Consider the following 72,089-nt stretch of genomic DNA (forward strand, 5'->3'; position numbering starts at 1 on the left):
GTCCCTGATGCCTTGAATTGCTCTGGGTGATTCAGAGATTTTAAGTATTTTGGTTACATATACACTCAGACAGAAAGCATATTTAAAAATTTCCCTGCAATAACTTTACTTTTTTGTTAAATTTATTACAGGTCATGGTGATCCTGGTTTTGCAAGGAATATCTAATTTGCACTTGTTAAGTTTCCTGAGAACATATAGGTTTGTCCTGTAATCATGTGTATAGAAATCTTTATCATTTAAACCAAAAGATATTTCTAATTGTATGATTCCTTCATCAATTAGCCTTCAAGTTGCTTTCCTGGCAGGCTGTGTGTCATATGGACTGTACAATCTGTATTTCAACCTTTGACACAAACTTCTCTTTTTTCTTCTTTCAGTGAGAAAAGATATTGAGATTAATTGTGCAAGTGTGTCTGACAAAAGAAGAAAAATGTTTAGCACTATGGCACATTCATAGTCACATTATGCAATCAACTTCAATGTAGCAACTGCTGTGGAAAATTACTTTTCCTACTGTAATATGATAAAATTTTACCCTATGGGATTTAGTCCCAAATCTAGGAATTTAATGTAAAATGCCTTCAAATGTGATACTGCTTTGAATTTTCAGGTTGGTAGTGTTTTTTGTTTGGTTTTGGTTTTGATTTTTTTTTTGTTTCTGGTTTTGTGTATGTTTTTGTTGTTTTGGTTTATTTGTTTGTTTTGGTTTTTTTTCTTTTTTTTCCTTCTTTTTTTTTTCTGTGTTTTTGTTTCTAGGGTTTTAATTTGAGTTTGGGGTTTTTTCTTTGATTTTATATAACATTTAGGGCTTAAAAATAATCAAAAACCTGTTTCCTAACTGAACCACAGGGTGTGACGGTTTTTATTTTTGAATTAAAACCACAAAGTTGTAAACTTTTGTAACTCAAAATTATGTACATGTTCTTGTGGGAATTGTAACGGAAATCAAAGGTGGGAGACAAGAATGGTTTGCCACCATGATGGTCTAAAAAGAGAACAACTTCTGTTTCCCACTCAAATAGCTCAGGTGGGAGAGGGTAGCAGCACTGTTTCCTCCAAACCACTTATCCATAAAGCGCTGAGTTTACAGATATTTTAAAATGCTACCATGTGAATAATATTCCCATGTACATATTCTTAGATTATGGGCACTTGCCATATGGTGTTGCTGCAGTTCAGCTCTTTCTCTTTTTTTTTAACATACAGTACATGTGCTTGTGTCAGTCTCTCCCCACTAAATTCTGCTCATAATTAACATCTCAGGTCACGTAATCACATCCTCTGTATATTCTCCTAGTGAAGGAAGTGAGTTCTCAGGGGTGTAACATCTTAGGCTTTACTTTTCTCTGTCCATGCTCAAGCAAGCTAATGTGATTCTCTAAAATCTTAGCAAAAAACCTGAGGATTTACAGCAGTCCTCTCTCCACTGATGGATTCTTCTTCCTTAAGGCTTGACCTTGCAAAAAATTTTAATGCACCCCCTTTTAGAAGAGAGCTTACCTGTTTTCTCAGCTGATGCAGATACTACTAAAAGGGGTTTCCATGGATACTGACATCAGTAGGAAATGAAAGACGGCTGTCCTTTCTGACCCACAGGAGTTTCTCACTGTTGCTATGGCAAAGCTTACAGATGTTGTTGGTATTGTTTTGCATAATCCGATTTAAAAGCTATAGTCTGGGAAAACACATTCTTTAGGGATTGGTAAATACTTCTGGGTAGAACAAGTAAAAAGTTGTGACTGATAACAGCCTTAAAAGTTTTCTCAAACTTTAGGGTAACTTGTAAAATGAATGGATTATTTTACTAAATATACTTTTCCTTGAGTCTCTCTCAGAGCCATAAGTCAAATGTTCAAAAGAGAAGGAATCTCAGCACCTTCTGACGTTCTCTTATAATAATTATCAATGAATTTGAAATTAAACATCATAGTTTTACACCAGCCACCCCATATATATAAGTAATCCTCAAGATATAACCCAAAAAATTTTGAAATTTTGACATTTCCTTATGGTGGACCTGGATCAAAGACCAGCTAAAAAGAAATACCTCAGCCCATCTAAGCAGTACATGAATCTAATTGCAAAACCCAGGTTAGATATTAATGATGAATGTATACAAGCATTTTAACAACTTAATATCAAGTATTCACTTTTTTTGTTATATAGGCTTTATTTTACCCACTTTATTCTTTGACCAGGAAGGTTTTCTGAAATGTTCCTGTATTTAATAAAATGTTTTCTTTAAAAAAATTAAACACTTCCACCACTTTCTCCTATACATACCGAAAAAATAAAACAACTCTCAAAACAACAACCCTCTTGAGATCACAAACATTTCAAGTGGCATAGATGGGACTTCTTCAGCAGTTAAGATTTACTGCATGTGTCTGAACACTTGGAGATGGATATAGGATGTTCTGCCAAAATGAAGAAATTGAAAATTGGTAAAAAAAAAAATAACTGAGGGGAATACCAGTCAAAGAAAGGGTCTGACCTCCCCAGTGAGGCATTATTTTATCATTTTATGTCACCTTGATTGGTCTGTTTGCTTGGATCTTCTGTGTGTATGCTTTATTGTTTTATTTCCCATCCTGGTCAAAAAGGGCATATTTATTGTTTAGTAAGCAGAATTAGGTTGGCTGCAGTTTACATAGTCAATAGCAGTCAAACACTAAGGTCAGTGTCTATCACATCTTGGAAAAATTGGGGTTAGAGCAGGTGAAATTATCATTCAATTTTGGTTTTATGGTTCTAATAGAAAGCCACAGAGTCTCTGACCCCTGCTGCCACTCATGTCTTCCTCTAATAGCAATATATGACCTTTGACACTCAATTAAAACAGGAACTAAGGCAAAGGAGGGGTCAGTACGCATGTTTGGCCAATCTCAGCTTTTGGAAAAAAAGGTTCTAATAGACTTTCAAAGAAGGAGGAAAGGGGTGAGATGGGAGGGCAGGAGGGACAGATAAAAGGGGGAAGGAGAAGGGAAAACAAAGCAGGAAGGGAGAAAGGGGTAAAGAGACAGGAGAAAGAAAAAAAGCCTTTCTGCATTCATATTTTGGGTGACCTTAAGTGCATTAAAGAATCCTGTTGCATGGCAATTTATACCCACACTCTTCCTTTCTGCTAAAAGCACAGCTCTTTCTTCCTGGCTGCTTGAGTGGGACAAGGCTGATGCATTCGATTTCAGAATGTAATAAACAGTCCTTTTCTTTAATAGTCTTTGCTATATGAATGGAAAATAAATTATTTATCTGATGTCTTTCTGTGAGGGGAAAGAAGAGTCACTTGATTTTGAAAGCTGACCCTAAGTAATATTGCAAGCAGATGGGATCAGCTAAGAGAAATTGTTTGGAGATTAATCTGATACCTGTCACGGGCTCTCAGAGAAAGAGAGGCCCTATCAAGTGCTGTTACTTGAGGGAATAGGTTTTTCCAAAGAATAAAAGTGACTCAAACATCCCCAGTCTAATTCTACATTTCTATTGTGGGATGCATTAATCCTATAGATTTTTAAGGTTATATGAATCTACAGGAACAATGTAATTTTACTTGCAGTAAGATACAGAAAGTCACCTCACTAATAACCCAAAAACAAGTCACCAAATTTGGAATTAATATCAATGGCAGTTTCAGAAAGCTATTCAAGCTAGCTTGAATTCAACTAAGGAACCACCTGGCATGACTTTTAGCTGAACTTTTTGTGGGTGTCAACAGGCCCTGCTGTTAGAAAAGGCATGCACATTTCCCATTTGAAATTTTCTAAGCTTATGATTTTTAGTTGCTGGGTTCAACTGCTTCTTTAAAAAAAAAAAAAAAATATGTTTGCTGAACAAAAAATCACAGGAAAAAAATTGGTTTAGGATTGAAATAAAAAATCCTTTTCCTTAAAAAATGTTTAAATCAAAAACAGATTAAATTTTGGAAGCATTGGAGATTTCTCTAAAGGTCTTTGACAGTGAAACATAGAAAAGTTTCAGAACTAATCTACCCCCAAGTTTTGCAAGAAAGGAAAGCAAATTGAAATGAAGGTTTGAATTCTTCAAAAAGAGACGATGTTTCACTGAAATGAAAAATCCAGATAAGCTTTCTGAGTGAAAGTAGATCTTTTCAGAATCAAAAAATATTTCCACATCACTTCCCAGCATGCTTTTTAGTGTGAGATGAGAACTGCATATTTCCGTGAAGCTGTTCCTGCCACAAACCAAGGCAGCAAAGCTCAAGATGCACCACAACATACTATTTCAGAGGAGCCAAAACCTGCATCATTGGATTTGCAGCAACAGCACATGATAGTTAAGAACTTACTGTGGGCAGACTGAATAATGTGCTGGCAAATTTCAGCCAGGGATCTCTTTTACGTCACCAGAAATTAAGGAAAAATCCCTTCTAAAATTTGGAAAGATTGCAGATTTCTGTTCATTCTGTTCTTGGAATTCCCATCAGAGCTTTGCAAAGGCATCCAGAAAGAATGGTGCAATATTGTTTGCACAGAGGCCTGGAATTACATCTGGGCCCACTATGGCTTTACTGCCTGTTTTACATCTGTTTGAAATCTTTGGTGGTGACACAGACAGTGAGATCAAGAGCCCTCCAGTATGCTTGCTAAGTACCAAACTGAGTGGTGTGGTTGACACACTGGAGAGGAGAAATGTCACCCAGAAGGACTTGGTCAGGCTTGAGAGGGGCACCTGTGAAAACATCTTGAAGTTCTGCAAGGTCAAGTACCAGGTGCTGCACCTGGCTTGGGGTAATTCCAAGCACGATCACAGAGAATGGATCAAGAGAAGCCCCATCAAGAAAGAGGGGCTGGTGGGAGAGAGGCTGAACCAGCCATGTGCACCCACTGCCCAAAAAGCCAACCTTATCCTGGGCTCCATCAAAGGAAGTATGGTCAACAGGGAAAAGGAGGTGATTATGCCCCTCTACTCCTCTTGCGTGAGACCTCACCTGGAGTGCCAAATCCAACATATGATGGATGTGGACTTGTTGGAGTGAATCCAGAGGAAGACCATGAAGATGATCAGAGGTCTGGAGCACTTCTCCTATGAAGACAGGCCGAGAGAGTCAGAGCTGCTCACCCTGGGGAAGGAAAGGTTCCAGGAAGACCACACTGCAGTCTTCCAGTACCTGAAGGAGATGTACAGGAAAGATGGAGAGGGACTTTCCACAAGGACATGTAGTGATAGGACAAGGGGGAATGGCTTTAAACTGAAAAAGGACAAGTCTAGGTCAGATATTGGGAAGAAAATCTTCACTGTGAGAGAGGTGAACAGAAATCTCAGAGCAGCTATGGATGACCCAATCTTGGAAATTTTCAAGGCCAGGCAGGATGGGGCTTTGAGAAACCTGGTCTAATGGAAAGTATCCCTGTCCATGACAGGCAGGTTCAAGCTGATTTTGAAGACCCCTTTCCATCCCAAACCCTTATAGGATTCTGTGATTTTCCTATAAACAAAAACTAACTCTGTGGCTGCATAAGAAAATAAACAGGAATATCAGATGCATACTGATTGGCATTAAAAATTGATAATGACTTTGTTCAGAGATTAAGTTAGGAGGTTCCATAAACTCCTGCTAGAAGCCAAGCTCACATTTAACTACTTTCCCAGCTCATTGTGAATGAAAATGCCAGTTTCTTGGGTGTTTTGCAAAAAATATATACCTAAGCTGCTATTTTTCAAAATTATTTTTTCTTTGATAGCACAGAAATTAAAATATTTAAAGTAAATGTGCACAGTCAGGACAAAGGGTCAAAGAAATCAAGGGGAGCCATTTCAGTGATTCTTTTATACCATTCATTTTCTTAGCTACATCTTTTTCTACAGATATATTGAAGGATCCTTAGCAAGGAAATAGGATCAGAAGTTCCAGTAACTTGAGGTAACTTCCAGAATTCAGCAGAAATTATGTTCCAACCAGCTTAGTTTAAAATTTAATAGTCTGTATTTTCTGCTAATTCCTTTCTCATAATCACTCTTTTTGTTCCTCTTTTTCTGCTTTCTTTACCCTTCTCCCAAGAAACGTAAAGCCAGACTCTCTAGCTCCTAGTATTCCTTTTCCTGTTTGAGAGAAAATTATTATAAATGTTCTGGTTTTGGTTGTAACCACTGCTATGCAAAAGAAACGAAAGGAGATAAATGTAGTTCTGACTAAACCAGCTAACAATATGTCATAAATATGTTTAGTTCGACAGAAATTCTTCCTCAGTCTTTGGAAAAAAATTGGAATGGACCTCTGAGCTTCATATCGGGGAAAAAAAGCTCTCTTCACTTTCAGCTGAAGTAGTAAGATCTCCTCTGCGACAAGTTTATACTTTGTTGATAAGCTGGTTTTGGCTGGGATAGAGTGAATTTTCTTCACAGTAATCAGTGTGGGGCTCTGTTTTGGATTTGCACTGAACACAGGGTTCATCATATAGAGACGTTTTTGTTGTTGCTGAGCAGAGCTTACACAAAGCCAAAGCCTTTCCTGCTTTTCACATGGACAGTGTAGCAACAGGGATGAGGTAATTGGGAGGAGACACAGCTGTAACAGCTGACTCCAATCCCAGCCCATATGGCATCATGATCAGCAGTGGGGGGAAGAAGGAGAAGATTTTGAGGTGATGACATTTGTCTTCCTGAGTCACTGTTAAGTGTGGTGAAGTCCAGCTCTCCTGGAGATGGCTGAACATCTGCCTGTCCATGGGAAGCACTTAATGAATTCCTTATTTTGCTTTGTTTGTGTGCACTGCTTTTGGTGTCCCTATTAAACTGTCCTTATATCAACCCATGAGTTTTCTGGCTTTTACTGTTCTTATTCTCTCCCCAGTCCTGTTGGTGGAGGAGTGTGCTAATGGCTTGCCTACTAGCTGGAGTGAAATCACAACAGCTGCAAGACTAGGATGAAATAGGGAAGAAAACCCCACTGACTGCTATATATTTTGAAGACCCCAAGAAGACCAATCCCTTTTGTTTTCTACACAAAGCAGTTTAGTTAATGTTGTTACAATAGAGGATTTTCTGCAGGTGAACTTAAAAATGTAGTCATTGTGGGCCACTCTAATTCTAATTACCATGTTTTTTGTCTTTCATTACATAATGAACATACCTACAGATTCCAGTCTCTGGCTAGGAGAGGTAAGAGTCTTCCAAATAAACTTTTAAGTGTTTTTCCTGTACCTAAAAACTTTTTAAGCAATCTCTCCCTTGTTTCCTAGCTCCCCATTTCCTACATTATAGAGATAAAAAAGTCAAGAGGCATGATCTGTTCCACTAGTCTTGAAGAAAAGCTTTCTTCTACATGTTTGTTTGTGTGGTTTTTACTTTTTTTTTTTCCAAGGCTTTAATAAATACAAGTAAATCTGAGCTGGTTAGCAGCAGTAAAGAAATGCATCTGGCTATTCAATCAAGGCCACAATGTCTTCTAAATTTGAAGACCATTTGGAAATGATTTCTTAGAGACTTTTTATAGTGGTTCTCAAACCTTTCTCTGCTTTCTTCTTCTATGATTAACATCAAGCATACTAAGGTCCATGCAATTGACTTATCACAACTTGAAATGGGCTGCGAGTGGAAATAGCTTCATTTTGAAAGAGGGAACATTATTATTGTGAGAAAATGCACTGAATTATACTGGGAAGTATTGCATTTTGTCTAAAGGATGGGGTTGCTCTTGAATTCACCTTACTTATTGCAGCTACGGTTAAAATGATTCCGACATACATTGCTCCATTGTGTGTTCAAGAGCGAAAACAGAAGTTAAAACTGGAAATGCTATCTGACTTTATTCTAATGTTCTCATTCTAATGCCGTTGAAGGCCTTATTTACACTCCCCTTTACAGCTAGTAAAAAGGAGAAGGATTTTATCTATCGATTGATAGATATCATGATTGATATCATGTAATGCATAATCCCAATGAGGTGTTGTTTTTATGATGCATTAGATCATGCATCATCAGAGCCAGCTGTCGCTCCAATGATCTATTTATTTAATAAATCATAATGGGACACACTGATAAAATATTACTCAAACAAGAGTGATGTGCATATGAAAAGTGTGACTGCAAAAATTCAGACCAAAAAAGAAAAAAAAATTAAAGCAACACAAAACTGTGGTCTGTACCTGGATTCTGTACCACCATAAAAATGAAGGAAAGAAACTGCACTCAACTGCTGGCATCAAGGCCTTAGATAGAATAAATCAAATTTTACCTCCAAAGAGGATCAGGCCTTAAATGCCCTCTGAGCCACAATTTCTGGTATCAAAAGAACCACTCAGCCATCCTACTTCACACAGTGCAAAAGTGAAATCCCAAGTCACCAGTTCAAAGTCTATAAGAGGTACTTATCTGAAATTATTTTCATTTGGGTTATACTCATCATTCAGTTATAAAAACATGAAAGACAACAGAAGAAAAAGTTCTGACATGCTGAAACATTTTGGTTCAACCCTTTTAGGCAAAATATTTTGATATTATATTATGAAATGTTTTGAGTTATGCATTGAACATTGGAACATAAAATGAAACCTTGAACCTTCATAAGGATTTTTGAGTGTTCATGAAACTAAAATATTTTTTAATTGTTTTAAAAAGAAAACTTTTTCAGTCAATGATTTTCATGATCACTTTTGCTTCAACTTCCTTTGTAAGCTTAAGAAGTGAAGTGGAAATTTTACCGTACAATTCTAATCTCATGATTGAAGATAATTTTCTCTGGTTAGTATTGAGCAGAGCAAACCTTTATACCCAAGCAGAGAAATGGATGGATGGATGGATGGATGGATGGATGGATGGATGGATGGATGGATGGATGGATGAATGGATAACTATGACAAACACAGCTGTCAGAGAATTTTACATAAAATTCACCTATTTTCTTTGCAAGCGCAGCAGCTCACACAGCAAATGAGGGGTCTCTTCTGCTTTCAGCAAAAGTAAGAGCCCAATATTTCCAGCAGATCAAACCAGCTACTAAGCTGCTGAGAATTACCAGTTGCAGTTTACATCAACTGCAGAATCTGAGCCTCATTGTGCCAACAGTGCCCTTATAAAGCCTTGCAAAGTTCTATGACCTTGAAAATTTACAACAACTTCACTGAAGATGTGTACAAAACCAGCTAATGTTACTGACGCAAGTGGTAGACTGTTATTTTTTTCTGTATTTCTGTTAACATATAAAACTTTATACAGATTCTAATTACATCTAATAGCAAGAAACATTTCTACTTTTAGAGATTTTAATTTTTAAGGTACAATTATAAAGAAATGTTCAATTAATGTCACTTCTTTACCAGAGTGCAGCTAATTCAATTATTTATAATTATCTAAGTGAATTCTTTATAGCTATTTAAGTGATATGGCCAAGCAAGTTTCAAAAGAAAATTCCACAAAGGTAAACTGCTGTGGACAGTCATGTCACTCCTGTTATGAGTGACAGGCAGGCAGAGGATTATTATGATATTAAGATGAAGCCATTGTGATGCAATGTTCACCTGCAATTTGCAAACAGGCATAAATTAGCATCTGGCAGGAAAACTGGAAGTCAAAATTGTCAAGAAAAAGCCCCAAGATTAGGTCTTCAACACTTCAAATATGCAAATGACATGCTGGGTCACCAAACCTGAAAGCTGTAATGTTTGTAAAAGTAAAATCTTTTTTACCAAATTACCCACAAAATAATCACTGAGAATTCAAATGAAGAGCATCTCTTTGTATTAAGAAGACTTCACTTAAGAGACGGAAGTGACATTTCCATCCATTATTGCACATTTTCCCCAGGTCAGTTAGATTTCCATTTAAACCCTTCAAACCCTTGCTTCCAGATTGTTCAGAAAGGTAACAGCTTTTCTTCCTCCATCAGTATTATCTTCTTCAGAAATTATTTCAGCCCACTGGGTGTGAGTTATCAACCATAATGGCATGACAATAAACTTTCACGACCAGGACAATAATTTACCCTAAGTTTGTATTTTCTGCATTTTTTGTATCTCAATTTGAACAGTTTACATATACTGAGACTTCCCTACAGACATTTAGCACCATGTCATAAAAAAAGTCTGCCTGCTTTTGCCATGCTGAGCCTATAAAAACAATGAAAATGGTGTTTGGTAAACTTTTGATGAGAGGAGTTTATTTTAGTTTCACATGCATGGAGAGGTAACAAACAAGACTGATGACTACACCTGTTTTACAATGAACTTTGATGTTATCTCCAAAAGAAAGTAGTGAACTCACAGACAGATGTGAGGCATGAGAAACCATTTGCATACTCCCAAATAATATTTGCTGAGCAGCCTCTCAGATGGGTAAAACTTGGCTGGAATCTCATGAGTTTTGTTTCTCATTCCCGTAAATTTTCAGATATCCAGGTTTTCATTAGAAATAATGAGAACAACATTTCTGATGAAGTTAGGTATGTCTGCTTCCTAGCAGGATGGAGGTATAAAAAAGGCCATAAATAAAACACAATAAAAAAAAAAAATTACAATGAACTATTTTATACTCTGGAAGCTACTGGACTCCAATCTCAAAGGGATTGTACTAGTAAAATCATTGATTTTCTAAAGAAGGTAAGAGACTTATTCTGTTGGCAGACAGGGTGAAAGGCATTTAGACACTTTGGAAGGTCACACTGATTTTTTTCATTGACTTTTTTCACCTCAATAAATACAGTCTGACAAATGCTCATGCAGCACTTAGGATCTCAGTTTGAAACAAAAGTGAATTTTAAATAGAGTGTGGGTGTTGTCAAGCCCTGTGCACAGCAGAAAACTTTAGCCTTTGAGCAGCAGTTAGACATAATGCATTCACAATACACATAATTATACAATAAACCAGAGCCATTAATATGCTTATTATTCATCCTCCTGACAGATTTTTATGAGCACTACAATCACTGTAGGGTTTTTTAAGCAAGAACTTTCATAACCTGAGACATAATCCTTCCTCCTCAAAATAAATGTCTTTCAACACTTCCTCTGTCCCATCTCCAACCTCAAATATATTCCCTTGATCTCTCGTATGTCTGCTATCAATGACTTTAATTGATAGTCTATGGATGGACTTCTTAAAATCCTTCCGGTTTTCCTATGTTCAGCATCCCAAAAAATCAGCCCAAGATATGGACAATGCACATGAAGTTCCCCCTTCACCTTTGACGAGACACATGCACACATCTAGCACATGTTTGTGGATTGGAACATAAATCACTTTTATATTTATTCTAATGCTTGCTCTACATATATCGTGAAGTGTCTTGATTAGTCCATCAATTGAAAATATTTTACATCTTTAAAGAGACTCTTGCCATTAATTTAAAATTAAAACAACTGAAAGTGATATAACCTAAATATTTTTGAAGTGTTCAATCTTTTAATACTGAATTGGAATATGCCTGAGGCACTTAACATACATTAACTTTATATTCACTGCCTAATTTTACACAGAATGAGAAAAACTGCAAATTACAGCATGTTCACGGACAATGAATCACTGTAGTGCATGTCTAGGGTGAATGGAAATGACATTTCACAAAAATTATATCATCAAACTGGACAAAACACTCATTTAAAGAGAGACAAAGAACATCTAGCAGAGTTCTTTCTGAAACTGGCAATTGGAAGCCTTCCTGTTGACCATCATGAATCACTATTGTTATTTTACCCCAACTGCTTTAGTTTAAAGCACATACTTTAAGAACAGCTAAGCTATCAGGTTTCAGCATGTGCGGACACATCTTTACAGAAAGCAAGCTCAGACTGACGCCACTGAGTGTTGTGTTCGAAGAAAGACTTCACAATCACTATTTCCCTCTTGAAAAATACACTCTGGTGTTTGTTCCCTTACTAAAACCAAGACGACCCTTTGGGGTTTTTTTTGAAAGACATTCTGAAGAAGGCAGAGCTGTTTAAATTGCGTAGGATGCAACCATTTGATCATGAAAGTATGAATTCGGCCTTCCTCTACAGTCCCTATTGGCTGGATTCAGTTATGTAAAGTGTAGTATATTTCTACACTTATACATTTGTTTATTTCATGAGAGGACTGTTCACTTGAGGTGTTAATTTGAACAGTCATTAGGTACTTTCTCAGTCCAAAATTTCAAATAACATATTGTAAGTGTAATGAAAAAGATTTTGTTTCTCTCATAACACTATAAAGTTGTTACAAACACCTAATAGGGAAGAAAAAGAAGGCTATATTCTTTTAATATTCTTTTATATTCTTTTAATACTTACTAACATAGTGAAGCCCTCCTGCATCAAATCACTGCTTTCACTGGGTTTTTCCTTCATGTGAAGACTATTCCCTGAAACCTACAGATTGCTTTCATTATTAAGAGTATATTAAAAATAGCTTATTCTGGTCTGCAGGGCCATTGTCACTACTGCAGATGATCACACCAGGGTCCTGTCACAATTTTCAGATGAAGCAGATATTACTGTGAAACAAACCACAATTTTCTCCATGTGAGCTCCTAGGCACATACTATTCTCTCTCTCCAAACACAAAGTCTCTTGGTAACTCAGATAAGCTTTTGAGACTTTAAAAAGTCCTTTTCAGATATTTAGCACATTTTCCAGAAGATTTAGGTGCTTTTCAGTAGATTTCTATTTCATACTCCTCAAAACCTGCTAGAATGTAAAATATTGTGGTAGGAAAAAAACAGTTAGGAGAAGACTTTTTAAAAACAAATGAAAATTAACACACAACTCAGCTAAAAGACAGCCTTTGAATTTCTCAGAAGAAACTAATTTAGAGAAGATGCATGATAGCTGATAGATCCTACAATCAAGAGTATTTTGACAGGTTTCTAACAATAACATATTTGAATTTCATGGGAACAGAGATATAGTAAATAAAACTGCACCTACTATACAGTAAAATACAAAGCAGAGCAACATTCTTTTCCACACAGCTTTATACATACATAGAGGAGTTTCACTCTATGTTTATGTGAAGAAAGTAAAACATAGGTTAAACAAAGCCAGATTTTGATTTAAACAGTACTTGCAAGATTTACATAGAGCATAAGAGAACAATGCATTTAGATCTGTGCCACAGGACTCTGCTGCAAATTCTCAGTTCATGGGAAATCTTGTAAAGCAAAGTAAAATCAAACATTTTTGTTGTAATTCAGAACAATATTTTTTAAGAAAAAGAAATAAAATAATTCTGAGGGGGGTCTCTATCACATTTCTGAGATATCAATTTTTTTTCCATTTCAAAAATACAATTGTTAAATGTGTTAGCACACCCTGAGATGAAATACTGTCCCTTACTCCCCCACCAATCTAATATGTCTCTGTAATTTTGAAATAACCGTGTTTATTCTGAGCAAAGGAATCTGAGTAATAAGGTAAAATATATCTTTGGAGTACATATAGGCTGCGGTAGAAACTCATAAATCCACCCTTAATCAGTAAATGCAAATTTGCTCCTTTGCTTTACCTTATGCAGGAGAGACACCTAAGACATTAAAGCAATTATAGTTTTACTTGATTGAGAAGACATTAAAGCAATTACAGTTTCACTCGATTGAGAAGACCAGTAGCTAGAATATGAGGTTTTGGGGGAAGAAAGTAATCTCCTAGCTGAGTTCTGAAGTCAAGAAAAAATTACTTTAATTGTACATTTAGTGTAAAGAATTTTAAGGGAGGGGCATTTTTCATCATTACTTAAATTGAATTACTGAATTGTGCTTAAGTACAGGCCTCTAAATCACGAAAACACAAGGGAAGGGGGAAAAAAAAAAAAGCTTTTACTCTTTTTCCTGAGCACAAATTAAAAATAAAAAAAAAATCATTTTTGGAGGTAAGCAGTAGAACTGGGAGTACTATTGCATTGTTTGAAGTTGAACTAATGGATCACAGAAGTGTGTAGCAAATATTTTCAGGCCAAATTTTCTGATTATTATGCATGCAATTACAACTTCAGGAAAAAATCTCTAACATTAGCTGTCATGAAAGATTCTTCCCTGCTTTTTGCCTTCTCAATCACTCAGATGCAGTAAATCTGTACAGTACAAAATCTGTATACATACAAAGCTATTCTTGATGTTTGCTCTACAGTTAAATGTGTACATATATACACACATATATATACAGACACACATTCATATCCTTATATCAAAAGATACACGTGTATATGTGTGTGTATATGTGTGTGTGTATATATATATATATGTATATATATATATATATATATATATTCTTAGGCAGATTATTCTGGTAGTGAATATACATGACTATATACCCTTAGGGTTGTATATTTTCACCCAATCTATCTCTGATCTGCTGGGCTTGGATATATTCTGAATGACATTCTTCCTTGTCAACTATGCCTAGTTAAAAGGTTTCTGTTCCTTTACTGGTCCCTGATCTATTCTTCTGACCTCACTACTGCAGCTCACTTCCAGAGAAACTTTTTAAAAGTTTTCTCTTGAAAGCTAGATGGCTGAAATTGTCCTAGATTTAAAAAAAGAAATAATAGCCTGCCTCAAAGGGAGTAAAATCAGAAAAAAATACAGGAAGATATAGGCACACTCAAAAAAGTGATCATTTCCACAATGACTTTGTAGGAAACACAACTAGAAACAATGTCTACTTGCCACCCCACAATTACTACCATTTTATCTTTATACTATGAACAAGAAAAAAAAAAAGTAAAAGAGCTTTCTTCAGTTATTACCTTCTGTTTTTTGATTTACCTTTGAAATTTTGGGACTCTTCAAAGATTTCTTTCAAAGTAATGAGTGTGGAGGATAAGCAATGTGATGGTACTCAAAAGATTTCCTGTGAAATATCTCTGCAATCTACTTCACCTCAACATCAATGAAAATGGTAATTTTCCATCACTACAAGCATCTTATTTTAATTGATCTGTGCTGTTCATTTAAAAATCCCAGCTTCATCATGTCAGTGCTTTTTCCATCTGAAGGGAAAAAATATAGGAATGTCCATAGTTTAACACAAAAATAATAATAATTGCCACCTTTATTTATCAAAATAATCTCTTTTAAAAATGTTGTATGTTCTCAAATGCTTTCCTTTTTAACTTAAAAAAAGGCAAAACTGTCACATATAGGTAAACCCTTACAAAAGAAAGGCCTTGTAAAGTCATGGTTCAGGCCTTGTTACTTTGGCTAGGTACAGCTAGCAGCTAGCCTGGTAAGTTCCAACGCAAAAACATCTTGAGAATGAAAAGTTTGTAAACTATTCCTGGGGAGAAAAACAAGTGTGCCTGTAGTAACAAGAGATCTGCTCCATGAGAATCAGTAGAAAAAGCCTGTAAACATTGTTAGAGAGAAAAGTTTTGATTGACATGTACACTAACCATTACCAACCAGTGAATTGAGTGCCTAACCAACTGGAATTAAACACAGTGCCTTCTGATAACCATATAAATATAAGCTGTGTGCAATTAAAGATGGCACTATGATGGAAGAAGAAACAAGTGTCATTGTCCATCTCTACTATGACACAAAACAAATGCAGACACTGAGACCTCTGTCAGGTCTTCAGTAGAGTATTCATTTCCATGTAACTCTGCCTTTGATGGTCTCAAGCTGACAAGAACATATAAATTGACAAAAATTAAATTTATTAACATGTATCAGAATTTATTAGTCTGCATTTCCAAAACACTAACATACTGACACAATTACATTCCTACACAAACAGAGCCAGTGAACAGATGTCCATGGCAGCCTGGTTGATATCAGGGCAAAGCAGAGAGAAGTGTCTTTGCAGATCTCTTGACATTTAACAGACTCACTTTGTGCACAGAGAACCAATGACAGCTCATCCTGTCCACTTATGTGAGGAAATGCCTTGGAAATGCCCAGCATATCAGAACTGGCTCACAAATGGAGCTGCTCCAGGAACACCCTTTCATTGTAAAATTCCTCACCACTTGCTATTTCTCAGCAAGAATGTACCACTACCCTTATTAGTTCATTGCTGGCTCATTCCTGCCATGTTATGGGAATATCTATTGCCCAAAAGGAAATGGGCTAACACAGAGCTGGCTGAATGCCCAGAACTGCAGCTAGCCCTTGGCACCTGCTGCGGTGGATATGTGCATAATGCCCATGACAACATGGCACACTCAGTACCTCTCTCACCCAGAAGCAAAGTGTTCCTCCTCTGACTTGCAGCCTGGTCCCTTGCTGGTGATGTTCCAGGAGGTAAGGTCTGAGATCAGGGAAGGGGATGTGGGTGCTGCGGCACAGCCACCTTCAGCCTGCTGAGTAAAGTAAATAGTCACTTCTACATTTTATTAAGTGCAGTTTTCAGTCCTTTCACACTTGTACTCTTAATCAGGGTTTATAGTGAAGAGATTTCTATCGCTGTAAAACACGATTCCATATATAAACAACAGTTCAGCGAATATTCAGTCATTTATTACCACAGCTGTCATGTTCACAGTAACTATCTAGATTAGCTGCTTTGTCACCAGTGACAACTGAATTTCTTGGGAATAATCTTTGGTTCCATACTCATTTGGCTGTTCTGCTCCTGTCACAAGAAGTTTTTCAGATTAATAAGTCAGACTGCATTATCCTTACACAATATATAGCCTTACACCACGATGATCTCTGCTGACTTCCATAGGACTCCTCCTGGTATAAGTTATTTATTAAGGTTATCAGCCTACATATTCAGATTTCAGCATAGTTGTCTCCAGCTCTAATCACAAAAAGCCCTTTTAGCAGCCTTGCAGAACCAGTAAGATGGTAATGCCATACTATCTCAATCAAATGGGTCATTTTACACACTTTGGTATTTTTTGTATATAATTTTAAGCACTTTCATTTACTTAATAGGAAAAAAAAAACATATCTTGCAGCTTTCCCCACTAACTTTTTTTCAAGATGTTACCTTGCCTCACAATTTTTCACTACTTATAAAATTTTACACTTTAATATTGCTCACATTTTTAAAATCTAACTACTCCTTTATGCTCATTCTCCCTTCTCATCTCCTTACCTGAACATCTTCCTCAATCCCCAGTCTGTAATTTCATTAGTTCCTTTCCAGTTTGTGCTATAAATGATTCAACAAGTTATGACTTGTTGACTGTTTCCTCCATGTCTTCATTTTTTGACTACACTGTTCATCCTTATATCCCTTCAGTATTACTTTCTTCATACTCTACAATCACCTCAAAACTCTCTGAAATACTGACAGCAAGGAGTTGATCATGTATTATGGAAGAGTTACCACATCGAATTTGATGATCTCTTATAATTTTTCCCAAACCCACTGGCAACTAAGTGCTACCTACTGATAATTTATATTGACTTGATTGTCGTGTTCTTGCAAGGTAGACCTCAGTTCAGTGAAACAATATCATGAGAAAAACACTATTATTGCTTCTGTTACTTCAGTTTTCACTTATAAGACATACCATGAAAATGTGTTTAATTATAAATCCAGTGTAATTTCCATGATTCTAAAATGTGAGTAGCATCTGAATAGTGATTAGGTGTTTTTATTTACTAAATAAAATAAAAAATATATATGTTTTGTAGAACTGAACAAGTTAGATTTTCAGGCAAACTATTTCCAAATCAATTAAAATAGAGCTATTTGTTAGAAGCATGAAGAAAAATAAGAAAACTGCTCTTCATGGAAAACACAAAAGACATGTGATTCCTAACTGACAAAATGAAGAACTGTTATCTTGCTTTTTATTTGCTTTATTTAAACCTTTTATTTTATTTGCTTTATTTATTTTTATTTTTCAGTTTCTCACAGAAATATCAACAGAACTTGTCACCAAACTCAGGGACAAGGAGTGTCTCTTACATTCTAGACTGTTAAGCCCCAGCATTTTACTAAATTATGATTTCACCATGAGTGTCCTTCTTCTCTTGACCAGTAATGTCAGTCACTATTTTAGTCAAACAAATTTATTAAGAACCCCTACACTGCTAGGTAGATTTATTAATTTGCTGGAGGCAAAGGCAGAGACTGGGAGAATGCAGAATGACCAGCTCTAGGAGAGGAGCAGGTTCAAGTCCATCTGAGGAACCTGAAGGTTCACAAGTTCTTGAAACCAGATGAGATGCATAGCACAGCAAGCAGAAAAACTGAAGTTTATGCTAAAGATGTGTAGGTTTCTGGGGTAAGACAGGACTACCACAGCTGCAAAAGGAATTCTGTGTTTCCATGATGGCAACAAATCTTTACATAGAGAATATTTAAGGACTATTTTTCAGTAAGGAATGAAATCAGCAAAAGAATGAGAAACATCTATCTGGACTGGATTGGCAGCCATGCACATCAATTTTGTAGCTTTATACAGATTAAAAGCACAGGGAAATTAAATACATCAATCTGTAAAATTTGTTATATTTTGCATATTTTAAAAAATAATTTTTAAAGGTTAATTGAAACTTGAAACCTAGAACAGAAACAGATTATGGGCAACCTGTTATCTGGACATCCTGATCTGCTGTAATATAGAAAGACTTAACCAGACACTATGCATTCTGTATATTTCCTGGCTTTATGACCCATTTAAGGCAAGTGCAGCTCATGCGGCATTGTCACCTTAAATCCATAGGTTTAGGTCAAGTAGAATTAATTTTAATGATTATTCTTTTGCAACACAAACACAAAATATCAGCATATTCCCATCACTTCAGAAGGGTCAAATTTTGTTGGCTCTTATCACATCAGTACTTACGCTGGCTTCCAAAAGACTATTGTATGAATAAATAAATTTTTCCCTGTCTCCCAAAACATTGGCAGTATCTAAAAGAATTAATAGTCAGCAACAGCTGCATATCAAGGAGGAAAAATAAAGGGAACAAAAGCAAAAAACTTCCAAGCCAGAGTAGAGTATAACTACAGACATAAAGCCTTAAACACAATTTAGTCCCCAGAAAATTAATCAATCACATTTAAATGAAAATGTGCCATCTCCAGCATCCTTGGGGGCAAAGGAAATAAGAATTCAGTGACTCTCCAGGTGGGACGCATAAAGAGATACTCATCTATGAAATCTTTTGTCTGTACTCCATCATTGTCTCTGGATGCCTTCAAATCTTTGCTTCAACTACTGGAGATAAGCAGTGGGGATGAGAGGAAGGACAGGCCCACAAAAGACATTTTTTCACCATAACCTTCATAAAAATCTGAACACAAGTAAGCATGCACTCCTGTTCTTGGTTCCTGAAAGCTGTAGCATCCTGAAATAGAAGTGGAATCAGAGAGCATAGAGGGCAGATGTGGACAGAGAATATTTTGATCCTGCACCTTGGTGTCTATTTGGCGTGTATTCAGAAAAATTGCTGTATAAAAGAACTCTATAAAGATTAGAGTCTGTATGTGCATGCATTCACATACACACATAAATGTAGTCCTACCCCCATTGCAAGGATATGAAACTACAGAGCCCTTACCCACCCACCCTCTAATACCCTCCACTATTTTTCCTCAGATTATTAATATATACTAATACGTACGTCCACTTAGTTATGTAATAATAAGTTGTGAACTTGCAGGTGAAAAGCTGTCTCCTACAGATCTTATAAAAAGATCTTATAAAAATGGCACGGTTTCCAAATCTGCAGCGGCACACAGATCTACTACATGGCATTTAACCTCTTCTGCAAATTATGAAGGTTTACCCAGAATTAAAAACGAGGCAGCTAAGGAGAAAAGTCCATTGCTCTGCAACATCTTAGTTAACTGTGTTTAGCTGAGGTGCCCAACCTATCTCACTCCTGCTTTCAATTGTCGTGACTCAACTCAATCAATGATGCTACACTGAATGACACTGATTTGTTATCTTCCATATTGGTATAAGAGCACAATGTTTTTCAAAAAATTCATGTGTACAAATTACTTTCTGTAATACTTCCTATATTCCAGAAAATCTGTGAGCCATTTCAATCAAAAAGCACTGTATAATGTACCAAACATTCCATAAAGATTATTATAAATACATGTCTGACAAATTTTCTAGTGAGCCAGCATCACTGCAGTTTGCAATTGTCATAACTTTACAACCATACAACTCTCACAGATTCAGTTAAATGAGATTTCTAATAAGCTGCATCATGACCTGAATTTCATTTTGCAAAATTTATACTAGAAGCTAAAAACACATTTCTTAGTTGGACAGCTGCTATGCAAATTATTAAAATTTCTGCTTTGAAAATTAATGTATTACTGAAAAAAAGTATGAGACTGCAAAAATGTACTGAACAATCATGCCGCTTAAAAGACATAGAATTAAAAGTACAAAGTAAGTTTTCATACCTCTGCCTAAAGGGGAAAAAAATTAGGTAAGTTCATAAAATGATTGCAGAGACTCAAGATCATATGTTCATGATCAAACTTCATCATGTGTTAAAGTTACATATACACATTAACCCACAGCTTTACACAAAAATACTGGCAGCTTTCCTGGTCTCTGTTTTATGTCATTTGATTGCAAAGAGTGCACAATGACAGTATTTTGGCTAGTTGTTCCCTTACAGACAGAATTACACATTTTCACATTCCACACAGAAGGTCATAAAAATACCTCTCTCCTTTTCTTCCTGAGGCATCAGTACTGAGAGTAAGGATTCTATTTATGAATAATATTAAGAAAAACAGTGTGTAGGCTTTGTCAGGCAACACCCTCGGAGTAACATCTCTCCTATCCTAAAAAAAAATCACCTTTTTTTTTTCAGTATGCCCACAGAGTATGTGGAAATCTTTTAAAGTTAAGAGTTGATTCCCTGAATCAACTGAACCCATCTGTGTTGTGAACATCTTTTCTTAGAAGCTGTAATAAGCAAAATAAATTAAAAACTCCCTACAATTAAAAATGATGGATGAAAATCATCATACTTTTAAATAGGATTGTTAAAAGAGAATTAATGGTAGGAAATATGGAGGGGGGAAAACAAGAAAATATAGAAATGAATATATCAAGTAACAGGTTGCACCACTAGAAATCACTATGCAGTAGCTCTCTGCAGGAAAGTCTGAAAGCCCAGCACTCTCATTCCTACTGAACTGAGGATTCTGTTATACAGTAAGTTAATCACTTAGGCAGATCAGCAAAATGCTTCCTTTCTGTCTCAGAGATCTTGCATTCAATTTTTCTGCGTAAAAGAGCCTCAGTAAAACACAGTTCCCCACTGTCAAAGCCAAGCAAGCTCTTAGAAAGTGAGATAATGAGTTGGAATTTCCTTATGCCAAGGACCAAAGCCACATCTTGAATAAGCTCTCTAAGCTTTAAGTTGTTGTGTGAGACTCCTCAGCTGCGTTTTCTTAATAAAACAGCAACTTGCCTATATTTTACATTGTGTCTAACGCCTTAGAACTGCTTTGTAAATTGGTACTGAATGAGCTGCTGAGAATAGCTTAACACATGTGGAAACATAAAGACTTCCAATCCTATTTGGCAGTAAGCATGGGTTAACACAATGATGTACTCAGTTTCTCTGAGACTACAGTGCTGCTTGGCATGCAGAAAGGGAAAACTTTTGGCTCCTGGTAAAATTAAATGCACAAAGTACAGAAATAAGAATCATGTAATTGTAGTTTGAGAGCTGAGTGCATCCACTGGTTCCCTGCATCTGAGAGGAGGCATTAATTTAGCTTCAAATGAAGTCCTGAATGCAGCTGAAAATACTCTTTGTGCCAATCCACTTGAAAACCAAGCATTCCAGGGTACATCAGAATTTGCTCTAGAGATCTGTAATAGAAAAGCCAAGATGGTGCTGTGTGGTAGAGATGGGTAAGGCTCTGGGTGGGGGAACAAAAAAAAGAAATTTGCAGAAGAGTGGTAAGAATAGCAGCTATGCTACTGGGTCAGAGACCCCACCTTATACTTGTGTGCACTTTCTCAGGATGCTTAGGCCAGAGACAAAGCCTTCATAATTTACTGGGATGGAATGGAAACAACATTTACCGATAGCTCATAAAAAGCACAAAAAAGCTATATAAAAAGTTAGGAAATGTTAACCAACCTAAAACCACTGGAGAAGCAGACGTGTAAGATGGAACTTTCTGCCCTATCTCTCACCCAAGGATTCATATAAGGGCTGAGTGGAGACAGAAAAAACTGTATGGTTTTGGGGGCTAGACTGCCAAATGCATGTATCTCAGTCCTTATGAGTTTTTCCTCAGGAAAGGAAAAGCTTGCATGCAACTTTGCTGCAACACTGCAACTGTTTTTCCTCTACCGTTTTAGAGGAGTCTAGCATTTTTCTTAGCATCATGTAAATCTTCAGTGCAACAAGGGCTTCTTGCCCATATGGTCAGCAATGCTCCCATCTGCTCTTTAACCAGATATATTCAGTCTCTTTCAAGCCTCTCTTATAGTCTTTTAAGTGGCTGGAGACAGATATTCCAAGATTCTTCATTTTGCTCTGAGCAGACGCTACAGAGGAGATGGAGGAACATCTACCTAGGGCACAAAAGCTTCTTCAGCTAAAAGCTGAAATAAAATTCAGTCAGGCATAATAGAAAAAAAACTTCTCTGGTATCAAGACAAGACCAGCAACAACACTGACTGACACCTGAAGCCTCCTTCTTCGTCCCCTGTCTGCATGTCCTCCAAGCCAAAGACTATTAAAATTTATCCAAGCACACCTATGCAAATCCAGGAGATGAGCAGCTTTTCAAGCACATTCTTCCAATTGTTAGTGCCCTTTTCAGCACTGTAATACAAGACTCAGGGTCATAGGGTCAAATTTAATTTTTACACTGGTTTTGCAGTGCTTCTTTCACAATAATCAGAGACTGGAAAAGTAAAATAGGCAAAACCTGTCTCCAACAAGAAGAGAGCCTTCTGGGTTTGCTTGAGATAATAAAAAAACTTGTATTTAAAATTCTGAGCATCAGCAGTGTTTTTTATGTGCCTGAGCCTTACAATAGATCTAGTCACTCATGTTTGTCATGCGGAATAACACAATATTTAACTCTTGCTGAAATGATAGTTCTTACATCAGTAAAAAAATAAACCCAAAGAAAACCAAAATCTTCCATAAGATTTCTTTGTAAACTGGTTTTTTTGGGGTTTTTTTGCATCTTATGGACTTTCAAAGTCTTTGGGAAAACATTCAAGTACACTACTCTGATTTTAAAGTATTTTACAGCATCCACCTTGAAACGTTTCTTCCTCACCACTACTTTCAGCAAAACTCCTTCAAAGTGTAAAAGCAAGATTTTTGATAATTAAAAAAATAATAAATCCATCACTTCTGAAAGAAAATAGTAAAATTCGAAATTTTAGGTCATAAAAACTTCAGCTGGGATTGATTGAGGTTTTCTATAGCTAAGCAGAATAGTTTGACTATCTTCAACATGAAGAAACAATGAATGCCCAGAGATGTAATTCTGACCATGGCGTAAGAAAACTATTGCAAACTTAATAAGGAAGAAAAAAGCCAGACACAGCTAAGTATTTACAATTCATGAACAAACACAGTTATTTTAGTAAGCTATACAATTTCTGTAGGCAGTCATCACTTTGCAACCACCTCACCTCTGGGTATGCCCTGAGCACTTACACACTAATCAGGACTAGAGTGGGTCGTGCACTTAGAAGTGAGTTTGTCAAAGCACAGCTCTTGGATGCTGATGGCTGAATGTAGCTCATTCCACTATTATGAACCAATACTGCACAGGGTGGTTAAAGAGTTGTACTAATCTAGGTGATAAATTGCAAACAACTCTGGGAAGCACCTAAGGTCATTTAAAATTCTGCAGCACTTATACAATGGAGATGCTCGATTCTGGCCCTCACAAATTTCCACATGAAATAAATTAACCTTAATGAGCATCACTGCTAATAATCTCAGCAGGGGCTAAGGACTGTTTGTAGAGCAGCTCTCCAAAGCTTGCACTCACTTCAAAGTCACACCAGTGCATGACACTGTAGAATTTTTCCTCAGTGCAAATCTTTTACTTTATCTAAATTTGCATTCAATATTTTTATTAATTAAATATATACCAATATATATTAGTATAATTCCATTAGCTGTTGTTTGATGGTCACATCTTTCCACAGTAATTCTCTCTCTGAAAATGTTCTCTTTCCCTGGATAACCCAACCAATTTGCCGTCTTCCCAGATTTATTACTTAGTCCCTCTCCTATATAGCTGTATCTAAATCAGCCTCTTTATGTCCTCTAAATGTAATTCCCTTTGTCTTCTTTTCTGCTACAGCTACATTCTGACTGCACAAAGACTTTTGGCAGCACAAAGAGAAAACAACTGGCCTTGAGAGTCATGAAATAATACTGGTTGCAAGCTTTTTTAAAAAGAGCTTTTTAATCAGATATTGCTATTATTCTCTGAATGATACAGGGTTTTATTTTGGAAGTGATGTGGCAGTAAATGCAATTTGGATATTTTACAGAACAATGTTTCAAGGATATGTTTTGGATATGTTACAGAACAATGTTCAGCTACACCTGAACTTCCCACTATTGCAAAGCAGATAACAGTTATCACTTAAAAATATACAGGAAAGATCCTATTGATTTGTGAACACTAAAAATCCAGCTTTAAACCACAGTTTTAACTCACTTGAAACTTTGGAACACAGGCTTTCTCTAGATCATGCAAATATCTTTACTGAGCTGAACAAATACAAAAGGGGATACTGAACACAGTGAGATAGATGGAAGTGGAAGAGAAACGGATGATTGCCTTGATCAGAAAATAGCCAAATTAAACTATTCTGAATGGTGTTAGTTTATCATACAAAGACATTTAATTTGTTTCATTATTCTCTGTGGGCAGCTATAGCACCACAAGACTGTAGCATATTCAAGGAGATGAGCACTGTGGACAAAGGACTCCTTCAGAGTGCAATATTTAATGAAACTTAAATTAGGTCTCAAAAGAGCAATATAATGTATATAAAATACAGCACTGACACTGAACCATTCTGTTCACATTTATGTTTTAAAGTAATTGTCATCAAATTTACACATGGCCCCAAAAGATTTAAATGCATTTTTAATATAGCTTCCATACATATAACATTTTTTAAAATTTGTATTTCATTATAATTTCTTAACATAGTGCACAGGACAGAAGGGTAAGGAAAAGTCTACAGCTTAGACTGAACACTTCTTTAAGGAATAAAAGAAAATAGTTCTGTTGTAACCTTTCACTTCTTTGTTAGCAATGAAGTGAAAGGCTACAACATTTTTGGTTCTGCTTGCCTCTGTGAATTTATGTATGTCAAAAATGTTAAAAGAGTAGTCCAGTTTCTCTCCTCTTTTATATGCATTAACACCTGCAACTTTTGAAAAGGATGCCTGACACAGCTACACATTTTTAGCATGGTATCTTAAGAGTCCTGTCTTGTTCTGACAGATTCTTTCCATCATTTGGATATTCATACTTTAGTGGAAGCTGCTATTAAAGCAAGACAATCCTGATAGTATTGCAGATACTTTAGTTCTTGGGCATTTAGCAAGTATTTTTGAGAATACCTAAGCTTATAAAACAACCACCACAACCAGACATCACCACCCACACATTTTCATTAAGGAGAACGTGCCAAATTGTTTTTCCCTTTTGAGAATGTATTCAAAGCTGCAGATCCACATACTTAACAAGCACTACAGGCATTTATGATTAGAGTGTAATGTTGAACATTATGGGAAGAAATGGCTCTTTTCGGTAGTTATATTCGCAGATACTTAGAGAAAATGATGGAATTTCACCTTTTCATGTTAGTTTCAACTTGAACTGAAACAGAACATGGTTTTTAAGGCTTTAAGAAGCCAGTCTCAAACCTGAAGGCATAAGCCAGCTTTTTAAATGACGTAACAAATAAGGAAATGTTTACTAAATCAAAACCTCTGCCTCAGTTCTTAAGGTTTTTTTTTCAACCAGCAAATTTTCTAGCTAATTTTCCTAGGTCTGGACAGTAACTAATTTCCATCCAAACAGCAGATAATTAAGAAGGTACAGTAATAAAAAAAACCCAATTCTTTGGGCTTTGAGAAGGTGCAGTGCAATGACCTGAAGGATGCTTCACCTACAGTTTCAAAAACAGTCCCTGTTAAAAATTCACACTTCAGACAATCATTTGGTGTATCATAAGTTTATTTGATAGCTGCAATTTCGTGTGGAAATGTGAAATTTATATCAATATCCATGTGAGTGAACGAAGGCCATCATTAAAAATACAGTGTTCTGCAGTAAGTGTCCAAGGCAATTCATTGTTCAAAGATCACCAATTTTTATTGGAGCACTGACAAAAGCTTTCAAGCTTCCTCCACTCTTCTTCCTAACATACACCAACTACTAAGAACTAGTCAGTCTCCGTGGCTCCTGAAACCTACATGACAGTTATGAAAGGTGAAAGGTGAAAAGAGAAAAAAGGTGATCCACAGCTCCAGAGGAAGCAGAGTTCAATGCTGTGGGATAACACGAGATAAAGTGTTCTGTTCACCCCGGTTCTCTTCTCCACAACAGCCGCTGTGAGAAATTCCACTCGTGTTCTAAGCCTCAGCTTCCCGCATGAGCCTGGTTCCCCTCGATCACGGTCAGTGCCTCCCGGGTATACGTCTGGGAAAAGGATTAACAAACCTGAACTCCTCCCCCCCACCTTTCCGAGGGAGCTGAGAACCTCCGAGCGTACGGGGGTCACAGCCGGGAGCAAAGAGGGGGTGACCCGCCCCTACCCCGTGGCGGCGGGGTGGGCCCGCAGCGCCGGCCGGCACCGCCCCCTTCACCGGGGCCGCCTACACGGCTGGCACCAGGCTCTTCTTATCTAGCGGCTGCTCGTCCTCCTCCAGCAGCAGCTCGTCCAACTCCCCGTCCTCGTCTCCCGAGGCCTCGGGCCCGCCTGCGGCCCGGCAGCGCCTCAGGTGCCGCAAGGCCCGGCGGTGCTTCTCCTGCAGCCGCCCCAGCTGGGCGCGCAGGGCCTCCGCCTCCTCGCCCGGGTCGGCGGGGGGCTTGTCAGGGCCGGGCCCCAGCAGGGCCTGTCGGAAGAGGCAGCGGTTCTCGCGGCGCAGGCGGCGATTCCCCAGCCGCAGCCGCGCGTTCTCCTGGCGCAGCCGCGCGTTGTGCCACTCGCGCTCCTCGCGCTGCCGCAGCGCCTCGCTGTGGCTGGCCGCCAAGTCCGCGTACCGCTCCGCCAGCTGCTGCGGCGAGCCCCGCGACTCGCCCCGCCAGCCTTGCCGCCCGCCGCCCGCCTCGGCCGCCTCCGCGGCCCCGCCGCTCCCGGCGGCGGCCCCGAGCACCGCCCGCTCCCCCCGCGCCGCGCCGCCGCCCCAGCCCCCGCCCACCCCGCGCACGCCCCTCCTCCGTCCCGCGCCCGCCCCCGCCCGCCCGCACCCGCCGCGAGCCGAGGGCAGGCTCCCGGTCAATGCAAATCAGGGCGGAGCCTGAGCTCTCGGGGGCGGGGCCGGGCGGGGCGGCCCCGCCGCGTGCCCCTGCTGTGAGCACGGGTGGCCGGCAGGGGGCGTCTCCCCGGAAGCGCTGTGGGAGCCTCGCGCCGAGGGGCCTTCAGACGCCGGCCGCTCCTCCCGGCGCACCGGGACGGGTGCGTCACGGGCTCGTCAGCGCCGCGGCCGGCCTGCTCCTGAACAGCCGCAGCTTCTCCAAGCAGCCTGTGCCAGTGCCTCACAGTAAAGAGTTTCTTGCTTAGGTCTGGGATAAACCTGCCTTCTTGCCGCTTAAAGTCACTAACCTTGTGAGAAGCCCCTCCAGCCTTCTTGTAAGACCCCTTTGGAGGGTGCTGTAAGGTCTGCCTGGAGCTTTCTCTTTTCCAGGCTGAACAGCCCCAACTCTCTCAGTCTGAGGTAGGTGCTCCAGCCCTGGCATTGACCTGGTGGCCCTGTTCTGGACTTGTTACAGCAGATCAGGGTTATTCTTGTGTTGGGGACCCCAGAGGTGGGCACATCTGGACAGAAAGGCTTCGGCTGTACGACAGCCCAGGCTGTTTTCTGCCCAGCAAGGAGAGGTTTAAGTGTCACATGTAGTTGCACAGTCTTCCAGTTTTCACGTGGGCTTCTTACCATTACTTAAAGCGGTGGCTGCAGCAGAAAGGGAAGGTAATGTTGGCTCAGCAGCTCCTGTTAAATAAAAGAACTGGTCATAGAAATGTTGCTCATTATATCGTAGTATTGCCAAGTTGCTGGAATTTAAGGAGTAAGACATGTAGACTAGAAGAACGCATAGTATGTGACTTGTTCCAGCTGCTCATAGATGATTTTGCTTAAAGTAACAAAGTTGTTTGAAATAAACTTATATATAAGCAGTTCTCAATAGAAGAGAAATAGGATGTGAGAACTCTATATTTTGCAATATTGGATGAAGTCAATTAGTCCTCTTAAAGTGTCTTCAATTCTCTTTGTCTGTCCCCCGTTACATAACCACACTCGTTGGTATCTGCAGATAAGCAGTCATTTTGGGATTACCATGATGATACACTACATATCACTCAGGGCTTCTATACATTTTACTCTTCAGGTTGTAAACTGTTTGTGATGATAATCATGCTTTGCTTTATGTGTTTGGTTAATTACCAGTTGAGTCTTGAGTATGGACCCTGAATTTGAAGTTGGACAAACAATGTGTGACAGTAATTGTAATAATTGTAATAATTATTTTCAGAACCCTTTCAGCTCTAAATGATTGCCATTTATTTAAAACATCTAGAAAAGAAACAGCAAAACACTGCAAAGCAGAAATAATCTCAGTTTTACTGTACTTTTGCTGTGACTACTAATCAACAGAAATGAACAAATATTTCCTGTACCAAGCCAGTTTCCAAGGAGAGATTGACTAGGGTGTTATAGAAGTTCTGCATGATACGTGACTGAACCAGTTTTGCATTGAAAGAAACATGTTAATACCTGTTTATGAGTCACTTCTTATGTTACTGCTTTGTAAAGCTCTGGATATACCCACTCATAAAAGTTCAATTTGAACTATAGGCTGAATCCAAAACACCTCTGAAACTCTTCCATGTGTGTGGAAGTGAGCCAGAGCTTTGCAGTCCAGAGAAATAGTGGAGAGGGTAACATAGAACTTGAGCTTTTGATGACCAGTAAATTAAATTACAGTCATTGTTAATAGCACCTTTGCTTTGATCTACCTTCCTCAAATCTTTCAGGGAACGTCATATCATGGCTCTCAATTTTGTTTATTCATCTGTTTTAGTTTTTTCATGTGCCTTTATTTTATGCTGCTTATGCCGGAAAATACATGCATGTATTCCTGCACAAGGATTGATAGTCTATATTCTTAGAAAAATCAGATGGCATATCAGAAGAGTATTTAGTGAGTTTCAGATTCTTTGGACAATGTTTAAACACCAATTTGATGTTTGTAGGTTAAAGAAAATGATAGAAAGTAGGGAATGGGGAAAGATGATAAATCAACATAGAAAAGCTTCCATTGTGAGACAGGATCACACTAGAAAGCATGAAGGAGGAAAGTGAAAATGGGGAAGTAACCAGAGAAGCTGTGATTATTTGTACAGTTTTCAGTGATTTTTTGCTCACTGAGTGCCTGTAGAGGATAAAATATTTTAAACTATATTTTAAACAATGCAGCAATATTTCTTTTATTATTTTATTCCTTTTGATTAAAAGCCGTGTGTTTACTTAGTGGTGTCAGGTCTCTGTAGATAAGAGAAAGTGACAGTGCTTGTGGACTATCAGCTGGCATTAATTTTGAACTCTGTCCAACCTGCACAGGAAAATGACTCTAGAAAAACACCTCACAAGGAAAATTAAAACTTTGTGCCTATCATCCCCTTACAACTGAATCCATACTTTTGAAGTGAAGGGAATTTAAACAATGCCGCTCCCTGTGTAAATATTGAAGGGAATATTCTCTTTTGGCTTTAGTAGAATATATACTGAAAGGCCCAAATTGAGTTTAGTTACATTTTTTGGTGCTTTTATTTTTTATTTTTTTTTCTCTTAAGTTACAGAGTGTGATTTGTGTTGGGAAGGAACTTTAAAGGTCATCTAGTCCAAATCCCTGCAATAAGAAGGGACAAGTTCTTCCATGTTAGGCTGCTCAGAGCCCTGCCCAACCTGACCTTGAATTATTCCAGGCATGAGGCATCCACCAGCTCTCCAGATAACCTGTTTCAGTGTGTCACCATTATTCCTGTAAAAAAAATTCCTTCCTGTATCTGGTCTGAATCTACCCTCTTTCACCTTAAAACTATTACCCTTTTTCCTATCATTACAGACCCTACTAAAAAGTTTGTCCTCATCTTTCTTTAGGCCCTCATTAAGCATTGGAATTCTAAAATAAAGTCTCCCTGGAGCCTTCTTTTCCAGGCTGATCTACTTCACCTCTCTCAGCCTTTCCTCACAGGAGATGTGATTCAGCCCTCTGATCATTGTTGTGGCCCTCCTCTGGTTCCACCAAAAGGACCATATTTGTCTTGCCCTGAGGACCCCAGAGCTGGATGCAGTACTAGAGGTGGGGTCTCACCAGAGTGGAGTAGAGGGGCAGAAGAACCTCCCTTGCCTACTGGCCACATTTCTTTTGAAACAGCCCAGGATATGTTTGGCTTTCTGGATGGCAAGAAAACATCACTGGCTTATCTCCAGTTTTCCATTCACTAGTACAGCCAAGTCCTTCTTGGCAGGACTGCTCCTAATCCTTTCATCCCCTGGCCTGTGTTGGTACTGAGGGTTACTCTGACCCAGGGGCAGGACCTTGTACTTGGCCTTGTTGAACTTTATGACATGTTCAACATGAGGAGTGAACCTGTGATTTCACTCCTTCAGTTTATACAGGTCCTCATGGATGGCATCCCAATCCCATCCATAGGATGGTTAACACACACCTCTTGACTCTTGGTGTCAATCTCCAAATTTGAGGGTGCATTCGATCCCACTGTCTATGTCAGTGGTGAAGACATCAAATAATACTGCTACCAATACAGACCCCTGAGGGACACCACTCATCACGGGTCTCTATACAGAGACTGAGATTGTTCAACTGAGCTATTGAACACTATTCTCTAAAGGCAGCCATCCAGGCAATTCCTTATTCACCAGATAGTTCACTCATAAAATCTTCTCTCCAGCTTAGAAGAGACAGATGTTTTAGAGGAATGTGTCAAAAGCTTTACAGAAGTCCGGATAAATGACATCTGTCACCCTTGTCCGCTGATGAAATCACTTCATCACAGAAAGGCCATTTAGTTGGTCAAGCAGGACTTGTCCGTGGTGCAACCTATGCTGGCTGTCTTGAATAACCTCCCTGTAATAGTTCTATAGTTCAACAGTCCCCAGGTTCATCCTTCCTTTGAATGGCAGCTTCCTGGAATGCCAACCTTACCAAAAGGTAAGGATATGCCATCCCAGCCTTTGAAAAATAGAACAAAAGGTAAGGGGATGTCCCATTGAATCTCTCTTCCACTTCATACATTACCCTGAAGTGTGTGTAAATATACTCCATATGGATTTTCCTGAAATGAAGTAGGTAATTTTGCTCTGGTGCAACAAGTGCAATATGGCTTTCAGGCTTGAACTAGATTCAAAGTTGAAACTCTGAAAAGCCCTCAGGATTATGACATAGATGTTTTGTGTAGTCCTGAAGATAAAGGAATTACTGTGTACATGTGAAGCAGTGTCATTCAAGGAAGAGCAACCAACAAATTTAAAAATGCAATATAGGAAGCATTAGCTTTTAAACTGAGGTTGTAAGTGCCTTCAAAATAGCACAGTTCAATGATGTCACCTTTCCAGTTGCATGGCGCAATTGAGCTCATTTAATGTGTTTAGTTGTCAGTATTTTTCGGAGTCAAAGTGTACGTTAGCAAACAGAAAGTTTCTAGCTGACAGGCTCCAAACTTTCCAAGTGGAAGCAAGGATTAACTAGTAAATATATTTTCTTTGTGGCTCAGCCAGAAGGATAGTCTGGAAAACCATTACCAGGAAAAAATATCAAGTTTCATTAGGTTGCAGGTTAGCATGATTTGCATCACTAATTACATTTCAGTAGACAGAACAGAGCAGATTATTAGTGTTGGGACCTGTTGGAAATGAATGGGATGAAAGAGCTGCCGAGGAACAAAAAGGTATAAAATCAGGGAAAAGAACAGTGCAGATAAGAGAATAATGCAACAGGAGAAGAAATAGAATTTGTGTAAGGCAAAAATTTCCTGGCTGACAAAGAATGAACGAGACAATGTGATAGTTAATAAATTATTACCACTTAACATGCTTACAATAGAAGGTGTTTATTCCACCTTGCTTTTTCTGTTGACATAACAAGGGGTTTCAATGCAGGATGAGAAACTTAGGCATCTATGCTTATTCTCTAGCATATGGATGACCATGGATGACCAATGAAAATAAAGCATGGACTTCTATCAGGAATTAGATTTGCCATCAGAGAAACAGTGAAACATGGAGTGTATCAGTTTGCTTACAGTCCTAGAAATAAAGTAGGAAAATTCAGGTCCATTTGTGGGTCCTTTTTTAGGTTGAGGGAAGAAATATCCTTGGAGAAAGGATCTGTGGTTTCATATATGAAGATGAAGGAACATTTCCTTTATGTGTTTAAGAGATTTAGAAAACTGTCCCCTTCCAGCTTATTTCACCTCCTAAGTTGAGTTTTTAATGAAACAGAAGTAAACTTCAATTAAAAAAAAAAAATTCTATTTAGAGACAATAACACAGCTCAGACAGTGCTGTTTTGCTGCGGGAAAATCTATAAAAACATAAGAGATGTAATTCTCAGCCTTGCTGCTGCTTTTAATTCAGAAATGGTTTATGCAATTGAGAAGAAATTTAGCATTGCTAAAATAATTCTGTTGATAGGTGTCATCTGTGACACCTTTTAAATTTTCCTGAGTAGAAGGCACAGCATATTTATTCTCAGCAGTCTTCAAATTGAATTCAAGAGTGAAGAGAGTGACTTTATTCTTATCCCTTTTCACCAATGCTATTGGAATGCTACAGGAATGCTACAAAAGGCAAAGGCATTGGGATTGTATTGACAGTACTGTTAGCCTGGAGTAAATGAGATCAGAAGTACTCCCTGTAACTAGGGATTGTGTTGAGAAGAATATTGGGAAGACAAAGAGGGTCTGGAAGCTAATTTACTTGCATTTTTGCTAGCCTGCTTTATGTATTGTATTTAAGGTGTTTTCTTCCTCCACTATTGCTAGTGTTGAGAGCAGGATGTATTAGAAGTTGCCTTTTCATTCTTGTAAGAAGTGATGTTTTGGGAATTTTGCAAGCTTTCTGAGAATGGGATATATGGCTTGGGAAGGTGTTTATTGCTTAACTATATTACTGGATTTCTGATCTTTGCCTAATAAATACCTGTGGTCTGATGTGCTTCTTTCTCACACTATTCTTTAATCTTGATTAATTTCATACATTGAAAAATTTTAGAGAATACATTCTTGAGTTTCTGTTGCTTTAATTGCTAACATTCTTTTCAAAACTATCCTTGAAAATAGTTTATTATCACCAAGTAGATTAGGTACCAGAAGTTCTTACTGATGTTTGCAAGCACAAATATGATTTTATTGAAATAATTGCTCGAGAAGTTAGAATAGGTAATGGTAATGGAACAGATCATCTTGAGTGCCATCATATGGCAGCTAGAGGATGGCCAGGGTATCAGACCCAGCCAGCATGGGTTTAGGAGGGGTAGGGCATGTTTGACCAAATTTGTCTCCTTTCATGACCCGGTGACCCAGCTGGTGGATGCAGGAAAGGCTGTGGATTTTGTCTGTTTGGACTTCAGCAAGGCCTTTGACACTGTCTCCCACAGCACACTCCTGGAAAAGCTGGCAGCTCATGGCTTGGACAGGAGCACTCTGTGCTGGGTTAGGAACTGGCTGGATGGTCGGACCCAGAGAGTGGTGGTGAGTGGTGCTGCATCCAGCTGAGGGCCAGTCACCAGTGGTGTCCCTCAGGGATCTGTGTTGGGTCTTGTCCTGTTTATCATCATTGATGATCTGGATGATGGGATTGAGTCCACCATCAGTAAACTTGCAGGTGAGACCAAGCTGGGAGAATGTGTTGGTCTGTTGGAAGGTAGGAGGGCTCTGTAGAGAGACCTGTAATGGTTGGATGGATGGGCAGAGTTCAGTAGGATGACGTTTAATAAGTCCAAGTGCCGAGTCCTGCACTTCAGCCACAATAACCCCCTGCAGCTGGGGGGGGTTATTATAGGCTGGGGATGGTGTGGCTGGACAGTGCCCAGGCAGAAAGGGACCTGGGGGTGCTGGTGGCAGCCGGCTGAACACGAGCTGGCAGTGTGCCCTGGTGGCCAAGAAGGCCAATGGCCCCTGGCCTGTATCAAGAATAGTGTGGCCAGCAGGAGTAGAGAGGTCATTCTTCCTCTGTGCTGGGCACTGGTGAGGCCACACCTGGAGTGCTGTGTCCAGTTCTGGGCCCCTTGAAGTTAGGAGCGACGTTGAGATGCTTGAGCGCATTCAGAGGAGGACAACAAGGCTGGTGAAGGGCTGGTGAGAAGCCCTATGAGGAACAATTGAGGGAGCTGGGGTTATTTAGCCTGGAAAAAGGAGGCTCAGGGACGACCTTATTCTCTACAACTCCCCGAAAGGTGGTTGTAGGTAGGTGGGGGTTGGTCTCTTCTCTTAGGCAAAAACTGACAGAACAAGAGGCCACAGTCTTGAGCTGTGCCAAGGGAAGTTCAGGTTAGATGTTAGGAAAAAATTGTACACTATGAGTGAGTGATTGGGCAATGGTGGAGTCACTGTCCCTGGACGTGTTTAAAAAAAGATTGGACGTGGCACTTATTGCCATAGTTTAACTGATGAGGAGGTCTTAGGTCATAGGCTGGACTTGATGGTCTCCAAAGGTCTTTTCCAACCTAGTTCATTCTGTGATTCTGTAATACAGCAATATTTTAGAATTATAGAATAATTTTGTTTGGAAGGAACCTTAAAGATCATCTAGTTCCAACACCCCTACTATGGGCAGAAACACCTTCCAGCCTGGTGTTGAACACTTCCAGGAGTGAGGCATCCAGAGTTTCTCTGGTTCAAGTTCCAGTATCTCACTATCCCCATAGTAAAGAATTTATTCCTAATATGTTGCAATCCTTCTCCCCGATGGGACCCCTCTGTCCCACCCCCCGTGGTGAGAGCCTGCTCGTCTCTGGGCACAGGCGGCCGAGGGGGTCCTGGAGTGGATACAACACAGACTCAAAGTATCTAGACACAGGAGGCTCAAACTTGCTGGAGTAATCCCGGGGTTATTGTCTGTCGTCCATCCGGGGCAAGAGAGAGAGTGAAATGCTCTGGGTCTTATCTTTTATACCAGGGGGCAGGGGTGATTAGGGGATGCAGGGAGGTCACAGCCAATGGGAAGGGGGAAGGGAAAGAAGGTTCTCAGGTAGGAACTCACATTACACAACCAGAGGTGAGTTTTACCCTTGGGAGGTACCAAGATTTTTAGATGCACTACAACACTAATATCTAATATAAACCTATTCTCTTACGGTTTTAAGCCATTTCCCCTTGTCCTCTACTATATGTTCTTGTATGAAGTTGCTCTCCAGCTCTCTTGCAGGCTCCCTTTAGGTGCTGGGAAGCTTCTATAGGGTCTCCCCAGAGTCTTTTCCAGGCTGAATAACCCAAACTCACTCAGCCTGTCTTCATATAGATATACATATAGGGTGTTCCAGCCCTCTGATGATTTTCATGGCCCTCCTATGCACTTGCTCCAACAGATCCATGTCCTTTCTATTTTGGGGGCCCAAGAATTGAACATGTTACTGCAGATGGGAACTCAAAGAGCAATGCAGAGGGGCAGAATCACCTCCTTTGACCTTCTCTCCATGCTGCTTTTGATGTAGCCCAGGATACAGTTGGTTTTCTGTGCTCTGAGTGCACACAGTCCAATAATGTTGATCTTCTTGTCCACCAAGACCCTCAAGTCCTCCACAAAGCTGCTCTCAGTCCATTCTCTTCCAAGCCTGTGTTTGTTTGTTTGGATTGTCCCAACCCAAATGCAGGGACATTATGCTTGGCCTTGTTGAACTTCATACACAGGCCCACCTCTCAAGCCTGCCAAGTGCCCTGAAACTGTTAAATAAAATTTGTGGATGTGACATTTGACAAAATGGTTTAGTGCTGAACATGATGGTGATTCTGGGTTGATGGTTGGACTTGATGTGATATTAAAGGTGTTTTCCAACCTTAATGATTCTGTGATACTGTGTTTTATTGTCTTGGTATGGACAGCAATATTAAAAGCCATCAAACACCAACATCTTTCTTCAACAGCATTATTTAATCCTGTCCATGTGTCACCTTAAGAAGAACTGAATATGAATAACAAAAGCTCAACTTACCTGTTTCAGTTAATATTTATATAGCTGTGGGAACGGGACATTTCCTCAAAACGCTGTGGAGCAGGGAAACTAAGTTCAGAGCTGCGCATGTATTAGAGAAGAGAATGTGCATTAAGGATTACAGGTTGGGTTAGACTGTAAAAGCTTTACTGTTCAACAAAGTCCCCCTCAGCTTGGCTTTCTGACAAAGCCTTGTAACCTGAAATTAAAAAAAACAATGGCTAGACTCAGAAATACTGACAAGGGGTTGGTTACCTGTGCTTTCTAAGATCTCTGAGTATGTGTGTTGTATGTATAATGTGGGACTTTATGTAAGATGAAAATTGTATTCTCTATTTTGACATTAAGAAGCATCACATCAAAAGACAAAACTTATTAATATAAAGGTCAGCCCCCCATCTTTGTTTAGGGTCAAACTTAACAGTTTGGCTTTTGAACTGAGAAGAAGGTCTGTGAATTGCATAGGAAAACTAAACGATGACTCAGACACTGGAGTTATTTCATCAGTTTTGATGAGACAGTTAAGAATTATGAGTCTAAAATAAACCACCTAATTACAGGTAGTGGTTAAGGTCTCAATTAAAGGGATGGGAAAATTGCCTACAAAATTGCATTTTAAAATTAGAACAAGACATTTGGACAGCTGAAATAGGGAATAAGCTAACTAAGTGTCTTGGATTTTGTATAGTTACTCGTCTGCAAACCATGTTAGAAAAATCTTTTAAAAATTGGAGCATAGAAATTGTCTTTATAGATGGAAGAAGGAGGTGCAGAAAAAAGTGATTGTCAACAATATTTTCAGTGAAGAATTTAAATTGTAGTAAAAATGTTGATAATCTCGTTTTTCAAATAGAAAATTAGAAAATATATGTTAAAATCTGGTGTTGTGCGCTAGACTGTATTTACAAAAGGTGTTGAGGGCAGGAGCAGATCAGATCCTGTTTACTGAATCATCTGGTGAAAGTCATCTTTGTGTTTGCAGCATATGTGTTTACATCAAATTATGTGAATTCCACTTATGTTAATTTGGATACTTTCAAACACAATTCATGTCATGCTAATGCAAGTGTCTAAAAGAGATCAGGTAGATCTCATTCCAGACATTTTACTGTCTGTTGCCCATCAAAGGAGTCTGAAAGATGCTCCCATCGCATCACTGTCCAACATAAGATCACCTGCATCCCATTCCCAGCACCAGAGTGTGCAATAGCTGCAGACCAGGAACTTGTAGTTTTAATAGATGGTTGAACAGAGAAAAACCATGGGGGAACATGCTCATGAAGTTCTAATTTACCATATTTTACATTTCTGTGCTGTAGATACAGCCTAAAGGCCTTCCTTGTCCTTTCTGGTTAAGAATCTGGTAGGCTGAGCATCCAATACAGAGCTGATGCCCAAAGAAAGTGATTCAGGAAAATAGGAAGACAAAATGGAAGTCTCTCAGGAGGCTTTGTTTAAACCTTCACTTTGTTTAAACCAGTCCACTGTCATTCCAAAGGAAAAATTGAAGCTGGCAGAAGCAGGTTTCATAATTGCAGGTTTCATAATTGCAAAATTAAGTCTTTTGCAAAGTCTACTATCAGTGATAATAAGATAACACTTATACAATATATATACAGTTGACACAAGTAAAATGAGGTAGTCTTTATCTCCACCACAAGTTCAAGGAGCAAGTTTCTACCATATATAAATGTCAGTACTAAAGACTGATGTTGACAATCAAGGGTTTCTTCAGAAAGAGAATTTTATGGATACTCTGGCAATAAATAGTACATGTGTCCTTGGAGCTTTCCTCCAAGCTGGAATCATTTTGTATTCTCCAGAGTTTTTCATACTTGATTCATCCCAAATGGTAATTACAGGATAGAAAAGTTGTCAAAAACTGGAAAGCCCAGAGGAGAATGCATGTGGTGCCTGCAAGGTTCAAAAAAATATTCAAATTAAGATTTCCCTATTGTACTGCTCATGATTAGCTAATATAATAGTAGTGGGGCATAGTAGCGAATAGAGGAAAATGCAAAAGTTTATCCCTATTCATTTAGAAACATCCAGAATCAGAATTTTAAAGTCAGTATCTCTAATCTAGGTATCCACTTCAGTTTGCACTGAGTTGACAGAAGTTATATGTGAAACACACATTCTGTCATTGTATTTGTTCAGAACATGCAGTAACTTAGAAACAAGACTTTTGCCTAGTACAGAGATTTAAAGGATGGAAAAGTTTTATAACATTGAAATAGTGTCTTTTTTAGATGGCTGCTAGATAGTTGCAAAATTTCAGCTGTGATACTGGTCTTCCCTCTCTACTTTACAGACCAGCACAGAAATATGGAACAAAAATTTTCTCAAAGAAAAATAATTTTACAAAAATGAGCATTCATTGTGTAAATAATTACTTCCTGGTTTATCTTCCATTTCTCTGACTTTCAGCTTTGATATGCATGATGATATTGCTGAAGTTGTGATTGCAAAGAAGACAGAAGTCAAAGGCCTGTGTAACTAATTCCTAGATTATTTGTTCTGCCCCTGTGCTGCACACCTGCAGACTTTTAAAACAAGTGGGATTAAGACCTGATAATCTTTCTGTCTTGGTTTAAGACAAGTTAAGGCAACAGATGCTCCAAAATGAGTTACCACCCCTTTAGTTTTAACCAGTCTATTTCCATTAGTAAGGACGGACAAATACAAGTGGATAAAAATAATACTTTAATAAAAAAAAAAGGAAAAACAAACAAAAACCAAAAAAAGCAACCAACCAAAATTTGAAGTAGGACCAGGCAAGAAAAAAATAACACTAATAATCACTAGTTACAAAGCTGCTGAAATTTCATGGACTCACCGTGGAGGTAAAAAAGAGGAATAAAAACCAGAAGAGAACTCCTCTCCCACAGTGGCGTACTCCATGGACAACTGCGTGCCTTGAAAGACAGAGGGAGGCAATGGCAGACAAACCACATTTGGTTCAATCTTCTCACTGGAATAAACAAAACAGAAGAGGTAGGAGTTTACGAGAAGTAGTGGTGGCAGATGGGAATTCTGGCATCCAGGGAGTTCTGGCTCTGCTGTTCACTGGGTGCTGGTGCAGCTGTTCCTGAGTCATTGGTTTTCTATTTCATTCAGAAGTGCTAAGGCTTCGCCTTTTCCATTCACCTTAACAAAGATTACTACTCTCTTTCCATTTATGAATATACAATAAACAATAGGAACAATAGCGATATCTTTCAACTGATATTAATAAAAATATTTACATTCATTGCTTCTTTTAGTGGGATTGGGTACTTAAAAGTGCAGACTTTGTATGTCAAGGCAAGTGTTCTTAGATTGCCAGCTGTTTTATGAACAGTTTCTACAGGTACATGTTTTGCAGAGCAAAATTAACCCTTCTAGAGAATGGGCTTTCAAAATGAATTGGTAGTTTGTGTCATCTTGGTTCCATACCCTTAATTTTCTTCATACCTTATTCCCAACACCACAAAATGGACACTTTATTCAGACAAGAAACAATGATAGACATGTTAGTTTCTCATCTATCAAATATATGGCTCATCTGAAAAAAGATAATTTTAAAGTGTAAGTTTTTAGTTCTATTATAGTAATGTATTCATCAATTTCCTCCACAGGTGTTTCATGATGAAGTCTGTTAATATATTATTGCTGTAAACAACTATATTAGAATGTAAATATATAGAACAAGTGCTGGGTCCTGCACTTTGGACACCAACCTGTGTTGCACTACATGCTGGGGGCAGAGTGTCTGCACAGCAGCCAGGCAGAAAGGAACTTGGGGGTATTGATTGGCAGCAGGCTGGACAGTGTGCCCAGGTATCCAGGAAGACCAATGGCATCCTGGCCTATATCAGGAGTGGTGTGGCCAGCAGGACCAGTGGAGTGATTCTTCCCCTGGTGAGGCCACACATTAAATTCTGTGTCCAATTCTGGGCCTCACAATTTTGAAAGGTACTGGATCAAGTCTGGAGAAGTGCAAAAGAGCTGTTGAAAAGCATGGAATATGAGTTCTATAAGGAGAGGTTGAGGGAGGTGGGATGTTTAGCCTGGAGAAAAGGAGGCTTAGGGGAGACCTTATCACTCTATACCTGCCTGAAAAGAGGATGTAGGCGGGTAAGGGTCAGTTTGTTCTCCCAGGCAACCAGCAATAGGACAAGAGGACACAGTCTTTAGCTGTTCCAGGGGAGGTTTTGGCTGGGCCCCTTTTTTTCACAGAAAGGGTGATTGACCATTGTAATGAGCTGCCTGGGCAAGTGCTGGAGTCACCATCCCTGGAGGTGTTTAAGTAAAGACTGGATTGTGGCATTCAATGCCACAGTCTAGTTGACAAGGTGGTGTTAGGTCACAGGTTGGACTCAGTGATCACAAAGGTATTTTCCAAACTAGTTGATCTATGATTCTGTAATTATGTGTATGATTGTATGAGTATGATGTGTGTCTGTATATTTACGCATAAAGATCAGCCCCTATCTCAGTGAGATAAAAAAGGAACTAAACTTAGTAAAAAACTCCACTTCAACTTTTACAATTAGAACTATGGCATATAAACTTATTAATAATAATTTATTTTATTTTTAATCTTCTTGTAGTAGACCAGACTTTCTCTATATATCTTAGCTATAATCATTCAGTATGCTGATATGTTTAATATTGTAGAAGATCAAGGAGCATTGTATCCAGAAACTTTAGGAAGTTAAGAGGATGGCTTCAAACAAGAAAATACAAAAGTTCTTACTATAAAACTCATGGTTAAATCACTAAGTGCTTTACCTGAACATGGGATGCATGAAGTAAAACGAATCTGGAACACTTTTTTTACTTTCCAAGTCTTACTTCAAATGTGCTTGAATTCTGCAGTTTCAATTCCCTACATTTTACTTGTGTAATTTATGTTGATTTTTTGAAAATCATCATGTATATGTGAAGATAATACCCAAAAAAAGTACTAAATCTAAAATTAACATTACAAATGTGAATCTTTTCATTAGGATTTCCTTAACCCAGTCTGATGCCAAGTTCTCTATTTCTGTCATATGTATAATAAAACTATTCTAAATATTGCATCATTTATTTGGACACTCACCCAAAATTAGGAACAATGGCAAATATATATGATGAAAAAAAATTCTAGAGAGAAATCTTTATCAGGGGTTATTCATCTGAGTATAAAATACAGTCTGGTGTGCAAAAAAATAATGTTCTGTCTTTATTGGCTAAATAGAAAACGAGGAATTGCGACAGCTGAAACAGAATAGATGGAAAAGCCATAAAATCTAACATTATAATGTTCCTTGAATGCAAATCTTTGATTGCATGATGTAGAAAATCTGTGATAAAAGTCACAACATTTTTAGAAAGTCGTAAAGAAGCTGACCAAATATGGAACACTGTTCTCAAATCAGTCTTGAGCAAGACAGCATAATTAATTACTTCAAATGATTCTCACATGAAAATCACATAATAGAATCATTTTATGTCTAAAAATATCAAAATATACATAATATTTTTTAAAAAAAAGATATTGTTTAGAAGATCTGGCAAGAATTTCAAGTACTTTTTGCATATTTATTTTATCAAACATTTAGTAGATCAAATAATCATAACTCACTAAGACATAGATACACTGGGAAACCTGGATTAAAAGATATTTAAAAATGCTGCAATAGAAAATGAGGAAATTACAAGAATTAAGCAGCATGACTTTGTGTCCTGGTTTAGGGCAAATTTGGGAGAAAACCTCCAATGGGGCTACTCCCGGGAAGCAAACCCACGTGGCCCTTTTCTCCCACCCCCAACCGGTTCGGGAAGAGATTTCTCTGAGAGAAGTGGAAAAAACCTGTTTATTTCACAGGTACAGCACTACCCAGCACAAAAATGAACGATATCAAATTACAAAACCTCTCGCCCTTCAGAAGAGGTGACAAACTTCAGAGGGTCTCTTTCCTGTGGGTGTTCGCTCTGTTATCAGTCCCTCTGGCGCTGGAAAATGCCGCTGCCCAGGCTGGGCTCCCGGTAGTCCACGGGTGCGAGCTCCCGGTGCTCCCCCGAGTCCCCAGTTCAGAGCAGGTTCGATTCGTTTCAGAAAAAGGGAAAGAAAAACAGTCCAGGAAGAGCTCTCTGCTCCGGCTAGCTGGAAAGCCAAGGCGATCTGTGTCTTGTTGTCTGTCTGTGCTGTAGTCAAAACTCCCGATGCGGGAGGAACCCGTACAGTCTCTCATAACAGACTCGGTGCTTCTTTTCCACTCACTTTTACTCTCAGATGGAATTTTAAGAATACAAAACCTGTGTCTGGGTTAGGTGGACGAATGGGGATACAATTTAACATCATCAACCCAGGACACTTTGTAAAAAAAAAAATTTGGTTTCTTTTAGAAAATGATTTCTTCTTTAGAAAAAATAGACCTTTTAGAAATTTACCACTACTTTAATTTATGAATATACAATAAAAAATAGGATAATGATAGCTTTCAAGTAATATTAATAAAAGTATTTGCAGTCATTGCTTCTTTGGCAATATTTAGTTGATGAGGTTTCAGCTTGTAAAACTTCAAAAATTTTTATTTCCTGAAATGAACACAGACTGTTAGGTTTCTATGATGTGAGAAGAAATAAAATGTCCTGGATCACAAAAAAGATCAGTCTTTATCATATCTAGAAGTTAACAATGAAATACTTCAGAATTTCTGATTAGGTCTTTTGTTTGACTCGTTTATTGATCTTCAAAGGTCAAAAAGGAAAAAAACCAAACTTGTGATGACAAAGTTTTGAAAGTGATTCTCTAATTATGCGATAGAGACCATTATCATAATAGTTGTCCAGTCTTTGTTATCAGCTGATATGTTTTGTAAGCATGAATACTTGTGTCCATGTAGTTCAAACTCTGATAGTCAAAATATTTGTAGAAAAACTGTATAAACAAATATCTAAATAACTGATTGAGAAGGTTATGTAATTGTTGTATTGTCTATGTGCATGGTAGTGTTTGTTTCTTTTCTGCATTTCCTAACCTTAGGGATTTGTTTGTTACAGCTTTTGATTAGTTATAAATTTAGCAAAATGAGCAAATGAGATGGCAAGAGATACACATTGTATATACAGAAAGGTTATAATAAAAAGATTCAAGGTAGCATTTTTATTTGGCATATATGAAAGAGGACAATCAATAAGAAAGAAATCCCCTGATCCTGATCACTGATAGTCAGAAAAACCAAATCAAATTGCAGATAAGTTGTACTATGGCCTCCTTTGGAGCTAATAGCTCGTCTTGGAGCTAATGGCATCAAGAAAAAAATTACTTGACACCTGTTTCAGTGTTTTATTGGACTGTCTGGCTCTCCTCAAGTTTTCCAGTTCACCAGCTGATTCTCTCATTCTTAAAGCCATTTTGGGGGTTTGTCTTAGCTGTTTTGAGGGCTGGAAATTCTATCTTAAGTTTCTATGATGTGCCCAGCAGTGAAAAATAAATAGTTTATTCACTTCTTTCATCAGTAGGAACAAGGTATGGGCTAGTTACCATAAATCTTTCAGGAAATGCTTCTACTGTTAGCTCAAAATGTAAATAAATTTGAAAACATAACTGGTTTTCTTCAGGGATTTGGACTTCTGTCTGAATTTGTTAATAGAGAGTTTTTTCTAGGATATCTGGTATATATCTGAAAGTTGGGAAGATCTGTTGAAATAACCCTAGCACATACTGAATTATATGCTTTTTTTGACAGAATTAGCAGTCATAATTGAAAACTTGATTGCAAATCAATTAAAAATATTTTTAATTATTTCTCACAATATTGCATGTTTTTTAATGAATCCTTACCTCAACTACTTAATGTATAGGTATTAATTCTAATTTGTAAAGATTAAATATTTTTGTATTACTCCAGTGCTTGATGACATGAAACAGTTCTCCTTAACAGGAAACACTTAGGAGCCCTACAGGAAAGACTCTTCTTTTATTTTTATTTTTATTCTAATTTTAAGAGTGATAAAGTCATAGTACACAATCTGTATTATTTTGAATCTATATAATTTTTGTCCAGTAAGTTATTTACAGTTTGGTGATGTATTAGAAGTAATCTGAAATTTTTAATTGTACTCTTGGATGTATTAAGCAAGAAGACATAGTTTGTGTATAAGAAAAATAATAAGAGGATTGGGTTCCTCTAAACTAAAAGACCTCACCAGGAAACCAGAAGCAAGACATATGCAAGCAGAAAAGCACTGACTTGCAGAGAAGACATTTTTTATGCTGGGATCGACAGAGCTTCACAGATAATTAATAAAGGCTCAAATGACTCTCTAAGTCAGCCCTGTCTTACTACATCAGTTTTTTATGCTGAAAATCCAGGTTTCTTGTCCAAATTGGCAGAATGAGCAGTGGCCACAGGAGCAGTAGCACACCAAAGTCCTGTTGATGTTGAGAGACATCCCTAAACCCAGTAAAGATTTTGACTTATGTATTAGTCTAATTGCCAGTATGCTGTTTTTAAATACTATATATTCTGGTTTTTGAAGGATTTGCTACTGTGTCCATGCACCATGGAAACAAAAAGTCAGTAACAGGGTTTTTTTACTTTATGTATATAGGTATGCAAGACAAGGAGAGGACTAAATTCTGAGATGCTGGTCTTAGTTGGATTAGTATGTTTGCCTGGTTGTTGCTTGTATGTTTTGGAAGTTACTCAGTGGAAAACAAACATGCAGTAGGCTTTTTTCTAAATAAAAAACTATATCAACATAATGGCAACTTTTTTTCTGCTTCTCTGTAAAAGCATCAAGAGTATAGACATCTCTTTCTCTCTCTCTCTCTCCCCCTCTGTGCTATTATTGTTCAATTTGCAGTACTTTGGGGGAACTGTGTATTTTCCTGCCTCTTTTGAATCTATCTAATATGCATTCATTTTAGAGCCATTGTAGGAAAACTAAAATAAATAAAATATTGGAAGATGGATGGAGAAGAACCAGAAGGAGAAACTTGGGTGAATATTATTTTTTGAGCACCATGTCAAAGACCGTTCTAATAATATGTACCAAAAAACTGCACCAGTCGTATTGCTGAATGTGATGAAGTTTGGATCACATTTCAGTTTTAGAATTGTAGAGAATTTGCAAACACAAAAAACAGTGTGAATACCATGCTGAAGTTTTGTCTCAAAGCATTGATCTATGTACCAAAATGTCTGCATCTTAAGAGATATTATTGCTGTGATAATCTAAAGATATATCAAACAAGGAATGTTTTATGGTGGGGGAGGAAATATATGTTTTATTAATCTAATTTATATAGTGGAGAAAACAATGAGATTTTGCAGAAATAAATGGCTTTTTTAGTCATGTGCAATAGGAGATTAACAGTAAAGATGCAGACCAAACACACTCGAATAATTCAAAATTAATTCATGGTCTTTAATGTAAGAACTACTAAGAAAGAGGTAATAGATGCAAGAGAATAAAGTTCTGTTAAGTTAAACATTTGTGGAACAGAAAGTGGAACAGTATTTACCTGTTTGAGGAAATTCTCACGTCCAGTGTAATTCAGAAAATTGTATGAATATGTGATTAACTTTAAAGTTAGATTTTAACTAGTGGAACACACAATTGTTGCATATAGGTAAAAAATAAGGACTTTGATACCCTTGTAAAATCATGGCTCAGGCCTGCTACTTTGGCTAGGTGGAAAAGGACTATGGGAGAATGACTCAGCTGGAATAGGGGTAGAGAGAGGTGAGGGACATGAGAGACATGCTGTGTGACTGCTGCATGTCCACATTGTGGTGTATGGTGGTTGGTTGACTTGGGCTTCTTGTGCCTTAAAACTGTGTAAACTGACAACTGGCTAACTGCTTAAAAAAGACCTGCTGTTTGCAATAGAGCAGCTTTCCTTTGCACTGCCTGGGGACTCTGCGTCGCTCAGCATTGTCATGTAAGTATTGGATTGCCTAAGTATGTCTTTTTAAGTTACGTTTTTTAAAGTTGTATAAAGGCTGAACCAGAAATGAGAGCTTCACTAAGAAGTTTTTTGCTTTCTGCATTCAAAAACTGAGGGGGTAGAAGAAGTGATTTTTTTGGCCTTTCATGTATCCTTATGCTTAAAACATTAGACACAGGACATCTTAAAAATACTAATTAAAAAAAAAATCATTTAAATGAGCAGCCCATAGAAGACGGTTTCTCATCTAGTGTCCTGATGCTTGTACTTGCATTACAAAAGAGTAGGAGAGGAGTGAAAGGAAATCGTGACTCATCAGATTGGTAGGATCCAAGATAATGGTAATGAAAGAAAATCTCTGGTAGCCACACTTTCCATTGTACTTAAAATGAATCACTAGTCTATTTTTAAACTGGTGTGTACTGTTCCTGACACTGAAAAGAACATGGCAACAATAAAAAGGTAAAAGAAACTTACAAGAAATACTTTCCTTTCCAGAATAATCTGCCACAGGTAACACATTCAATTTCAATTTGGACCATGTAGTGCATAGCAGAAAGCAAATTGGACAATAGCAATACCTGATTCAAGAACAAAAGAAAATAAAGGAGAATCTTTGATAATTCTTTAATACAAACATAGGCTCTCAGTTTTGCTGTCATAAGGATATGATAAAAGAAAAAACAAAACTATACAAAAAGTCTAGTGTTCCTTATCCTTAATTAAACTACTGAAAGGAGTAAAATCTTATATACTGGATATAGTATATACTGAAGTATATACTATAAATGACAGTTTATGTCAAGATACAACCTTTGACTTCAGAAAGTATGTTTTAGAAACCGTGTCAAAGTGGGTTATTTAAAAGTGATGACAAACCATCAGAAGATGTTTTTTTTCCTTTGGCTATTGAAAAAGCCTCTAGACAATTTTGTCTTGTAGGACTGTTAAAGTTTGAGATGACTGAGATTGGGAGTGATTAATATGTTATTTTTTTCATCATATACATGAAGACTGTCTGATGTCTATGGTGAACTGAGAGGAAAGATTGGCTAGGTGGAATGAAGAGAACAGTTTATATATAACCATGCTGTAATACTAACACAATCTTCCATTGATTAAGGCACTGTTTCTTGAAGTAAAAACTAGAAGAAATACTTGTGATTTTTTGTACTGAAGTTTTGTTCCTATGTCAGTCTCAGCAAAACAGATCAAACTATGGGTTTGTAAAATAAATATAATTTTTGCTCTTTTATTTTTACCTTTCTTCAATCTCCATGTGCCAGGAGCCATTTTCTGCTTTCTCATTTTCACTATCAATAGTAGATATTAAAAAGATCTGCAGGTGAATAACAATAATACAGATACAGGATGAAGTAATTTTTGAAGAGTAGATATATGGCTATGCTAGAACATGGTCAGACAGACTGTGATGTAGTCCTCACTCAACAGGAGGCTCAAACCACAGTGGGGAGCAGTTAGTAACAAAAACAACTCTTAATTGTCAGACTTGCTCTTCCCAAAATTGGAAAATTGTGAGCTGTTCTGTCACTGTCATTGTTTGCTTAACAGGTAAGTTCTATTTCTGTTCCCTCACGGTGCAGGAAAGACACTCAGAATAGGATAGATTTCTTTTGTCCATTTCTTCTCAATAACTGTCTTTCTATTCTAAAAGGAAGTGCGGAAGTGCGGAAAGGAAGGAAGTGCAGAAAGGAAGGAAAGGAAGTGTGGAAAGGTGGTAAAGAAAGGGAAGGAGGGGAGGGGAGGGGAGGGGAGGGGAGGGGAGGGGAGGGGAGGGGAGGGGAGGGGAGGGGAGGGGAGGGGAGGGGAGGGGAGGGGAGGGGAGGGGAGGGGAGGGGAGGGGAGGGGAGGGGAGGTGCGGGAAGGGAAAGGAAGTGAAAGGAAGGGAAGGTGCGGGAAGGTGCGGGAAGGGAAGGTGCGGGAAGGTGCGGGAAGGGAAGGTGCGGGAAGGTGCGGGAAGGGAAGGGAAGGGAAGGGAAGGGAAGGGAAGGGAAGGGAAGGGAAGGGAAGGGAAGGGAAGGGAAGGGAAGGGAAGGGAAGGGAAGGGAAGGGGGAAGGGGGATTGCTTATATCCCTCCTGAATTAAAATAAATCCCATGAGATTATCTTGCTTAGGGTAACTAAACAGGTACAGAAGGTGGGGGTAGCAGGAACCAAATTAGAAACTCCCTGTGGGAAAACAAGGTGCAATTACTTTCCATTTCTGCAAAGTAAAATGCTGTTATGTAGATGAAGGACGGCTCCTGTTGCTGTGAACCCCAGCTGGTAAAACAATACTAAGCTTCAATAAGGCTGTCATGAGCACAAACAGAGTAGTGCCACTCAAGGCTCTGAGGAGCACAGTGTAATGTGTTTTATTTGTTTTGGGGACAGATACTGAATTTTGTCCTGATAATACTTTTTAAGCTTTCTTATATTCATCCTTATTTTTTCATTCCTACTTTATGATTTTGACTAGAAATTCCTCCTCTATGTAGAGCTGCTTGTTAGACATTAATTTTTAGTGGGGGTGATTTCAGGCTGTAAACAATGCCTGCAGGCATCAGTAGCAGTTGGAAAATTCCTTTCTGCTTAGTGCTGTATCTTTGATTATATGACAATTTTTTCAGGATTGCTGCTTTTAGAAGCTCACAAATTCAAAATAATCAAAGTAGGGTGAAAAATTCTGTGTGGGAAGGATAGAAGTAAAAGTAACTAGATGTGGATGCGAAATGCAAATGTCTCAGCAAATCATGTACATTTCATTGCAACACTTAAATAAAATTTGTACTTTCATTGTGGTATTGATATGTTTTCTCAATATGTTGTTGCACACCCTTGCTCTTGCCTCAGCTCTAAAATATTAGGCGTTCTTTTGATTTTGACTCTGAAGGCATGTATCAGTATCTACTTAAACATGTGCAGATTTTTAGTCAAAATTTATCTAAGCCTCAGCAATGAGTTACGCAGTGCAAGGCTTTTCCATGTTTATAATAGTATATATTCCACCTATTCATATGGGATACAGGTTTTAAGAAAGATGACTGTACTAACTACTAGGTATATGCAATAGAAAAATTACAGCTTTAAGCTTCCTTCAATATTAGGTATCTACCAAGTATTTTGTACTATCACACACAAAACAATATTTTTCCTGCAAGACAGAGAAAACCTTATATAAGAATGATGCAGAAAATATCCAAATTTTGTTTCCTTTGATTTTCCTGTAACTTAATTCAAGAAATTGTGAGACCATATTCAGTTGACCTGAAAACTTCCCTTTAAAGCACTTCAGTGGAAAACATCTTCAGTGCCTGGTATTGTATTACTGCATACCTATATTATAGTAGTGTTTGTGTGTGTCTGTGTGTGTGTGTGTATACACTATATATAGCTGTCATTTAGAAATGAGACTAGAATGCTGTCTTATAATTGTGGCACAATACACAAAGCTTCTGAATGGGGACATAAACTACATCTGGTGTTCATACTGTGCCTTATAGAAGCCAATATCAATTCTATGTACAGACCATGGCAGCAACCATTCTTAATAAAGACCAGCTTTGTGGGCTAATTCCTCTACAGAACATTATGGTACAGTCTGATTCCTTCACAGCCTTTATTTCACTGAATATTATTCCAATAACAACTCCTATCTGGTGGATTTCCTCTGACTTGCAATAGAGATGGGTTTCATATGATTCTGTTCAATATGTTCATCAAAACAATGAGGAAAAAGGATAACTTTTTCTATTTAAGGGAAAGCTTTTATGAGGAAAACTACCATTGTTGTGCATGTTCATGATGAGAATTGACATAGCATTCATAACACAGACTCTTAACTAGCTATGGAATTGTAGGTTGTGACAAATATTTGGCCCTTCATCATAACACCATGAATTTAAATAGCATGGGTTTCCTATGTCTCGTTGCCAAATAATATGTTGTGTGCAAAAAAAGAGAAATATGTAAAAAAAACCCCAGTGCAGAACAGTTGCAGTTATTTGTCTGAGCTGTGTGTTCTTTGCAGTACCCTAATTCCATCATTGCAATGGCATCACCTGTCAGAAAAATAACAACAAAACCTTCATAACCTCTACTGATTTTACTCTTCTGTAAGTTAATGGATGACTCTGAATAGGTGCTTTAGTCTTGCAGCTCCTAACAGTGTGATTATGAACCACAGGTGCTCAGAACCCCTTCCCACTGAGCCATGAATCCTTATTTGTGGTGTTTCCTTTTACATGAAGTTGTCAAGATTGTTTGCACAGAAAGTTTTGAAATAAACTCTTATCCTTTTGTTGAAAGCTTGTTTCATAGTTTTAGCTTGTAAGCTCTCCACTTTGGATTCTGTCTTGATTTTTATGCCCTGGATAACGCTAGTAATGTTGTTGGGTTTATGTAGTAAACTAGAAGGATAACCCTTTTACAGCTTCCTACAAGTACTGCAGAAATTCTTAATCATGCCTCAACAACAGAGCTCAGCACTAAGCTTTGCAAAGATGCAGAAGTCATCACTGGACAAACTACTTTCCATAACAGCTCTAACTGGGTAGGAGGCAAGGTATAGACAGACTGAATCCAGCCTCTTTACACTTGTAACCACATGTACAGAGGAACAATAATCTGGGACAATTAAAATACTTGCATGTTGTTTTCTGATTACAGTTTGAAGAGATCTGAAACCTTCGTAGAACAAACTAGACACTGCTCTGCAATAAGAAAATGTAATGAGGTTAAACACAACATTTTAAACACAAAAATCATGCCTAATGATGCTCTTTTAGTGTATCTGGTTTAGAACCCAGATGTCAGCAGTGGCTTACCTTTAAATCTGAACTCACACTTCATCTCATCCTTGTGATGGTCATCTTTGCCCTTCTCTGATACTTTTTGAAAGCTTTCATCTAGCTGAAGAGTTCTTTTTCTTGATTTATCTGTCGTTAAATTGCACAGATGGCTTTCAGTTTTAAACAGAGTCTAGGGCCAGAACTTGTCAGAGATTCAGATGGCAGAAGGCAGGAGTGATATTTTCCCCAAGCACTGAGGGAAATAAGACAATTCAAATATAATGGAGCAATACAGACCCATACTGCAATCTTTCAAGTGAACTAAATATAACCACAGAAAGAAGCTGAATTTGAAAGGTGTATGTTAAATACAGCCAGACAGGTGCACATATTGCACAGGGACAGTGCGGTCCATTCTCACTAGAAATTTATAAAACTCAATAAAAGTCTTTCTGAGACTTAGTTCCCTCCTGTGTTAAGTGGTGCATATGCCACAACCAGCATCATAGCAGAATAGAAGATACCATGTCTGCACAGTAGCAATTTATTTCAGTTTGGACAGACTTTTTTTACATTAAAACTGATTTTGGAATTCTGGTTTTGCTTCTGTCAACAACTTGAGTTAACAAAAAGTGTTGAGGAGTGGGATGTTCATCCCTGTGCAGATAACATTTTCTAGAGCTGTGCTGCAGGCACCACTTAATACCACAGGAACTGAGTGATTCAAAGAAATGTGCTGACTCTGCTGAGATTTTCATTAAACCAAGGAGAGCCTTGTGCTTTAGTAGTTGTAATATTGGATGGGAAATGTCAGCGTGAAATCAGTCAGCTTCTTGGTGCTTTAAGAGAGATTAATTGAAAAGAAATTTAATTTTCCCCTGAAAAAGAATGGAAAATTCTCTACCTATCATCCATGGAAGGATAATTTATTTTTTTTCCAGCTCTGTCAGTCAGAGGACCTTTGATACAAGTAGATTAATCAGACACTTTAGCATCAATCACAGCCAAACAGTTTTAAAAGTGTTTTTCCCCCATGTCCCCAAATAAAAGACATTGCATCATTGTAATAGAAAGGACAAAACTACAACTTCAAAAGCAAAGAGTACAACTTCAACTGTGCATGTTCCAATGAAAAGAGGGGGAAAATTAACTTGGTAACCAAATTATTGAATTTGTATTCACCTATCTCATTATTTGGTGTTAAACAATCTTTGGATTTCAGAGATCATGAAGCTTTAATTAAATGTAATTTGAAATCTATGGTGCTCTGCTGAAAGCCTGTTCAGGATGGACAGCCTTGTGGACAATGGACATTAGGGGAAACAGACCTGTGTTTTTTAATGAACTTCCTAATGAAATTGAGCATTCTGCCAGTGGGTAACACATTTATCCCCCAACCCTGACCCCCACAAATATACATGCAAAATTGCTTGAAGTTTAAAATAAAACTGTTTCTTTCTGAAACTTCCTAGTATAGTTTTGTGGCATGCATATTCAAATCAATATTTTGAATCTAGGTCTGCCCTTTTACTGTCTCAATGGCAGCAAATTTGATGATGTAAATTTATCCATTTCTACACTCAACTCTCTTCTTAGGGTTGAAGTTTTGTATCATTCTACTCAGCTGTAGGACAGGGGTTTTCACTTGTTCCTAAGTTGCAAACAGTTTGAGGTAGATATTGTCTTGTTTCGTTTTGGTTTTTTTTATGTGTCAATGCAGCTGTTGCACAATGGAGTCAGGACCAAAGCTTGGGGCTGCTGTGATGCTGAATGACAACATACTTTTGGCTCTATAGCACAGTGCTTTTACTGATTATTCCACTATATCACTTCATCAGTTTTTTAGTGCTGTCTGCTTTTTTACACTAATCTACCAAAGAATTTTCAGATTGAAGAGCCAGGGCTTGAAATATGGTTCCAGTTTGCAGACTAGCCTGCTGTCCTTTAGAGGTGAAAAGGTCTCTCAATGCTTTGCCACTTTGAGGATAAATGATTTGCAAATTGTACTTCAAAGAATCACCTGTATAGACAAGTTCTTTGGGGCTTCTTTTTGTTCATCCCACTCCCTCTTCCCTCTGCAATAGTTTTGATTTAGCTGTGAAACTGGAGGTTTTTTCCATTCATTACTCCTCCTAAACTAGAAAGAAATTTTTTAAAGAGAAAAAAACGTACAATGTGAGAAAGAATGGATTGATTCTCAGCATGGGCATTAGGAAATAAAAAATGTAGATTATCTTTCAATATTTTGAGCACATACTTTACATTAACTTCTGGGCACCCATCCAAATGTGAAATCTTGGCATTATATTTAAGAGATATTTGAAAGGGTAACAGGATCCAGAGATATTCAATTACCTTTATGTGAAAGTGTTATATTCAGTACTCAGTACCCCCTACTTACACATTTGGGAGAAAACAAGTAGAGGAGGTTATAGACTAAAACCAGAGCACATAAAGTAAAATCATTGTTTCAACTTTCACCCTTATTCAATGTAATATTGCAAATGGTAGTTATTGGTTAAAGGTAACTACACAAATCAACTACCTTAATGGGAAGAAATCAGGGAGCAATTTGTTATAAAAATTTATATGATCATATGCCTTGAGACTGCAAGGACCACAGCTAAACTCTGTAGAATATACTTCATTTATTCTTTTAAAAATCAGTAACCAGTAAACATGAGAGTCAGGAGCATTTTTCTCTCCTTTTTCTACATATTCTAAAAATTTCTAAAAATTAGAAATTTAGTTATCTCTGTGACTTGGCTTGCTCTAGTTTTCTGATTTCTGATATGACATGGCCAGAATGAATCTATAATCCACTTGGCAATGAAATACTAACTTTCAGCCAAATATCTCAAAGACTTTAACCAATTAGTAAGAAGCCACAATTTTCTGTGAAGTTCTATGTAAATAGCCATTTTTTATGGGTTATATGTGAAATATATAAGGTTTGCATGGCTTGTGCATCCAAAATATTCTGGCTTGTGCAACACAAATATCCTCTCTGAGGAAGATGGAGTAGATTTGAAAACTTTTTTCTCATATTCTCTTTTCATGCTGACTACTCCCTTTCCTATAGATAAACATAAATTAAAAATATGAAATAAAACCAAACAAAATACTCCCAAAAAAACTCAAACACAGATAAATGCAAAAACCCACAAAACCCTCACATTTAATGACTAATACTGATGACATAGAGAAAGCCACATTCTGCAGTTCATTCAGTGTTTTTTATCAGTTAGTTTGTGCTTTTTTTAAGCAAAACTGTACTTTTTAAGAGCTATACATCCCCCCTGCCTTCTAATTTTCTTATTACCTCTCCTGTCAGCTATGAATCCTAACACTTTATGCTAAATGGTTAAAAGCAGTTGTCTTGCTGTTGTAGGCTTTGCTTCTAACTCTGAAATGTCATTATATCTCAGTAACTCAATATGGAAAATAACTTGAAGTCATTGTATTCATTTTGCTTAGTGTTTTGTCATTACTGCAGAAAATGGGCTATTTTCTTTATCTGTAAAAACTATTTTCATTTATGTTTTCTGTATCAGTGTGTTTCATTCATCTAAACTGATTTATATAGGTGTCTGCTGAAATCACATCGTCATCTTGACATGTTTATGCAAAGTAAGCTCAATGCTAAACTTTATACAACTGATAAACTGTATTTGAGCTCAACTCAAATTTAATGAAGATGAGAAATATAAATGTGCAAAAGTTTGAAGTCTTTCCTTCTGTATGATTTGACTAGCTGGTCAGGAGATTTTTCTTGGGGTTTTCAGTCTGTTTTGCTGTATTTGAGCAGAAAAATTAGTTCTGTGTTTGGGGTTTCTTGTTTTGGTGGTTTGTTTTATGTTTTGAAGCCTATATGTTATATATATATAGGCAACTATATATATATATTATATTTTGTTAAACTTTCTGTTGTTTTCACTGTAGATACTGGTTGCTTGTAATGAAAATGCTGGGCAGGGGATACTAATCTTGAAGCTCTTTGTCAGTCAGCTTTGTACAAAGTTAACTTATGTGGCATCAGTATATTTTTAAGTACTTAATTTCATTGTCCTTTTTTACTTTTATCAGTATACCTTGTCTGTGTGAATTGGTAAAATTGGACAGAAAAGTAAACAAAGTTATTCTGAGTCTTTCATTAGACATAAAAAAAAAATATGATATAACTCAAAGTCATTAAAAATTTCAGTTTTGGGAATGTCAGAGTAGAATGGTTGTTTCTTGAAATTTCCAGGTTTTGTTTTCTGGGAAATTTGATATGTGTATGATAGTCAGGAAGATTTTTTTTTTTTCCCCTAAAGTATCAGTCATGGAATAAGACAAGAAAATAAACTTTTAATTTGATACCTTTGGTCTTTCTCAATTTTAAAGTAGATGTCCCAAAATAGTCCAAATCTTAGAATCTCAGAACTGAGTCTAGTTAACTCACCTTCAGCTTCTGCCTCTTTCTGCATTTTATGTTATCCTCTTGCCATTGTAGAAATAGATATACAGCCCTCCTTGTGTGTTAAAGTTGGTTTGGAAAGTGCAAACTTTCAAAAAAAATCATCTAGGGAAAGAATGTATCTTAGCTAGATACTATTTTACTGATTAAAATCAGTAAAAAATATTAATAATTCATCAGTTACTGAATTCCATCTGGTTGTAGGCCCATACTGAAGCAAAGTAAAACCGGGGTTTATGTCTAATTGTGATAGCTCTGTTGCTCCATTGGCCTACTTTTTGCTATAACTAATTAGCAAAGGTAATCAATGTTAATGATGACTTTATCATTGACAATAACTCACTGCTTATTTTAGGGGTAATTAGTGCTAACCTTATTAGGGAAAAGGCTAATAATTGACTCTTCATTAGATCTAGTAGCACAGTAACATAGCAGAAGTTAATCATGCAAGGGCAACAGGGTCAAAACAACTTAAAGAGAAACTGTAACTGGTTGATGAGCTCAGAGAGGTGTAGAAAGATAGTCCGATAGCATACACTGGTAAAATACAGAAAGAAATTAACTTGTAATTAAATTTTGAATTGAGTTAAAGGTACTTGAATGAAATCCATGAGTTGGTGGAAAATGTAGATTAATTGTTAAAGTTAGTATTTCCAGATCTCTAAGACATTATTTGGGTGAGATGATATAACTTTATTTCCACCAAAATATGCAGGTAGGTAATGCATAGGGATTATATGTGATAGTGATATGGCTTATGTCCCAAGGCATTTAACCTCACCAAGACTTTCCCTTGGCTGTGATATACTTGGAGGGACCACTGCATGATACAAGGGCTTCATTTGTGTTTAGGGTTTTCTGGATTACCAAGAAGGATACAATATTCAAGTAGTAAGCTCCTGTAGTACCTGCAAGGCATTTATCTGTAATTAGACTGTGGGACTCCAAAAAGGCTGAACAAGCACTCACATGGAGTGGGCAGCATAAGAAAGAGTGGAATATGTTATGGAAAGATAAAAACTGGAACATGTGCTTAGACACTTTCCTACATGTTGCTGAATTCACTTCAGTTGTACTTCTCTTCAGGTCCCTTCAGTACCTGTGCATGGTACAGAATAGACTCGGTCCTGCAGAGGTTTAGATGTAATACCTGGGAAGTAAATGGGCTGTTTCCAAGGCAGACAGCATTCCTTACCAGTTCTTCCATTAGTTTGGTAGTCCCCACCAATAATTCTGATCTTTGTCCCTCTGACAAGATCAAGCCATCATTCAATGCAGGTGACGTCATAGGAGTACAGAGAGGAGTTCCAGACACATAAGAGCAGGTCAGGGCCCTGCCATTTTAATATTTGCTTTTGCAACCAAGATTCCACAATAAGGAACATTTTTTTGAATGTAGTGTGGGAAACATTGTAGGTGTGTTGTCCCAGTGTTTTCTGAGGAAATCCGAATGAGCTTATTAAAACATTTCTGATGGCTGTAACCAACATATCGCTTAAACTCTGAGTGGTGTTTGAATGATCAGGGTAATTGGGAATGATGCTTGAGGACTGGAAGAGAGCGAATGTCTTTCCCATTTTGGAAAAGATAAGAATGCAGGTAATTACAGATCAGTTTACCTTACCTTGATGATGGGGAAGATGATGCTATAAATAGGCACGTGATGGAAAAGAAGGTGATCAGTTAAGAGTAGTCAGCAGTTAGCAAGGATTCATAGGGGGAAGCCTTGCTTGACCAAATCTAATCCTGTGACCTGGTAGATGAGAGATATTCACTGCAATTTGCAGGACAAAGCAATGCAAAAACCCAAACTCACCTAACTCATTTTAAAGCCCCATAGTTGTTATCTGTGACTTAGATTATGTCTGGAAACACAGGGTATTGTCTTATCTGTAGCTATTGATCAGAAGTGCTTCACTACAAGCAGTGGAACTGCAAGAGCAGAAACTTTCAAGTAACTTCTGAGAAGTTACTGGTTGATATCAACCACTTGCTTTATAAAGCAATTCCATCATTTACCATGTTTCCATTCATTTTGCATTTTGCAAGGGAGCAAAAGTGCATCCCACTGCAGTTATTTCATATAGGTCTGTACTAGTTTGAAAACAAGCCAGTGGGACATTCCAAGTCAGAACTGAAATTTAATATGAAAATTAAAATAAAAGCAGAAAACACTGGCTTAAACTGCCAATCAGGATACAACCTGACACCCTGTTGATCAGAGTGGTGGCTGCAGTCTCCTTTAATTGATACACATAGTTCTGTTGAAGCAGTGATCATGTAGACACATCTGGTCTTCCTCAGAAGGTCCAGTGATGGTCATGTAGCTCCTGTCCTTGGGAATTCAGTAGGTAAGGCTGCTCCTAGTGTTCCAAACCAGAGATTATATTCAGGTAGGAATGCTTGATTCCTCCCCCTGGGTGGAGCACCTCCCAGTGGAATGATGTAACTTAATGAGTCATGCTGTGATGGTGATGGCCCATTAGCAGATGCTATCCCTTGGAGGGAGTTATAAGAGATATGTCATGGATGGGATAAAGAACACTGCCCCATCTGGTTTTATCAGCTTATGAAAATGGTGATGGAATACATACTTACCAATGCATGAAAGGGAAATATCATTTATATTCTGGGACATCTTTGTGAAATGTGTCCATTCCATAGATGATAGATATAATGCTGGTAGATATAATGCTGGTAGATATAATGCTGATAGATATCCTGATTTACTTTGGTGTTGAGAATTTAACTGATTGCCCTTCACAACCTTTTTTGGGTGTTATTTAAATTTGAGTAAAAAAATAAAGGCAATCATAATTTTAATTTTTTTTTTTCTCTTAAGACTAGAAATCTGGAGACTAGGGCAATGTTTCAGCAATGACATTTGGTGATGGGGAGTCACTTCTTGCCCACCCATGCTTTAAGAATTAACATAAAAGCAGATTTTTACTGCTAGAAACATCTAGACTGGGTGTTTTGGGGTTTTTTTTGCTTCAAAAATAAGTTTGTGCTGAATTGGGACGTATAACTTAAATTCTCAGAATAATATGCAAATGGAACACTGATAAAGCTTATGCTTTATGCTTAATGCCTGAGGATTAAAAGTAGTGTTTGCATTCTACAAGAAGAAATGTCCTAGTGGTTCTTTTCTTACAGAGAAGGGAGATCTGTTATTTTTTATAATTTCAGATTTATAGTTCAAAATTTTACTAGCATTGTTGCATGTCCTTCTGAGATATTTTGCAGACGCACAAATAAGACACTTCTACTATATTCCTGGTAAGTACATACCATATCTGTGCTTTGCTGTAACAGGAAAATTTGTAAAAAAAAAGTACTCAGTAAATGCTGGATATGTATTGAGGTTTTTTTATGGCCAAAAGAGACTACCCTCAAACATCTTTATAAGGCAGCTTGGTTCTAATTTCTCCAGCATGGCTGAGTCCCTGGAAAGAGAATGGACAGCTTTCCACTTTGTTTAAGTAATGTGGTTCTGCTATAGCTCACTGCATAATCCTGGGTAATGTACAATTTATTAACCATTTGGAGGCTACTACGGTCTTGAAACCTGTTTAATAGGCATCTCAAAGCAGCAGCTCTCCCATAATAATATTACTGTAATACAGCTGCAATACAGCAGAGTACTTTTGCTGTAATGATGTATTATAGAAAATGTGGTGCAGGCCTGAAAATCACCAAGGGAACTCATAAAATATTATTTAACCTTTTGTTAATTTAAAGGCTCCAATATTATCTAATTTATTTATTATGTGAGGAAAGTAGCTGAAGTCAATTACACTGTGTATTGTGAGATCTGTATATGAGCTTCAGCTCTGCTATAAATTATGGATATTGAAAGGCTGAGATATAAGCTTTTAAACCTGCCTCTAAAAGCTGAAAAGATATAGCTTAATTTGTATTAGTGACAGGTATTGCAGTTCAAATGAAAAGATAAAAATAATTTGAAGCTGTGGTAAATCCCACTGCAGAGTCTATCTAGAAACCATGGGTCTAAGTCTGTGGTCTTTCATTAGCAAATTCCAGAATAGTCTACTAGAGTTGTTGCATAAATAATTATGACTATTCTTTTTAAAGCATTTTAAAACTACTCATTTCAAAAGATGTAGTGTTTTGCACATTTTAATGGGATATCACATTTAGTACAAGCTGCAATAGCAAGCATGAACTGTGTAAATCTGTCAATATCAGTCCACTGTGATATTCTAGAGAACATGAAGATCGGATTTAGAATGGCTGAAGAGGAGTTCCTTGGGCAAGAAGTCTCCAAGGTGCAGAGAAGCACAGAAAATAACCTTTCTCATAAGAAATCAGTTGCAGTACTCAAGAGATCAGGAAGTGTTTGAGTGATGTGGAATTGCAGTACCTGGTTCACCACTACCAGGTATTATTAGCTACTGCAGAGCACTGAAATGCCAAGCCCACTTATAAGCTGTGTGTGATCTATGGTCCAGAAGGGAAAGTCTCCTGCTGGTCAAAGTATAGTAGCAGATTTACTTACAGTAGAGTGAAATCAACACAGTTGTTTTGCTGGTTTATGTTTCATGGAGGACAGGGTTCCTGTTTTGGCTGTAATTCCACTCTGTGTAAGTAAGTGTTTAAATTGCATGGGTTAGTTACCAGACTGATAATTGAAATCTTTTATGCAAAAAGAAAACTCAGACGTTTCCATCCTTACTGTGAAAGTGTAATAGACATAAATATCACACTTGCTTAAAACACTGTTAAGATCACCAAAGGACTTTGCGCAAGGTCTATGGCAAACTGTATAAAGAAGCAACTGGTCATCTTGGGCTACTTCAAGGTAGGAGATTCCCTGCTTAGGTAGCTGGAGAAATCAGGCATAGACTCTCCAAGGGAAAACTGAGGTGGCAGATACTGCTGAATCATATGAATGCTGATAAATGATGGGATATATATGCATCCTATTCATAGATATGCATTTTTGTAAGCCCAGATATCATGCAAACACATGGTATTTCTGCAGACAAAATACTTTTCAGAATATTGGTATTGCTTTGAAATCCAAGGGCTGTATATTTATTATTGGAATGATACGAATTATCACTTCTTCCTTGCTGTCAATGTACCAAAATAAATCTAAGCTTTTTTTCTGTCGTGTCTAAGAGTCTGCTCTGTGATAGATCTTCATCTCCATCCTTTTTACCCCAGTCACCTGAAGCAGGAAATATGTTGGCATACATCACAGATCCCTCCCTCCTCATACTGCTGTATTTCCTTCCTGCAGAAACTGTGGTGAAGACCAGGAATACTGGCTATGTAGAGCTCATTCTAGCATGAGGTGTTCTTGTCTGGTCTCAGAGATGGGAATTACAAAGTGCCCTCAGGTATCACAGTTTAGATGAAGCTTTTGCTTATCAAATTAAAGGATGCTGTGCACCTAGCACCTGTACGCCAACAGCTGCGTTGCACTAAAAACAGTAATAAGTACATCCATTTTCCTTGGAAGCATTGCCCCTGGCAACTAATGTAATTAATTGGGAATTATTTTATACATTATATCTCACCTGATAGGTTGGCAAATTAGTAAGAGACAGATTCTGACAGCTCCAGAATGCCAGTTAGAGGCTGTAGTCAAAACAGGACTGCTCTCTTTATGCAGGCTTCTCTGAAAGCAGCAGCTAAGATCTCAGTAAGGGTAGATTCCTGCAGGCTCTCAGGATTTTCACATGGCTGGTGTGCCGTGCACAAAAGGAGTGTGGCTAGTTGGGCCTTGGCTTTATACCACACCCACTTCCATTTCAGAGCCAGTACTGAGGCTAGGATAAGAAAGACTTTATTCCCTAAGTTCCTCAGAAAAAATTCTGCCTGCTTGTGTTGTCTGGAGCCAGAATTCTGTTGGAAACTCCCTAGGGTGACTCCTCTGCAGTTCCCATACAGACCTGAGAGTCTGGGGTAATTAGAGCCCTGCATCTGGAAAGACTGTTCTATGATCCTAGTATCCTTCTTGCAATACCTTGCAGAATTCTGAGCTGCAGCACAGATGCTTGTCTGTTTATGTCTCTATTCATACCCTAAAAATATCTATCTCTGTATATTGGAAGTGGTAGATACCAATCTTTCTTGGCTCAGCTGTTTCATCTTTCCAGAGGAAAAGCAATCACCCAATTATACACACTCATAAATTAACTTGACAGCCCACATACTGGAATTGTCATGCCTTCCTGAGCCATTTAAATTTTTCATGAGTTCTGAGTCTCTGCAAATAGAGCCCAGAAAGAAGCATTACAAGCCCCTGCAGAAATTGTTTATTTTTCTGGCTTACTGGCAATGCACTCAGAGAGGTGATCATTATGAGCTTCTCTTTCTCACTGGAGTCATTATGGTAAAGAGGCCTCCTGTGTTGTCTCATATAAACATATTGTTACTAAGACATTTGGGATCACTGGATCATTCATCAGGTTCACAAAAAAAAAAAAATGCTGGACATACTCAAGCAGGCTTGAAGGCTGCTGAATTTTAATCTAAAAATAGGAGGGATATTTCTTAAACCTTCTTCCCCAGAGCATTCTTGCTCCCTAGCATCTAAAGTGTGAAAAGAGAAATATTTGGGTAAATTAGGACTACTCATTACTCCCACAAATACAAAGTGTAATCTTCAGGGTCTACTTAAACAGTGCAAGGGAATGCAGGACAGTTAACATGTTATCCAACTTGTGTTGCCTGATTCTAGTCTGCTCCAAACAGCATCGTCCTCCCCTGGAAATATAAAATAATTTCAGAAATATCAAAGTAACAGTATGTGTTTTCAGTTCTTGCTCTCATTGATGTGCACTATCAGATCCCATTATCTTCTGCATGTATTTGGATATTCTTCCTTTTAGAAGCTTTTTAATTAGGGCCTTATTTGGACACTTATTTCTGAAAAGCTGAATAGATGGAGAGTCCAGTATGTCATTTTAGCTCTGATTCCAGTGGACATAAAGGTGGGTTGAGTTATATTTTGCTAAATTCAGGTACTGTGATTCTCTTACATGCTGTCATGCTGTTACAGCTGTCTCACTAGAGAACCTGTGGGAGATAAGCATGTTGAAGAAATCAGATGTAGAAAATCCCCTTATTGACTTTTTGAATGGAATATTTAACCTGTAGTTAACCAGTTGTCAACAGTCCCCTTTGCAGCCCTCCTACTGCAGTTTGCCAGCTTTAGAAGTCAGTACAACTATTTCATTGATGGTGCTTCACTCACCATGGTGCCAAGGGTAATATGCACGAGCACAGGTTTACTCAAGGCTGAAAGCAGGACAAGTCCTGAGGGGATGGAAACATCTTGGTGTTAACCCAGGAAACTCCTTCACGTAGAAGGCACTCACAGCACAGTTTAGTCCATGGAGCTAAACCAACACTGTGCTTTGCAAGACACCAGACACAGCATCATGTTTGGATTCACAGAGGGGTCTCATAGGCTGGTGGCATTGTTTGTTCATCCATATATGCTGCATGCAGTAACATCTATTGTTTTCCCTTATATAATACAGGAACAAAAGTTACTCCTTCACACTGCAGAATGATCAGATCTGTGTTTCTTTGCAGCATCATAGATACACTTTGAAATATGTGGGTTTTTTTCTCCTTAGAAGCTGTTCAAAGCACAGCCTTCTGCAATTCATACTATAAAGCATTTCTGAGTTTTTATATGAGTTTGGGTTTTTTGCATGGTCACTGAGAAGAGAGAGAGCTGTTATTTGGTGTGAAGTTGCTGAATTAACAGATATTGTTAGCAAAAGGGAGAGGGAAGTACAGCTGAAGAAAGTAGTGATTGTCTGACATAGAAAAATTCTCGATAAATAATCCTTTCAACTAGCCAAGTGAATTGTTGTGAATTGTGGTGTTAAAAAGTAATGCAGTATATTTAAGTTTTCCTTGAAAGGGTGCTCTGTAAAAAAATCCTACTACTTTTCTCTATTTGTCTTTGTCCATGTGTTAACCTCATAAGAAAATTAACAGGAATGGCACAATGCAATGACTGCTTTCAGTTCTACTTTGAAAATCCCCTCTCCAAATTAATTCTGAGGAATGGTAAAATAAGAACTTGAAAGAATTTTGGCACTATATATATGAAAAAAAGACATTTGTTTTCAGGATAAAGCTTGGGGCTTCATATGTTGGAAGTCTCTAGTCTATAGACGTTGACATTTATAACCAAGCTTTTTTTGAATATCAGTGTTGCCTTAAGCCCTGACCAGCGTTTTTGGGAAAAGGAGAAAAATTCCAGCTGTTTCTTCATAGTACCAAATTTTGGAAATCAAACTGTAGGAGAAAGCAGAAATAGATAGATGATAGAGGATAGATAGGTAGATAGATAGATAGATAGATAGATAGAAAGATAGAAAGATAGATAGATAGATAGATAGATAGATAGATAGATAGATAGATAGATAGATAGATCGATCCTGCATTTAGAGCAATTGCTAAGAAAATAACACACCATCTTTCCTTGCTTCCTGGGAGGTACATAAGCTGCTTCACAATTGTCACAATTTGAGCTGTAGAACTGACAGCTTCGCTTGAAAGCTATTATAGTGCCAGTATGACTTCATTAAAAAAAAAAAAAAATTACTTGTATTGCTTGTTTCATATCAATGGTAGCTCTAAATCATAATGATCCAAAATTTCTTTTCTCTTTAATCCACTGTACCCTTAGTTTGCCTCTGAGTTTGCTTTCAGATTGCAGTTCCTCCATTATCAGCTGACTCTGAAAATTACATTGGCTCTGCTGACAGAGCCCACTGTTTACACGTCCCTGTAATGCTCCTTTCAGTGAACTGAAACTGAGGGAGCACATCTGCTAGGGATTTTGAGAGCTACATCCCCAGTATTTCAGGAAACTGAGCCAGTCAGTAGACAATTGAAAATGCTTCCTTATAAGCATTCTTATTTCTGTGCTTTTGAGATGGATGTGATCCCATAAACTCATGGGAAAAGCTGTTGTTAATACAGCATTCACACTGTACTGATACTCTCATCCTGGTACAGAGAAGAGCCAAAATTTCTTCCAGGTTAGGAAATTGGGTCCAAAATGTAATGAAACATGATTTCATTCATTAATGATTTGCTACAGGAAGAATTCAGTAAAATGCTACAAAATAGTTTGCAAAACACAGCAAAAAGCATCACATTTTGAATGTTTTTCTTTTTATTTGTAGTATTTAAAATATACAATTGTTTGTTTATTTGATAATATGGTCAAGATGTGTAAGTGTATTTAGTGCAATCCTCCCTCTATACAGTACTGCTACTGGGAGTCGAAGCCACATACCAGAAGGAAGGTTGCAAGCTGGCTCTGAAATATTTTTGTTTTCAACCTAAGTGATGCCTGAGGTGAATCTGTGGTGTTAAAGCACTGACAATTGGCTCCTCCTGGCTTTCCCCACTAAAAGAAATTGAAATTCAATTGACTTTCAGTGGAAATAGTTGTGGAGCAGCAATTGTCATTGCTGTGACATTGTGTATTTCTGTGTCAGGCAATTTTCAGAAGCCAAGAGAAAGTGTTGTTGTAAATTAGAATATGATCTAAGAATGCACTTCATGGGGGCAGGACAGCAAATGTGATTAATTTCATATGCTTAGTAGTAGGTGTATCTACAGCAAAAAGGACACAGGGGTGTACAGCTCTGCCAGTTGCAGTGATCCTTGGATGATAACTTCTTTTTTTTTTGCACATTATTTCTTCAGCAGTAAATCAGAGGCTGAGACATTTATTGTGTGAAAAGATGGATATTTAAAAGGTATCTGGAGATTGTACGGGTACATTTTCTGGTCTGATTTTAAATTATATAGAGCTCATTAACTCAAAACAGATTATACAACTATCTCCTTAGTTAAGCCATTTCAGCTGTTAGATATTTTCACTGTTAGAAAGCTTTTCTCTGTCTCTAGGCTAAATACTTGCAATATAAGCCTAGTTCATTCCTGGAAGATACAACAAAGAAGTTACTCTCTTATTTCTGGCCAAACATTCTTCAAATATATCTTTACTGTTTAAAGCTTTTTTTTTTTTTTTTGTCTCTTAAGTCTGCTCCTCTGTGAAGTTCCTAATGAGTTAAATATTTCTCTATTTCATAGACTTATTTGTTTCTCCAAAAGCTTAGTAGTTTTATTGACTCAGAATACCTGAAACTGTCAGGGCTCAGATTTGATACTAGTAATATAGACCAGAATGGGAATACTCAGGTATTCGCTTACCTTTTTGATAATATTCTTATTTTTCCCTCTATGTTGAAAATATTTTCCTTAGAAATTACATCATGAGGTTGTTTTCCACTTTTTCTACAGACCTATCTGCCCATGCCCTCATATCCCACCCTTCCTCTAGATGTATTAGTCCTCAGTACAGTATTACATATTTTGCACATTTCCTTGTTGAATTAAATATTTTTATTCAAACTCTTTCTTCAGTTTCTAAACTCAGCTTTGTCTGCCAGTATTTGTGAACTCACATCACCGTGACAAATTTCATGTCCAGTTTTTCATGAGCAATGTTAACGCTGATAAAGCAACAGTTTCTAGCACAGAGCATGTGGTAGCAGTACTCATATTTACTGAGCCTTTGCTGATACCACTTATAACAGCTGTATATGGTTTTCAAGAGGGCCAGCTTAATCACAGTTTTGTACAGGCCATGTTTCCCTAGCTTGCTTGGAAGCATCTTAAAAATGCCAAAAGCTGTCCTAAAGCTAAGATATATGATATATTCACACACTTCTCTATTTACAAGATATATTACTATGTCATAGGAAGAAATTAATGTTTGATGTTTGATGCTACATGTTCTTAATTAATTTCCTGCTACATAATTATTATTTAATTACTTTATAGATTCTTAATTTCTTTCAGCATTTTCTGTCATTGAAAGTTAAGTAGATCATCTGTGGCTTCCTGACTCCTCTTCCTGCATTTTTAAGGAAAGAAAAAACAATCATGATACTCAAGCCTGCTGGACTATCTCTTGTTTCCAAGACAAAGGAAAAGGAAATGTGATTAATTCCTGAATCACTAGTCAGTTTTCTGTAGTTTATCTTTTCTTCAGTACGCAAAGACTACTCTAGGCTGATAATTTATGTCTCCTTCCTGTCACAATCTGCAGATATTTTATGGAAGATGAAAGTTAAAAAAGATACCAAATCTCTGCCTTTCAATGTCATGTTGATAAATCTCATTCTTCATCAAGAAACAAACTCTTGTGTCTATTTAGTATTACTGGACTTGAGAAATTGAGGGTTTGGGTGTTTTTGGTGTTGTTTAAATCCCTCTGGGAGATCTGTGCCCTGTATACTGTCCTTGTTAATGGTATATTGTAGCTTATTTTTTCTGAAATGCTGGGAAAATGGTCTTTGGGTATGGCAGCACATGTATGTTCATCCTAGGAATATCCTCCTGCATGGTTTATTTTCATCCATAAGATGCAATGCAGTTTTGTTTCCCTCATGGTGACAAGTGACATCCTTTGGTCTGCTATCAGAGGGCTTTGTGCCTCTCTTTCTACAGCCAGAGGGTCCAGGTGTTTATAATGCTCCAAGAAATTTTGACTGGCAGTTGTCCTGAGCTGAAAATTTTTCTAGTGTCTGGGAATGTCATCTTTCTTATCCAATGAAGCCAGGACTACTGGGATCAGACTGAGGTGAATTCAATGGAGGACACTTAATTCTGTAGTGTGCTTTAAACCCAGTTAAGTGGTGCAACTTCCCTTCCAAGACAACTACACTCATCATAGCAGCTGGAAATATTCAGATATTCCTGTGACACTTAGCCACCTTCAAACAGTACGTAGGTAGGAGCAACAGCAGTGAAGACATCAGGGTCTTCATGAGGGAGCTGGTTTTACAGTTACTCAACTTTTGGTCTATTATTTCTTTGCATAGAAGGAAGGCAAATCCTATTTCTGCTCAAATTGTAATGAACAGGACATCAGCTAAAAGGCAATCATATGTTCAATTCTTCCCAAGCTGGGCAAGGTTTATTTCAATCTTGAAAAGAAATGGAATATCACAGAATATACACAGTTTGACTCCATGTGGGAAAAACAGGAAAATCTTTTCTTCTCTGAGCAGGGTTCTTTATGCAGAAAGCAGATGTCCTCAGGAACTCATTTTTTGTAATGCTTTGTACCATTACGTCTCTTAAACTCTGGCATTATCTACATTTGGATACAAATTTAGAAGCTCTTGATTCTGGTAATTTATTTTGGCAAATTTAGGGGAAATGTAGCAGAATAGTGTAAAGGCCTTGCAGCTTCTTCAGTGTTTTTTTCTATTTTCCTTCTTCCTCCTGGAGGATTTTAAATCAATGAGAGGGATATATTTCCTACCAGTAGAAAGGCTAAGTATGAACTTTGACAGAAGCACATTGTAGAGATTTTTTTTCCCCACCCTTAAACTGATGAACAGGTTTACAACATGAACTTGCATTTCTGTAGAGCACAGGGTCAACCTTCAATAACCTTGTCCTTTGGAATGAGTTTGAAGTGTTTGTTCTATATTTTATATTGAGCTTGTGCTTCTGTCTGCTGCTGACAAATGGCTTGTTAAAATATTGTTTCTGAAGTACAATTTGCATTTATGTGAACTAGGGATTAAGCACTGTGTGTAGATTAGGAATAATTTATATCTAGTTAATAATAGATGGGGTATTTTTCCTCCTGCCTCAAGTTTTGTTTTGCATAAGAACAGCAGAATGCTCCCTGTTGATGGCAAAGGAGAGCATTTCTTAAGTGCAAATAACATGAAAACATTTAAACTGAAAAAAGTTCATTTTGTTTTAGCCACTCTTTTACTGACCACTAAATTAGTTCTGACCATGAATGCACCCTCTTTTTCAGACTTGAACATAGCTGTGTGTTGTGTTTAGTTAATTTAAATGGATAAGCTTCCAGGCCTATGCAAAGGAGCTTACCTTAGCAAGAGTACATTGGTAAATATATGTAATGATAGAAATTTTATTTAAACATGTTAATAATGATCTTGTGCATTTTAATGACAATATTATACTTTCAAAAAAGTTGTTTTATCCATAACTTTAACATTGCATGCAAAAAGGCAGAAATATACACTAAAAGGATTATTAGTTCATTTTGGTATCTAAGCATTTAATTATGCTTTTCTTCATTGTTTGACTGATTTGTACCTGTAGGCAGAAACAGTCCTTTCTGTTGTGGATGGTTAATTTAAGTTGGTGTTCTTTATTGGGTGGGCTGACAGTGTTTTGCTGTAAATAATTTCAATCATTTTAATGGTAACTTTGCAATCAGGGAGAAGCCAAGAACAAATAATTTGATGACATAGATCTTTGAAATAAATGTTCTTTCTCCTGTTCATTAATGAAGAAATGGATTATGAAGTGAGCTAATGAAGAAAACATCTCTATAGACTAAGTCTGCTTTTCTGAAAAGACCCATTATTTAAATGAGTTGTTAGACCTAGGTCACTTCTGCCCACCAGCAGCATCTGTGCAGAGAATCCCTTTGTCTTCATAAACCCATCATTCCCCATAAAAGTGCTTTTCAGTATCCAGACAGTGTGAATTGCTTATGATTATGAGAGGCAAAACCCACTGCCTACTAATCTCAAGGAAATAATGTCCTTGGTTTGAGCAATCAAGGAGCTGTCACTACACAGGATTTTGTCATGGCTGCACAATGCAAAGGCAATGAGAACTGAGCATGTAAAGCCCAAGCAATTCACTGCTGTAACAAATCAAGTGTCTGTTGCACTAAAGAGCATCCATGTAAGATGTTGCTGAAGGAGGGAGTGCCATGAGAAATGAAAAGATTTGGGTCTTCTGTTTCTGTCTACAAATCTGAGCTGAACCGGGAAGATGTGGGTACTGAAATGAGGACAGTGTCTATACTTTGACAGGTCAGTTGTAACAGCTACAAATGTAGGTTTCTACCAGCCCAACTGTATGGCAGATGTGTTTCTCAGACTCCTGTCTTTAAAAAAATTACCTTATAGCAAGACTGGCATTTTTGTCAAGCATCAAATTCCTGCAAATTTCAAGCCTTAGTTGCCCACTTAAATTATCCTTTTTTTCCCCCACCTGCATTCCTGTCAGATTTAGAAGATTTACAAAGGAACATATTTTCTGACATGAGAAGTCATACTTTGCTGTATGTTTCAGTGTTTCAATGGCTGTTTCCTGGGCAGCTGGTTTAGTTCTCTGTGGCACTCTGAAGTGCTGTTTATGGTTGAGAACATAAGATGATTTTCTGTCACCATGAAAAAGAGCTGCCTGTTGCATTATGGATGCTTTTTAGTGCATTATCTGCTCAAAGACTTACCCATAGAAAACTGGGTAACTTTTAACATTATCGACCTTCAAGTGATCTTTCTTGTTTGCCACGAAAGATTTTCTTCCACAGAAGAGCAGTGACAGTTGGTCTAAGGAGCAAAAAAGTCTTTGCAGGACAAATAGAAATTCAGGAGTATATGTATGCACAGATCTAAAAGTGAATTTGTCACCAACAAAAATATTTGGCACAAACAAATGCACGGTTTCTGTTAGAGGCCTTTGTTTTATTAAATTTAACCCCAGTTTTAATATATGAGGCTTTTTTTTTTCCTCAAAGTCAAGCTATGGAGTGCTCCTACAGCTGTGATCTCTTAAGTGTGGATGATGTAGAAATAGGATTTACTGAAGATTGATGAAAAAGACCCATAGGCGTTGTACAGGGCTAAAATCCTTCTCTAGTAGGCACACATGTCAGATGATAGCAGGGGAATGCTTGATATGTTTGGAAATTCTCATCTTGTGTCTCAAAATCTTTGTTTCCTGTGGAGTAGAGCTCCAAGCTGTATTATACTGTAAAATGTTTCCTCTTAGAATGGAGTTCTACAGACAATAGTGAAAAGCTTGGATATTCCTTATTTTCTAGAAAATTCTGCCTACAGATTTTCTGTTTTAAAATGTGGAATCCATATAATAATCTATATTAAATGGACTTGACTTATTTATGCTTTAAACTAGAACAAAAAGAACATACAATTTTTTTATTTAAGTAACAGCCATGTATCTGTAAAATGTGTCAGTATTTGTGTGGAAGAACTTGTGGGCATGACAGGTAATTCACTAATTCCATCTCTTCAGTTCAACTTCTTTGCTGAAGCTCTTCCAGAAGCTGCCAGCAAGTGCTGTTGCATGGACCTGTTTTGTCCTGGCCTGGGAGAATCCCTCAAGGAACAGGTATCTGCCACCATGAAGTGCCTGGGAGGCCAGCCAGTGTTATTCCTGCTCTTCAGCTGAAGGTGATGAGAAACACAAGAGAGGAAAGATTGCATAGTGGGATTTATCATCTTTAGATGGAGTGTACCTACTAAAATATGAAGTCTCTAGTTTGTTCCTTCTTCTCTTTTGTCCTCTGCATACAATAATCCAGGGGCTGAATGGTGGCCATCATTTTTCACTCTGGGACATCAGCAATTACTTTCTTTATCATATTCAGACCAATTTCCTAGGAATATAGGTTCTTTATACATCTGATCATGAACAGAATTGTCATAGTGACACACTACAGATTCCACACATTTTGTAGAATAATAGCCACTTAGCAGGGGAATTGAGAAGGGTATTTCCATGTGTTGATTTGGCTTTCATTCCAGTGTCACAAGTACTTACTTCATCTTTTCCCCTCTATTTTTATTTTATTTTTTTTCTTTTTCTCCCCATATGTCTCTTGATTGAGATGTCAAGATGATCTTTTCCAGTGTATGCCTGACTCTGTTGCTGAATGTGAGTACTTGCTCCTTGCAGCTCTCTGAGAGTCCTTCTCCAACCAAGAGCAAAATCTCAAAAGCAAAGCAGAGGATTAGCAAAGTAAACTGGAAATATTCCCCAAAGCAGTGCTTTCATAAGCTTTGCAGCATAGAGAACCTCTTTTGTGATCTGTTTTAGTGCACAGCTATGTACTAAATGTACTAAAGTACAAGTGCATAAGAAAAGGGAACTGCTTGTTCTGTAACAATATAACACCAAATGGCCACATTCCTGAAATTCCTACTAAAAAGATGATAGATTAGTTTCTTAGTCTGTAGACACTTAAACCCACAGGAAAGACAGATTGTGTGCAAAAAAAGTATGGATTTCTATGTATGTATGTATGTCAACTGCCTCTTCTGTTCTACTGATACTTATATTACATGATCTTACAGTAATGTGATATTGGGGAAGTAGTATTATTGAGACTTTAACACTGATTGTTCAGAACACGTTCTCAATTTAGAAATAATTAATTCTGTGAGACATATAAAAATCTAAAACATTTGTTCTTCTTTGTTTGTTTGTTTGTTTTTTTTCACCATGAGTTTTCTGACTGTGTGTTCAATGCACATATGCCAGTGCAAGAATTAAACACAGCTCAAGGAGATAATCCAATGACCAAAGAGTAAGGAAATTTTTAGTTTCCATTGTAAAATTATAGAGAAGAAATGAACATTTGAAATACTCAGTGTACTCATGAAACTGTATGAGATCTACCAAATGCTACATAAAAATGATGAAAACAGATGGCTCTTATTTGTAAGGCTTTCCCAGATGAAAAGTCAATGTGTAATCAACATACATGTGATGTACATAACATAATTATGAGAATGGC

At 37.7% G+C, this 72,089-nt stretch overlaps 1 protein-coding gene across 1 annotated transcript; it reads right to left on the reverse strand.

Annotated features, from left to right (window-relative positions):
• Positions 1-26,049: 26,049 nt before the first annotated feature.
• On the reverse strand, positions 26,050-56,753 carry TUSC1 (tumor suppressor candidate 1). The gene is made up of 5 exons (XM_014261186.2): positions 56,661-56,753; positions 47,479-47,555; positions 39,125-39,259; positions 26,649-27,324; positions 26,050-26,532 (listed from the first exon to the last, which is right to left on the reverse strand). The coding sequence occupies exons 1-4, from the start codon at positions 56,751-56,753 to the stop codon at positions 26,709-26,711; spliced, it is 921 nt and encodes a 306-aa protein (XP_014116661.2). The 3' UTR covers positions 26,050-26,532; positions 26,649-26,708.
• Positions 56,754-72,089: the final 15,336 nt, after the last annotated feature.

This window comes from Pseudopodoces humilis, chromosome 4 (assembly GCF_049639895.1).
Source record: "Pseudopodoces humilis isolate 2021_Gansu_Grassland_sample_001 chromosome 4, ASM4963989v1, whole genome shotgun sequence".
In the NCBI taxonomy this organism is placed as follows: domain Eukaryota; kingdom Metazoa; phylum Chordata; class Aves; order Passeriformes; family Paridae; genus Pseudopodoces; species Pseudopodoces humilis.

What these genes read in the sequence shown, in the direction of transcription:
- TUSC1 (XM_014261186.2), bottom strand. Translation starts at nt 56,753, where the DNA reads ATGACGTCACCTGCATTGAATGATGGCTTGATCTTGTCAGAGGGACAA. An exon ending in CACATGGAGATTGAAGAAAG is followed by an intron (nt 39,260 to 47,478) that starts GTAAAAATAAAA and finishes TGTTTATTCCAG; the next exon opens with TGAGAAGATTGAACCAAATG. An exon ending in TCCTCTTTTTTACCTCCACG is followed by an intron (nt 27,325 to 39,124) that starts GTGAGTCCATGA and finishes ATTGACCGGGAG; the next exon opens with CCTGCCCTCGGCTCGCGGCG.